The following is a 72,089-nucleotide window of genomic DNA, read 5'->3' as shown; positions in this document are numbered from 1 at the left end:
GATGTAACTAGTACACCTAGAGAAAGGTTGAAGTTATGATGTTGTAATGAAGTACAAGGATCAACTAAGCCATTAATGAAAAAGTGTATTTAATGACATACTATAAGACACAGAGAATGGGCACACTAAAACATATCAAAGATGTAAGGTTTTAGCTAAGACATTTGTAAAGCCTAATTAAAGTTCATTAGAGAGAAGAAGCTGAGCAAGCTAGTAAGTGCCGAGTAGATTCCTAGTTGAAGCCAAGTAAACTTCAAGTGCCGAGTGATATCAAGTGCCAAGCAAATACAAGTGCCAAGTGATATCAAGTGCCAAGCAAATACAAGTCCCAAGTGATATCAAGTGCTGAGAAAATACAAGTGCTGAGTGATATCAAGTGCCAAGAAAATACAAGTGCCAAGCATATATAGGTGTTGAGAAACACAGAGATGTTGAGCACCAGTAAAACCAATAGTGTCGAGTAACACAGAGATGCCGAGCACCAGTAAAAACAATAATGCTGAGTTGCTGCATTATTTTGAAAATCAAAGATTTTCCAGATCTAAGCCGATAAGGTTCTTATCTAGAAGTTTGTGAATTAAATGGAAGATAAGAATGATGAGCTAGTGGCACAGAACACCATGTAAAACATTTTTAAGGATACAACTGATGAAGTTTCTAGATGAGAACAAGATATGAGGTAGAGACATTGTATCCTACCTAATCCATTAGAAACCCTAAAATTGGAGAGGGAGAATTGAGCAGCAAAGGCAAAATTGGATTTCTATTTAAGGAGTCATAAGTTCATGAAGAAAAGAGAGAGAGAGGCGGTCAAGCATGAAAGCATAAAATGCTGAAGGAGGTGCTAAGGACGAAAGAGAGCATAGTTACTCTATTTCAATAAGAAGACCCCAGATATGGATGTATTGGCATGATGAGTAAGAAGAATCAATGAGACAAAGCTTGATAAGAAGGCAAGCAATCAAAGCTGAAGTGATTGAAGCCAAGCATAAGGATTGAATTGAAAGTGTGATCTAAAATCTGCAAAGTATGTTGTAAGTTATATCAGATCAAAAGTCCATTATCATTACTTTCTAGCAATTGTAACAGTTAGTTTAAATCCTATGGACTTAGGTTGGTTTGATAGCCATGAGATAAATCCTTTAATAGGGTGACATTCCAAGTGAATGTTCTAAAAGTCCTTTAACCAAGCCCATTCCTAATAGTTTGGTGAAATCCTCTAACAAGGTTACATTTAACACTGTGTTGTAAGCCTTTAACAAGGCAGGCTTTTAACAGGGCATCACTTTAGAAGAGTGAGAATCAAGTAGCATGTTACTGGTGGTTTTTCCCAAATTGAGTTTCCACGTAAATCATTGTGTCATGTGTTGATCTTGCATGTTGATTTACTGTAACTTGCTAATATGGTTGATTTAAGTTTTAATGGATAAAAAGTGTATGGATTCATTAAAAGTAATGAAAAAGTATTATTAGGGCATTTGGACCTTGGATAATTGACTGACACCCCCCCCCCCCTCTCAGTTATTCTAAAAGAATTCTAACAATTTTGAGGTCTAAAAGACTAAGTTTGACCCAAGTTTGACTAGATTTGACTAGAGTTGACTTTTCTAAAAATTTATCAAAGAATTGGAAGAAAATGTAATTTGAAAAGATTCCAAGATTCACAAAGTATCAAAAAATGGACTACACAAGTGTTAGATCGCATCGGTCCCAAAAATTTTAAAATGTAATTTTGAGCTATTTAAGTTTGTCAAATTTTGAATTTGATCCCAAAAATGAGTTTAGAGTAGCCAAATTAGCCAAGAGGGTGATTAATCAATCATTTCTGTAGTCATGAAGAAACATGACACTTTGAGGAAGTCGATAATTGCTCATTACAAAGGATGCAAGTAAATCAATGATTGAACCATATGCTTATGCAATGCAGCCCTACACTAGATGCAACCCTAGGTCTGGTTACCAATCTTCAAAAATTATCATCACCGAGCATATAGTGAAACCCCAGGTGTTGTACAATTACCACTAGTATTGCAATCATGGAAATATGAATAGGACATCTGTTATAGTTTTGTTTGGATTAAATGTAAGCATTCAAGGCACAAGAAGCCAGAATGACCAAAACATTTCCTTTTAATGTAGCAAGCCAACATAAGCATCAGAGCATAAATGCTAGGATAACTAGAATTTTTTTAACTTGAAAACACACCAGAGATATGAGAGATCTCTCTTATGCTAAGTAATTAGTAAGTATTATGTTTGCAATGACCCTTGTATTTTTAACCTAAGACATAAGTGTGCTAGATATAATCATAGTGACTCATATATTCACTTAGTAGGATGAGTATTAGTATGTACTGTAGCATAAAGAGAATTCACTCAAACAGGTAAGGAAGAGAACCAACCTCAATGAGGAGTCCATATAAAAGGAGTTGAGGTACACATGGCCATCCAATACAAGATAGAGGCTCTTATAGTGGACACCCCTTTTATATGGAAGCTTTAGATCATTGAAATGAAACCCACAAATAGAAAGTAAAGAAAATATCATGCCCCCAGTCCTCACTTCTCTAGTCGATAGTGACATCATTGAGTTTCTCAAAGATATATGATAAAGTAAAAGAAAAGAAAAAAAAGAAAAGCTCAGCATATCCCAAACAAATTCATCATTTTGAGTTTAGTTTTGTTTCATAGGATTGATGTGATGTGTCGATGTTCAGAACATATATGAAAGAAATCTCTTCAGTAGGGTGACAACAGTAGAAGACACAGTTAGAATTTTTTTTTACTAAAGTCAAAGAGGAATCTTTAGTAAGAAGAACCTTAGTAGGAAACTGAGCAATAGTAGATAGACACAGTTGGAACAACTGGTGACTTTCATGAAAGAGATCTTCCATAAGAGAAATCTCAAAGTGATACAAGTGATAGTAGGCAGACGTAGTTAGAACAATTGGTGACTAACATGAGAGAGATCTTCCTATGAGAGGAATCTCAATAGTGACACAAGCAATAGTAGGTAGGAACAGTTAGAACAACTAGAGACTAAAGTCAAAGAGGAATATTCAAATAAGAGGAACCTTGATAGGAACTAGGTGACAATAGGCAAACATAGTTAAGACAACTAGAGACTGATATGAGAGAGATCTTCCATGAGAGGAATCTCTAAGTGACACTAGTGACAATAGACAAACATAATTAGAATAACTAGTGACTAATGTGAGAGATGTTTCATGAGAAGAATCTCTAAAGTGACACTAGCGATAGTAGGTAGAAGTAGTTAGAACAATAGGTGACTGACGCAATAGATGTTCCATGAGAGGAATGTCAATAGTGACACACGTGATAGTAGGTAGATGCAGTTAGAACAACTAATGACTGATGTGAGATACTCCTATGACACTATAGGGGTTGTCCCCAAGTTATGACAAGATTTAATTCATGGATACATGAGAAAAATTAGCAAACAAAAGTAGGAAAACAACTGTATAATGAGCCAAAAGATGCACTGCGAGATATAACATTTGAAACAAGAGGAGTCTATTTACTAGGTTTTCACATTCTTGGCAGAAATTCTTTTTTTTTGGTTACCATGATGCCTATTTGCCAGGTTTTCATCAATGGCACTTCCTTTTTTTTTTTCAAATTTTTTTTTTTTGTGTTTTTTCTCTTTTGATTTTTTTGAATTTTTGAATTTTTTTAGTATTACCAAGGTGACTATTGCTAGGTTTTCACCAAGGTAATGATTTTTTTCAAGACATTTAAGTATGAACACAGAGCTTCTGAGATTGAATCAGTTATAGAACCACTTCTGGTGGAGAGTGTTGATGGGCTCGTTAAGCACCTCTCACTTGGTTGTAGAAAGTTGGTAAGCACTAGATCCAAACATTGTAGTGATTATGTATGGACCAAGCTAGTTGGGTTTAAACTTCCCTTTTTATACTTGTTATTAATGATTCTTAGGGTTCTCTCTCAAAATGAGATCACCCAGTTGGAAGTCACATGGCTTAACTTTCTTATTTTAGCTTCTAGACATATATTGTTGATAAGCTTGAAGATGATCACATGCCACTTGCTAACATTCATCTCATAATTCCAGCTCTTGAAGCTAAGATGTTCTATAGTCATCATCAGTAATGAGGCCCTCATGGAGATTCTCAAAGTAGGAATCTCAATCTCAATGAGAAGCACAACATCTACTCCATATACTAAAGCAAAGGGAATTGTAACTGTTGGAGTTGTGATACTTGTTCTGTAAGCCCATAAAGCTAGATTAATCTGAAGGTACTAGTCCCTTCTAGATTTGCTAACTATGTGATGCAAGATCTTAAGGATCATCTTGTTGGATGCTTCTGCTTGACTATTACCCTAGGGACTATAAATAGAAGACAAGTGTTGCATGATTTTGAACTTTTTACACAATTCCTTTATGATCCTTATTTTTAAATTGTCCTCCATTGTCAGTAATAATAGAGAAATGTACACCATACCTACATATGGTGTAATTCATGATGAAAAAAGCTACAGTTTTGCCCATTTCTGTGGAGAGAGGGACTACCTCTACCCACTTAATGAAGTAGTATGTAGTGGTAATGATAAACTTATGTCCATTTGAAGAGGGTAGGTGAATATTATGCATGAGATCAAAGGCCCATTTTTGGAATGGCCATAGTGTAACAGATGGAATTAGATCTCTAGGTAGAGTTCAAATCAAATTCCCATGGAGCTGACATTGTTTGTAGGACTTAGCATATTTTATTTCCTCTAGTTCCATATTCAGCCAATAGTAACCAACTCTAATAAGTTTACGAGCTAGTGTCAAGCCATTAGAGTGAGATCCAAAAATGCCCTCATGTACATCTATTAATGTGTGCTTGGACTCATTAGGTTATAGACACCTAAGGAGTGTTCTGTTGAGACCTCTCCTAAACAAGTCGTCAACAATAATAACATATGATGAAGCATTATAGCTAAGGTGACATTTTTCATTCCATGTTAGATTTTTTGGAATGGTTTGACCATACAAGTAAGAGTATATATGGTGGTAGTGGGATGAATCATGTCCTAAAATAGAATAAATCATCCTAGATTTAGGAGAGTTATAGGAAGGGTAGAGTAACATTTCCACCAGGAACTCCTGTCAAAAATCTTTTTCTGGCATTTGTAACAAGGAAGCAAGAGTAGCCATGACATCAACCACTTTGTTGTTTGCTTGAGGAATCTATTGAAAGGTGATGTGAGAAAAGTATTTCTTTAGGTCAACCACCATGCATTTATAAGTGATCAATTTATCATCCTTTGTCTGATATACATCATTGACCTAGTTGATTATAAGCTCTAAATCACCAAAAATGTTCAATTGTTCCACTCTCCATTCAACCACAACCTTCATGCCATTAATGAGAGCCTCATACTCTATTATATTATTTGTACAAGGAAATAGAATCTTGTATGGCTTAGGTAGTAAATATGTCTCTGCTATGATGAACACGAGTCCAACACTTGATCCCTTTTGTGTGAAGGAGCCATTAAAGAACATCACCCAAGTTTGATGTGTAATTGTTAGAATTGTTTCATTAGGAAAATCAATGTCCAGTGGAAGGAGACTTTGCACTAGTGCTTCTACTAACTAATCAAAAATTACTTCTCCTTTGATAGCCTTTCACTCAACATACTGAATGTCAAACTCACTTAGTATCATGACCCACTTAGCCAATCTTCCTATTAGAGCTACCTTGCTGAGCAAGTACTTGAGTGGATCAATTTTAGCAATCAGTCATGTAGTATGAATGAGCATGTAGTGTCTCAAATTTTGAGAATTGAAGACAACTACCAAGAAAGCTTTCTCAATGATGCTATAATTCATTTCATAAGAAATCAATCTGTGACTCAAATAGTAAACAACTCTTTCCTTGTTATCATTGTCTCCTTGTGCTAGCAAGATACCCAAACATGATTTTGTTGTTGAAATGTATAGGATAAAGGCTTCCCATGAATAGGAGGCACCAATATTGGTGGATTAGTAAGGTATTTCTTTATCTATGTTAAGCTATGCTTGTAGTCTTGAATCTAGTTTTATTTCACACCTTTATGCAGTATCTTGGTAATAGGTTGTGACTTATCTACCAATTGTGAGATGAATCTGTGAATGGATTGAAGTCTTCCTTGTAGGCCTCTCATCTAATTGATATTATGAGGTGGAGACATGTCCAGGATTTCTTGAATTTTCTCTGGATCAACCTTGATTCCTTTTGCAAACATAATGTAGCCAAGTAGTTTCCCAGATGTTACACTAAATACAATTTCTTGGGGTTAAGTCTCAGACTGAATTTCTCCATGCAATCCAAGATAAGTCCCAAATCTTGGAGGTGAGTATTTCATTTTGTGCTCTTAACCAAGGTATCACCAACATAGTCCTCCATTGTTTTATGCATCATGTCATTAAAAATTGTAGTAACTACCCTTTGATATGTAGCACTAGCATTTTTCAAGCCAAATGACATGAAATTCCAATAGAAAGTTTCCCATGTATAGGTGAAATGAAATGTCCCTTCCTATAATTTTATATGATATTTCAAGCCTCTAATCAGATCTTTAAGATCAAACAACCAATCTTTCAAAGATCCACCAATTTCTCAATAAACCCCAAATCGGGTATGCCAAAAATAGTGCCAAAAACTTCACAGCTTCACATATTATTAGTAAATCTGAAAGTGGAAATTTTTATAGAAATTTAAATAGCATAAAAGCCTAAAAAATGACATTTTCAGATCTATATAACATTTACACAACAGCTCCCAAATGGAGGATAAAAACAATGCTCATCGGGCTCCCGAAAACAACATAGAATAGCCCGAAAACACCACAAAAATAATAATAATCTATCAAAGAAGTATAATCATGACCAAATAAATATATTCTTAATATATAAAACTCTGAAATACAGCAGCAACCCAAACTGATATGAAATACTCAATCGAAAACACCAAACTCTTACAAAAAACACACCCGAAAAACCACAAATCTGCATTGTTCAGCACAAAGGCAAACTCTGCATGAGCATGCACATGGAATGGCTTCAAACTCCTATCCTTATCCTTCCTAGAAATATGCAAACTCCCATTCTTGGGTCTCCTTCTTCACAGGTTTGGCAGCCTCTGAAGAATAACAAAGAAATGAGCAAAAATCAAGTTCTGGAATTAGCCCAAAATGCCTCCAAACCCCTTAAAAGAGGGCATAACCCTAACTCACGTCCAAGAGGGGTTAATAAAACATATTTTAATAATAATTTTCATTTATTAGTCCATTAGCTTCCAAATATTATCCCCTTTTTCTGAAACTTCACCTTTTTGGGCTTGCCTGCCTTAGAAAAGTTTATTATTTTTAATTATTTGAAAAGGGGACATGACAAGTCCTCCCCTTCCAAATATTGCTTGTCCTCAAGAAATGGATGAACAATCAACCAATCAATCCACCTAGATCCCAAATGTAGTCATGAACTATACTATTGTCAATTAACATAGGCTCCTGTAATATCCTCTGCAATATAACCAAGAGGACTCCATAATCAAACTGACAATTACAGCTCAACCAAACTCCAAAATATCAACTTCCACAATCAGAAACCCATGAGACACAAACTCTTAGAACATCAAAACCCAAGTAAAGTGGACAAATCAAACTACCAACATAGTAAATACTATCAACGCATCCCACTGGCCTATATGGAATGTACAATCCAACTCTACAATAATGGTGAATGCTCTCGAATGAAACTATACCAAGTATGGAGAATCCACACACTATACAACTCTTGCAGTCAACACAAATTTGTAGATCACCGACCACTATCTCATAACCATAACTCCTATGCACCCCTGATGGTGAAAATCCATCACAAGATAAATAGCAAAAAATGGAACCCAAACCAAATTTGCCTTCCATCATCTCCTCAACACAAGGATCAAATGCTAACTGATGTACATACCCTGCAATATAATGTTGATAAAGAAAACCAACCTTAGTCAACATCTCACCATGAACAAGTGATACAACCCACTATGACTGATCACCCGCTAAGTTAGGTGATGTCATAGCCAAAGGAGTAGAATCAATAACAACTCCTACTAAAGCATCACTCCAAAACTCCTGCTCTAAGTCATGTATTATCAAGCTGTCAACTAAAAAACCTATCACCATGTTGTGCCCATCACAACTCTCATCTGGAGGTGTCAAACTATCCCATAACTGATGATAAGCACTGGGAACCAAAGTGCATCTCTGTATCATCATCTCATCAACATGGTCATCAAAGGTAAATTGATGAGCATGCCTCACAATGTAATGCCAATAGAATGTGCCAATCTCAGTCAGTGGCTCAGACTGCAATCTAGATGTAGCTAACTGCAATCGATCACTAACCAAGTTGGAATTGACTACTACCTCTGAAGACATCACCAAGGGAGTAGTATTACTAGCAGGAACTATTCCAATTGTCAGCTCACCAACATCACACATGGTCTTTGATACAACATCTCTAGTCTCTGTGCCATTAGTACTAGGGGTCACCACCATGTCAGGCATACCACAACAATCTGCTACAACACCCAACTCAACTGAACCTTACTCTAGTGGGGATGAACCTAATATGCCAATGTTAGTATCAAGGATGGATGCATCCCCATCTCCACTATCTTTGACAATCTCAACCATGGACATCCTTAGATCACTAGACACCACAACTTGTGACTGTACAGAATCTAGTAAAGACTATAGTTGCTCTAACTCTATGGTCACCTTAGCCAAATGAAATTGTGACTCCTTGAAAGCCAACTGTGTACTCTCAAGAATCTCAGAAGTCACCTCAAGCTACTGAGTAAGCTCACTCACCTCATCTTCCTTGGCTAACAATGCATCATATGCTATACTACCCCACTCCATAAGATAATCTCTATCAGCTACCAACTGCATATAATCCTATCTCAGAATCTGGATAGCCTCCCATAAAGAGTGGAACTCTATCAAGGAAAGATAACTGCCTTCCTGCTCATCACTAGTAGGAGAACCCCATCCATAAACTGCTAACAATTGACGAGCAACATCAAAATGCTGGCAAGTGATAGCAATGTCTTGCTCACTAACTCTCAATTGATTAGACACATGATGGCACTAGCTAGACTGTCTCCTACAAACCTCCTTTGATGCATTGTCTAAAAGAGTATCCTCAAATTTACTAATCTCTAGAGTATTACCATCCATATCATGTGAATCAACTCCAAAGCTCATATCAACATATGGACTATCAAAAATTGTAGCACTACTGTCCAACTCCTCTATACCAAACGAGACTCCAAAGGAAACTAAGTCTTCAAAATTGCCCACTGCATCCTCCTAGATGTCATCAATGCCAATATGATCCTGGGACTCATCTGTACACACTGCCAAATATGAAAGATCATCAACACATTCCAGAAAGTATGGTCAACTAGATATATGAACAAAGCCCAACATTAGTGTGTAAAAACTAATACCAACATCAGATAAGCTACTGGCACAAGAAAAGACAATACTGTGCAATCTACTAATCAAATCCATGATAGCACCCAAACAAACACTGCTACCAAAAAGTGTTAAAGATCTCCAATCAACTAAATCCCAAGTGCCAATATATTACTGTCATGTGAGAGTGCTCTTCTATTCCCAAGTTGATCACCTATGTTGGCTCTATCAACACGGATGATCTTTCTTGAAAATGACTAGGAAGTGCATTAATTATCTCATCTGTAGGTGCCTTAGAGAAGTTTTCACCCTTAGATATGTCTTTTATGTTTACCTTTTTAGGTTTTGACACTGCCACAATGTGGTTTTCACCATCAAACCTTTTATTTCTTTTCTTTTTGATTGTATGATTGAGATATTTGATGTTAAGTTCAGTCATGTTGACACTTTGTTTTCTATTGGAAGACATTATAGGTTTGACAATATTTAAGTAACAAGCAAGAGCATAGTCACTTTAGAATGTAGGGATTTTGCTAGATGCATTAGAATTCTAGTCTATGAGCTTAGGATAGGTAACTAAAAGAGAAGTGGTGGGTTAAATAGCATTCACAGTATAATCATCAAATTCTTGGACAAGCAATTCAAGACCTAGAGTGGCTTTGTTTGCAAGTGTGTTCGAATGCCTCTGAGTTCTACCATCATTAATCTAAGACTCGATGACACTAGTTGGATAAGACTCATCCAACCTAACCCTAGATGCTTAACCTACTTCAAGGAGATTCTCATAGACATGAACTTGATCTATGTCTTTGTCTTTAGTTTCTTCTAAGAGAGAGTCAAATTCATATTCCTGAGAGTCTATGCTACATGGTGACAGACTGTAGAATTCCCCAACAGTGATAGGAACAAACTCTCCTTCATCATCTAGATTTTTATAAAGATATTCAATGTGTAAAGCATGACTAGACTCTTCTTGTTCTTGTTGGGTATACTATGAACCAATAGTATCATCAAAAGAAACACTATCACCATCCATGGTGCTAACACATGGTACAAAATCATCATGTTCAACAAATAATTTAGGAAGATCATCAGGAATGTGATACGGATAAGGATCCTCATCGTCAACATTGTCTTTGTGGTCATTAGACTCAGCTTGTGACTCATTTTCAAATGAATTTTTAGGTTTTGGTACAAATTTGTTGACCCCTAGATGGAAGGGAATCTTCTTAAAACCCAGACCAGATGTATCTTAGCTCCTCCTAGCTATCACTTGGACAAGATCAATTAGACCATTTTTGTTGCATCCAATAGGACTAGTTCCCTTATAGCCAAAGTGTTTCATGAGTTTAAGACTTGGACCATGGGTGTGTACACCAAGTTGTGGTGCCAAAAACATGGCACCCTTTTTTTTTTCTAGTTTTCAAAAGTGTGTACATGCTATAGCATGCATGCAAGTATGTATATGCTTTTTAAAACAAAAAAATAAAATAAATAGGCTACAAACCTGCATCCCATTTCATTTTCACTTCATTTTGCAAGGATTTCCTCCTCACAGTGCATATAAAAGTTGAAGGAATTGAAGATTTTCACTACTTGCCTCCTTAAAATGTCTCCTCGTAGCTAAAGTTTGAGATCAAGATCATGCTGTATGTTTTCTACTCTTGTTTTTGCATTGTTTTGTAGGTTTTTTTTTTTTTTTTTTTTCAAGTTTTCTTTAAATTTGTTTATTTATTTAGATTGCAATTGGTTTCTTATTAGGAAATGTGAATAATGAACCAACAAATCCCCAACAAGATCAAAACCATAACCCTCCACAAGATCCAAACAAAAACCCTCCACAAGATGAGAATTAAAACTCTCCACAAAAAAAACAAGAAATTCCACAACTTGCACCAATTGTAACACCTCCTCCTAAAACACAAGACAACATAATAAATGAAAAAAGAGAGAAAAAAAGAAGAATTAGAAGAACTCATTCATAGGTTGAAAGCTTGTGGACAAACCAATCCAATGAGAGCACAATTGGCATCCTCCCTTGAGTCCATTATGACCCATGTAGCTTTTGTTATTGGTCAATTAGATATTTAACATGTTAAGAGAGATAAAAAAAAAGTTATTATGCAAACAAATTATCATATTAATATGTAGAATGAAAAAGAAATAGCAAAAGGTAGCATTTGTGCATTGTTTAGAAAGCCTAGTGAATAAAATACTGTTAGAGAGACAACTAGATGGTTCCCCATCCATTGGTACATACACGATGGTATTAGAAATAATTTTTGGGATAGATGGTGGATGGTCTTTGATGCCTCTCCCTGCAATGACCATGAGGTTTCAATGTATTTTTTAAATAAATTTTATTGTGAATTTGTCCTTAGGGAGATCCCCAATTATTTTGATATATTAGAATCTCAAGGTAGAGATGGGGGGTCATCATTTGAGAGGCCATGGGCAGGTCGTGATCCTAATGTAGTTAGGGTACCTATTTTCAAGCCACAGGGTGAGCATGTGATTATTTCTTTAGTTGTGAAGGAACATGTAGAGACCAACACTTTAGGGACTGTTAATGCTTTGAGGTAGACCCTCATTCATTGCATGAGTCCATTAGTTGAGGAGGATCCTTCTGTATGTCACAATCACATGTGCACGTCATGTGGATTCTTATGCACATTTGGTAGTCATGTTGGAGATAGTATGGATGATTGGCTAGTCACTAATTAGATCTTGAGTTAGAGATTTGACATTGACACATAGGTAAATTACAGTTATAATAAATGAATTTGATCACATTTTGTATGTATAGTGAATGACAAATTAATTAGCATGTATTGACATTGTTCAAAATTTAGGGTAAGAGTATTGGTAGCCCTAGTAGAGATCCCCCAACCCCATTTTTCATCCCATTGACGATTCTAGAGGTAGGGATGAGTCTAGAAGTATGTATCGATATAATCATTCAAATTAATACATATATTTATTAAGTAATCATATGAAGGATTGACAAAAAAAAAATTATCCATGTGCATCAGTTCTCTACAAGACCATCAACATTCCCTAAGGACTCCAAGCCTAGATGTGATACAAAATTTGTAGAGGTACATTTGTTTCATGTTAATTTAATTCATTTGATTATATTTGTTTCATGTTTCATGTTACATGTAGCTTTTAGTGTTGTATGACATGTAACTCTTGACATTTGAGATTCCTCATCTTTAGTAGTCCATCGATCGTGGAGTTGCTGCAACGATGGCTAGTTTAGAGCCATTGATTGAGGTATGAAAAGAATTTTCTTGGATTTGGTTGTTGTTTACAATAGTTAGTATCAAAATTTCTAATTTTATTTATAAGTGATTATTTCAATTAAATTGTTGTAGGGCCTTATTACACCTGATCATCCACGAGCCTTTGAGGTGGATGTACATAGTGACTATTTGATAGTAGTAAGAAAATAATTAATTTTGTGTGTTTATATATTTGATTTCAATGTATAATAATTATTTATTTATATATAATTTGTTTGTATCAGCTTGAGTTAGAGAAGAGCCTAAATAAGAAGATGAGTGAGTGTGTGATGAAGACCCCATCATCCCCATCATCTCCCTCCACATGATGATCGAAGACCTCTAGGGATTTGTTTCCTTCCCCTCATGGGAAGGAGAAGATATAGTTGATAGACACACATGTATATGCATTAGTGGACATATATGTTGGATTTTATGTCAGTGGACATATGTGATATACATTTGATGTATATATGACATTTATTATTTGATGTATGACATATATTTGATGCATGACATTATTAGACTTATGACATTATTGGTTAATATATGATATTTTTTTCATGTATGACATTATTGGTTATCATAATATATAATGTGTTTGTTAATATATGACATTATTGGTTATCATTTTATATTGTATGTTTGTTCATGTATGACATTATTGGTTATCATAATATATTATATGTTTGTTCATGTATAACATTATTGGTTATCATAACACATTATATGTTCATTCATGTATGACATTATTAGTTATCATAATATATTAGATGTCCATTCATGTATGGCATTATTGGTTATCATAATATATTATGAGGTTGCATGGGTACTTGTACCCATACCCCTAGTACTTGTACCAATGTACCCAAGTACCAAGTACTCGGTGGAGAGCATCATAGCTAAGGACCTTGATTGAGATTTTTGATTATTTTTTCAATTTTTCATTTGTGTATCAACTTCTTATTTATCAAGCTTAATTCAATACCTATTTAGTTCGAAACTTTGATAGAATATTGATTAACAATAAAATTTATCACTATTCAAGCATAAGTTTATCATTTCCATTGTGTCATCATCATATGATTTATGATATTGTTCATGTTTAAATTTTTCCTTCTCTATTATTTTTTTATCAAGCTTAATTCAATACCTAATCAGTTTGAAACTTTGATACAATATTGATGAACAATAGACTTGATTAGTGTTAAAGAAATAAATTTATCATTTGCAATATGTCATTGTCATATGATTTATGATCTTCTTGTTCATGTTTAAAGTTTTCCTTCTATGTTATGCATCTAAACATTTATCATAAATTATTGTTACAAACATATAACATTTTTGAAATTGAATACCATACATTACATTTGCATACTTTATCACTATTCTTGATTTGAAAAATCATTTTCATGACTCATAAATTCAAGTTTTCTATAAATATAAAAGTATAATTAAAAATAAAATTTAACATACCCAAGTACCCCTGTCCCCTATTATAAAAAATAGTTGTACCTATACCTGTACCCTAAGTACCCCACGTAACCCCATCCCCATGCAACCTTGTATATTATATGTTTGTTCATGTATGACATTATTGGTTATAATAATATATATCTTGTTTTTATTTTTTATGTTTTAAGTACATTTCATGTATTTCATTTTAATGTAAATTGCATCCAAAATGATGTAGAGTGCTCACACCAAAAGCTAGTGGATTTCCAACAAGAACACTTTTAAGGAAAGCTACCTTTCCTACCTTTGTGAGTGTCTTCCAAGACTCTTTCCAACTTGGTTACAATATTGAACAAACTTCTACCCAACATCACAAAACCACTTGATCACTTTCCCTATTCAAGACTTGGGAAGCAGTAAGGAACAAATGAGCAAATTTGAGAAATGGATCATTATCAACTTCTTGCTTCAAACTAACATCTTAGCCACTTCAAGGAACACCTAATAACTATCTCAAAAACTGTAGTCTATCATCTATTCCATCCTTCCAAGAGATTTTTCAACATCTTATGATTGAAAACAATCTTCTAACATCCTATGATTGTATTTTCTTTGCAACAACACGTAATTAGCTGATTTTCAAACAACTCTTCACAAAGGGAAGTGGTTATTTTTTAAACCAATGAAATGCCTATTAAGAAAACCAAGAAGATCATTAAAATATTTGACTAACTCCATTCAATGATAACATGCATCTATATAAGGTGTAATGACTCTCAAAACACTTATTGAGTCAACTTATTAACAAAAACAACAAAAAAAGGAAAATCGTTAGGACTAAGGAAATTTGGGTTTATAGGTGACCCCAAGTTCCTTGACCTTAAAAACAAGGATTACCTTATTACCATAAAAAAAAAGAGTTCAAAATGATGTGTATGATCACCCCTTTACCTTCTATCACTAGTCTCCATCATTGGATGAGATGAGATATTTAGTTGCCATAGTCAAAGATCACTGCCCTATGGCATTTAGTGACTCTTAGGGATGATTTAGTTTAGCATGCTCGTGAAAGTTCAAGTGCTCAATAGGAAAAGAAAAGATTGGGTCTAGTGTTTGCCTTGCCACCTAGAGCTAACAAAATAGATAGTTTGATCCCACAATGAAAGTTGAGAGAGCTTTGGCAATTGGCAACTTTGTAATGGCCAACACTACAATTTTTAGCATCACCCAAGATGGCATCACAAAATCAAAATGGAGTAGGATCACAAAAAAGTGAGAGAACTTATTGTAGGTCTCTACAACATGGTCCTATAGCATCTAGAATCACATTCATACCTCGCATGAGCTCTGAGATATGTCTTGTCAAAGATCACTGCCCTATGGCATCTAATGACTCTTAGGGATGATTTGGTTTGGTGTGCTCAAGAATGTTTGAGCATTCAATGGGATAAGAGGAGCTTGGGACTAGTTTTTACTTGACCACTTAGAGCTAACAAAATAGATAGTTTGATCCCACAATAAATGGTGAGAGAGATTTGGAAGTTAGTAACTTTGTACTGACCAACACTACAAGTTTCAACATCACTCGAGATGGCATTATAAAAGAAAATGGATTAAGATATCTAAAAAGAGAGAGAGGTTATTGCAGGTCTCTACAACATAGTCCTATAGCACCTAGAATGACATCCATACCTTGTACAAGCTCTGAGATATGCCCTATGAAAGATTGATGCCCTATGGCATTTAGTGACCCTTAGTGTGTTTCAATTTGACATGCTTGAGAATGTTTGAGCACTCAATAGGACTAGGGGAGCTTTGGGCTAGGGTTTACCCAGCCACCCAGAGCTAATGGAATAGATAGTTCAATCCCATGACAAACAGTGAGGGAGATTTGATAGTTGGCAACTTTGTACTAGCCTATACTATGGGTTTTAGCATCACCTGAGATGGTGTCGCAAAATCAAAATGGAGTAAGATATCCAAAAAATGAGAGAGGTTATTGTAGGTCTCTATAACATAGCACTATAGCACCTAGAATCACATCATACCTTGCACAAGCTCTAAGATATGCCCCGTCAAAGATCACTGCCCTATGGCATTTAGCAACCCTTAGGGATGTTTTAGTTTGGCATGTCTGAGAACATTTGAGCACTTAATAGGACTAAAGGAGCTTGGGGCTAGGGTTTACTTGACCACCTAGAGCTAACAAAATAAACAATTTGATCCCATGATGAATGGTGAGGGAGATTTGGCAGTTGAAAACTTTGTACCGGAAAACACTACAAGTTTTAGCATCACTCGAGATGGCATTGCAAAATCAAAATGAAGTAGGATCTCCAAAAAGTGAGAAAGTTTTTTGTAGATCTCTACAACACTGTCCTATAGGACCTAGAATTGCATCCATACCTCACATAACCTTCAAGATATGCCTCATCAAAGATAGCTACCCTATGGAATTTAGTGACCGTTAGGGACGTTTCAGTTTGGCATGCTCAAAAATGTTCAAGTGCTCAACAAGATGGGAGGAGCTTGTAGCTATGATTTACCCAGCCACTCAAAGCTAACAAAATAGATGCCATGATAAATGGTGAGGGATATTTGGTAGTTGGAAACTTTGTACTTGACAACACTATGAGGTTCAACATCACCTGAGATGGTATCACAAAATCAAAACAAAGTAAGATCTCCAAAAAGTGAGAGAGCTTATTGTAGTTCTCCACAAAATAGTCCTATAGTACCTAGAATTGCATCCATACCTCACATGAGCTCTAAGATATGCCCTGTCAAAGATCACTACCCTATGCAATTTAGTGACCCTTAGGGACATTTCGGTTCGACATGCCCAAGAATATTTGAGCACTCAACAGGATGGGACAAGCTTGGGGCTAGGGTTTACCTAGCCACCTAGAGCTAACATAATAGACAGTTCAATCCTATGATGAATGGTGAGGGAGATTTGGTAGTTGGCAACTTTGTACTAGCCAATACTATGAGTTTCAACATTACTTGATATGACATTGCAAAATCAAAATGGAGCAAGATCTAAAAAATGTGAGAGAGTTTATTGTAGCTCTCTACAACATGGCCCTATAGGACCTAGAATTGCATCCATACCTTGCACGAGCTCTGATATATGCCCCGTCAAAGATTGTTGCCTTATGGCATTTAGTGAGCCTTAGGGATGTTTTGGTTCATTGTGCCCGAGAACATTCAATGCTCAATGGGATAGGACAAGCTTGGGCCTAAGGTTTACCTAACCACCTAGAGATAACATAATAGACACTTTGATCGCACGACAAATGTTGAGGGAGATTTGGCAGTTGGCAACTTTGTACTGGCCAACACTATAAGTTTCAACATCAGCTAAGATGGTGTCACAAAATCAAAATAGAGTAAGATCTCCAAAAAGTGAGAGCGATTACTATAGGTCTCCACAACATGGTCATATAAGACCTAGAATAACATCCATACTTCACACAAGATCCAAGATATGCCCCATCAAAGATTGCTACCCTATGACATTTAGTGACCCTTAGGGATGTTTCGGTTCAGCATGCCCAAGAACTTTTGAGCACTCAATAGGGAAAGACAATCTTGGGGCTAGGCTTTATCTAGCCACCCAAAGCTAATAGAATAGACAGTTTGATCCCATGATGAATGGTGAGAGAGATAAGAGCAAGATATGTATGCCTAGGCCACTTTGTGCAAGCTATGAGCAAAAGCTGCTAATTAGGCCAAATTGAGTCTTTTTGAGTTTTTCATCAAGATAGCCCATGATTATGTATTTTTAGTTATTTTTTAATAGTTTGGAACCTTTTCCAAGTCCTAGAAATGAAATCGAGTGAACTTTGCATTAGTTGCACTTTTTCTACAAAATTGTAAAAGTTGTAAAAGTTGCTTAAAAATCCAAATCTAACTGGAAACCTTCTAACCTTCAAAAAAATGTTTTTGATGCTCATATACATGAGCATGGATAATTATAACTTCCCAAACTTCTAGTTTCAACTTTTTTGCAAAAATTGCAAAAGTTGCTCAAGCAACCTTTTGAGCAATATTGCAACTTTGCATTTACAGGACTTTGGAAGCCAGGATACTCAAGCTATGCATGATACCTAAAAGTTCTCATCAAATTATGTTAATGATCTCAACAAACAACAAAAAGATCAATGCCACCTTTAAATGGAGACTTTAGTTTAAATGGAGATTGTTAGTTCCCAAACATATCCCAGTCAAGTAGATGACTAGTTTATAAAGAAACTAGTAGAAAATGGGGTCATGAAAATGAACTCAATGCTTAGGAAGGTTTGAAAACACTAAAATAACTTATTTCAAAATTCTTAGCCCTTCACCAATTCTCAAACTCCTTCCATTCACAAATCAACACGCTGTAAGAGGACAAAACCTTCATGGTACTTGACCTAGGGCTTGATTGGAAAAATCACAAAACACATCCTCTAGTCTTTTGATGTATATGCCTACACCATCATGCTCTCCCTTTCCATGAATAGCCTCTATGAAATTCCACATATATTGAATTTTGCACAACTTGTGCATCTTGCTCAACGAATAGAACACCTATGCATTCTTGAATCAAGATGTGCAATTGTCTAACCAAATAATGTGTTGATGGTATATTATGCCCTTATTAGCCAAACCTCCATTAAATAGTTTAAAAAAATCATATACAAACTCCATAGAATGTGATTGATTATCGTTGATGTAAAAATGGTACTCCCTCAAAATCTTCCTATCATCCTCTATACTTTTAGGTGAATGCATGAATGTTATGTGAACAAATATGGAAACTTGTTGAGAAGTATAATACTTTGTTTACACCTCATTTTGTGGTTATAGTGTGTAGTTCTCTATGAAGTCTACAATCAAAACAATGGTATCTAGTGAAAATGTATCCTTGCACAAGTTGAATTGCAAATCCAACCATTGAGCTCTATGCGTATGCCTTCCATACCTGTAAATAATCTTTTCACAAACAATCTTCATGAACTCATACACGAGAATATTTAAAATGACTAAATCACATCTTTCACCCTATTTCCCATCTCTTAGAGAATATTTCACTATCTTATATTTTCTGTAATCTACTATTTCATTTCCAATTGCATGTGTACTATCCATATGTTCACAAGTTGATAAAAGATGTAAAGAACCACAAAATAAGCATGTACCATCCAAGCATAATGTCTAGTAAAATTTTTGGGCATCCCCTATTTCACATAAAATGTTGGATACAAATTCCCTTGAAAATATTGGTGGCTCATTCATGTCACAATCTTGCAAAACAAAATTAGACTGCAAAAACACACGTATATGCCTAAAAACATTAAAATAGTTAGAAAATTCAATATGTATCCTACAACAAGAAGTTGTGCATGCGTGATTTATCTTCACATATAAAGGTTTACCCATCTCAAAAAATATTTGACTTATTCCAATTTGAAGATACATACCAATAAATTTTGCAAAATATTGTGTCTAAGTTGAGTCCAAAAAATGTTTCTCATGTGGGTCAGAATTCTGGCTGCCAATCCTCCTTTTTACAACATCTCTTTGATTAGGGGAAACATGTGTGTCATTTTTCAAAAAATATTTGATCAATGATTTCAAAGGTTCACTAATTTCTTTATCCTTTCGCGGTAGTCTACTGCTAAATGTCCATAACTCATTTTTTTTGGATCTTCCAATCTCTCATGCCCCAATTTTCAAAATTTTTCTTGTCTTTCTCATGAGTCAAGCTTTTTTCATTTGGTTCCTTACTATTGTCTATGTAAGTACTCATCTTGTGATATTACTATCTTTGGTGCGTGATTTAGAACTCACTTTGTCATAAGCCCTCATGAAATTCTTTATAATGCTTTTTCATTTGACTCGTCCATCGTTCTTAGCCCAAGAATCTTCATGATAGGCATAAATTTCAAATTCTTCATCATTTCAATAAATAATTGGCATTGACCTATAATATTTAATTCTTCAAATAATAATCTCCACATACAATTAAGTGTTCTTTGACAAGTATGCTTACTAATCTTGTTAGGCATTGATTTCAAAATGTTAGTATCAATATCAATCAAATATTTTGGTCTTCTAAAATGAATTTTAGAAGGTGTTATAGTCTCTTCCATTCCCTCAACATTTTGAACATCAAAATAAGGTTGAGTGTTTTTCATATCTTGAACAAAAGATGATGTGCCTTGGCAATAAGAAGCAAAAGATGGAATATCGCCTACTTGATATGTTGATGTTGTGCTTTCAACAAGACATGATGGAGTGTCTACATCATTGAGTCTACAAATTAGCATCTCTTCAACATGAGAGGATGATATGACTTCAACATTGGAAGATGGTGTAGCTTCACAATTGAATTTTCTTCTTAAGCTTAATAGTCTCATTCGTTTTCTTTGCCTTTCCAATTCTTCCTCTTTGTTTCTTTGTATCAGTGATTCTTGTTCCTCTTTGAAAGTAAAATTCTTCATTGTTGCTTTGTAATTATCTTTGTTCACATATTAGTTTCATTTTATCTCTTTTAATTGTCAAATTTGTCTCTCTCTCTTCCTTTGTTTGAGTTTTTGGTTTCTTCTTTGGCATGATGATGATGTCTAAATGTTAAATTATTCAAACATCTAAATTACTTACAATTTGTAAATTACAAATCATTCAAATACATATAAAAATTAGAATTATTTCAATGAATACATAATATATATTAAAAAAATTTCTAAATTTCTAACCATTTTCAAATAGCAATTCATTCAAACATACAAATTTTAATGAATTCACTATATATTAAACAACATGTCAAATTATAATCAAATTTTTCTCTATATAACAACAAAAAATATTTAAAAAGGATTGCACTAACCTTTTCTATAGAAAGAATATTCAAAAAGCCTTCAAATAGCATATCCAATGATTGAAATTGGTGTTTGCTAGCTTCAAAAAGCCTTCAAATAGTGTTTTCTAACTTCCAATAGCTTGAAATCTATGTTTTCTGTTGGAACAACATAATACATAATAGACAAAAAGTAGAATATGGATAAGTAGGGACCCAAACTTTCTTTATGACCATTTTTTGGTGTTTTCATGTAGTGTGTACGCACTATAGCATGTACACACTATAAAGTGCATATGCCTTATAAAGTGCATACACACTATAGTGTGTATGCTCTATGTGAAAATAAATCTCTCCCTATCCTACCATCCTCGATCCCCTACTCTCTCACTACTCTCTCTCCTCTCCCATCCCCTACTCTCTCTCACTCTCCCTCTCCTACTTCCTCTCCAACTACCTACTCTCTCTTAATCTCTCTCTCCCATCCCCTACTCTCTCTTGCTCTCTCTCTTCTCCCATCCCCTACTCTCTCTCTCTCTCTCGCTCTCCCTCTCCCACCCCCTACTCTCTTTCTCTCCCATCCACTACTCTCTATCACCATCTCTCCTCTCCCATCCCCTACTCTCTCTCTCTCTCTCACACACACACTCCCATGCCCCCCTCTCTCCCTCTCCCACCACCTATTCTCTTTCTCCCATCCCCTACTCTCTCTCTCCACTCTCCCATCCCTTACTCTCTCTATCTCCCTACTCTCTCTCCCCTCTCCCACCCCCTACTTTCTCTCTCTCACTCTCCCTCTCCCACCACCTACTCTCTCTCTCTCTCCCATCCCCTACTCTCTCTCACCCTCTCTCCTCTCCCATCCCCTACTCTTTGTCACTCTCCCTCTCCTACTCCCTCTCCCACTACCTACTCTCTCTCACTCTCTCTCCCATCTCTTTCTCTCTCTCACTCTCTCTCCTCTCCCATCCATACTCTCTCTCCTCTCCCATCCCCTACTCTCTCTCACTCTCTCTCCTCTCCCATCCCCTACTCTCTCTCACCCTCTCTTCTCTCCCATCCCCTACCTTCCCTCTCTTATACACACTCTCATTCCCCCTATCTCTCCCTCTCCCACCACCTACTCTCTCTCCCATCCCCTACTCTCTCAAACTCTCCCCCCTCTCCCATACCCTACTCTCTCTCTCCTCTCCCATCACCTACTCTCTCTCTCTTACACACACTCCCATCTCCCCTCTCTCTCCCTCTCCTACCACCCACTCTCTCTCTCTCCCATCCCCTACTCTCTCTCTCTCATCCTCCTCTCTCTCGCCCTCCCTCTCCCACTCCCTCTCCCACCACCTACTCTCTCTCCCATCCTCTACTCTTACTTTCTCTTCAATCCCATTCTCTCTTTAGAAACCCCTACTCTCTCACATAGTCTCAAACTCTCTTCTATCTCCTCTTACTCTCTCTCCCCCCATCTCATTCTCTCTCTGCCACTCCCTACTCTCTTTCAAACTCTCACACTCTCTCCCATCCACTACTCTCTCTCTTACACACACTCTCATCCTCCCTATCTCTCCCTCTCCCATTCCCTCTGCCAACACCTACTCTCTCTCACAAACTCTCTTTCTCCAATCCACTACTCTCTCTCACCATCTCTCTCTCTTGGGATACTCTCTATATCCCCTCTCCCATCCCCTATCTCTCTCTTTGACACTCTCACACACACACACACACACACACACACTCACACACACACACACACACACACACACACTCCCATAACCCTCTCTCTCCTCTCCCATCCCCTACTCCCTAGATCTTTCACACACAATCCCATGGTCCCTCTGTCTCCCTCTTCCACTCCCTCTCCCACTGCCTACCCACTCTACTCTCTCTCCCATTTCCTACTCTCACTCTCTCTCCCATTCCTTACTCTCTCTCACACTCCCTCCCATCCCCTACTCTCACTCTCTCCCCCCCCCATTCTATACTCTCTCTTTCTCACATTCTCACACTCTCTCCAATCCCCTACTCTCTCTCTCATACACACATTCCCATCCCACTTCCTCTCCCCCTTTCCCACCACCTACTCTCTCACTCCCATCCCTTGCTCTCTCTCTTTTGAGCTACTCTCTCTCCCCTCTCCCATCCCCTACTCTGTCTCTTTCACACACACACACACACTCCTATCCCCCTCTCTCTCCTCTCCCATCTACTACTCTCTAGATCTCTCACACACACTCCCATACCCTCTCTCTCTCCCTCTCCCACTGCCTACTCTCTCTCTCTCTCTCTCTCTCTCTCTCTCTCTCTCTCTCTCTCTCTCTCCCCCTCTCTACTCTCTCTCCCATCCCCTACTCTCTCTACCACCCCTACTTTCTCTCACACTCTCACACTCTCTCCCATCCCCTACTCTCTCTTACACACACTTCCATCCCCCCCCCTCTCTCACTCTCTCACTCCCTCTCCCTCCACCTACTCTCTCTCTCATCCCCTACTCTCTCTCTTTCACACACACATACACTCCCATTCCCTCTCTCTTTCTCTCTCTCTCTCTCTCCTCTCCCATCCTCTACTCTCTCTCTCTCTCTCTCTCATTTTCTCTCCCTCTCCCACTCCCTCTCCCACCACCTACTCTCTCTCACTCTCTCTCTCTCATTTTCTCTCCCTCTCCCACTCCCTCTCCCACCACCTACTCTCTCTCACTCTCTCTCTCTCTATCTCCCTCTCTCTCTCCCCCTCTCACTCTCTCCCTCTCTACTCTCTCTACCACCCCGTACTCTCTCTTACATTCTCACACTCTCTCCCATCCCCTACACTCTCTCATCCCCTACTCTCACTCTCTCTCTCTCCCATTCCCTACTCTCTCTTACACACACTCCCATCCCCCTCTCTCTCTCCCCCTCTCCCACTCCCTCTCCCACCACCAATGCTCTCTCTCACACTCTCTCTCCCCCCTCTCCCATCCCCTACTCTCTTTCATAGACACACACACTTCCATCCTCCCTCTCTCATTCTCTCCCATCCCTTACTCTCTAGATCTATTACACGCACTCCCATCCGCCTCTCTCTCCCTCTCCCATTCCCTCTCCCACTACCCACTCTCTCTCACTCTCTCACTCTCTCACTCTCTCTCTCTCTCTCTCCATCGCTACTCTCTCTCCCATCCCCTACTCTCACTCTCTCTCCCATCCCCTAATCTCTCTCTGCCACCCCTACTCTCTCTCACACACTCTCTGTCATGCCTTACTCTCTCTCTCTTATACATACTTCCATCCCCCCCCTCTCTCTCCCCCTCTCCCACTCCCTCTCCCACCACCTCCTCTCTCTCTTGCTCTCCCTCTCCCTCCCCCCTCTTTCTCTCTCCCTCCCCCCATTCCATACTCTCAATCTCTCTATCCCATCCCATAGTCTCTCTCTACCACCCCTACCCTCTCTCTCTCTCTCTCTCTCCCCCCTCTCCCATCCCCTAATTTCTCTCTCTGCCACCCCTACTCTCTCTGTCACTCTCACACTCTCTCCCATGCTCTACTCCCTCTCACACACACACACACTCCCATCCTCCTCTCTCTCACTCTCCCTCTCCCTCTCCCTCTCCCACTACCTACTCTCTCTCCCCCATCCCCTACTCTCAATCTCTCTCTTCCATCTTGTACTCTCTCTTCCACCCCTACTCTCTCTCTCTCACTCTCTCTCCCATCCCCTACTCTCAATTTCTCACCCAACCTGTACTTTCTCTACCACCCCTAATCTCTCTCACTTCCTCTCTCTCCCATCCCCTACTATCAATCTCTCTCTCCCATCCCATACTCTCTCTCTCTCCACTCTCTCATCCCCTACTCTCTCTCTCTCACTCTACCTCTCTCCTTCCCTCTCTATGCACTATTTTGGTCTCAATAGTGCGTGTGCACTAAAGTGCACACACACTATTAAGACTCAAATTTAAAAAGTATTAAATGGTGCATGTGTGCTATAGTGAAAATGCACTATAGGGCACATGCATTATTCAAAGCTTTGCTTTCTACCAAGCCAAATGCTAGGTTTTGCCTTGGGGATCCAACCCAAAGGTTTGGAGTCTCTAAACTGGTCTGCAATGTGTTTTGCTACAAATATTGAAAAAAGTGATTGATTTTTCTTTTGTGCTCTCCTTCAAGTTTCCTCGTGGTTGAGCATTAATAAAATCAGGTTACATGACATTGTAGGTCTCTGTCTTAGCTATATAACCATATAATGTATTTTTTATTTGAACTATTTCAAGCCTTTCAACTATAATTCCTTTTGAATGTAAGTCCATTTTTTTTCAAAAACCAACATGTACTAATTGGGTTGTAGATTTTAGCTCATTCATCAAATTTTGTGACAACTTAGTTCTTTAGAAACTAGACTCCATTCTACACACTTCAAAGAAAAGAAGTTTTTATTTTAGATTAGTTTTCAATCATTTCTGGGAGGAGCACACAAATATTTCACATTTTTGGGATGTGTATAATTAAAAAATTCATAAAGAAATACACATTATAAAATTACCCAAAAATTCTAGGATAAACTACATAGTGTTAGGTAACTTTTGACTAGAGTGATTAAAGAATTTTAAAAAAATGTTAAAATTTTAGGGGGCCCATACTTTGTACTATGTTATGCTTTTTTGGAATAAATAGTACCACTTTCTATGGGCCACTTTATTGAGGACCTAAAACTAAACCATTTTGAAAAGAAAATTAGTAATTTAGAAAGTAGATTCAAAAGACTACTACTATTGTTTTTCTCATATCTTTAAATTTTGAGCGTAACTATCTTTAAATTCTTGTTGAAGTTCAGAAATTACTGATTTCAAAAAAAAAAGTGTCCAGTTATATCCCCCTTTTGGTACCACAACTTGGTGCACTTACCCCATACCTTTTATGAGTAATTTTGTGAGATTGTCTATTTTGTGAGGTCAACTAGAGTTTCCTCTTTCTAGATCCATGTAGCAATAGCTCTATTTTCACTTTCCTCCTCAAGAGGGATAGTAACTTTGACAAGTGCACTAGTATACTTGGTTTGAGGTGTCAACACGAAAGGTCTCCTTGCTTCAGATGGTCTACAAAAATGATGGGGAGATTTAGGAAGAGATGTCAATGATAGAACCAGTTCTATGTGATATTCACCCATTCTAATTTCTCTCAGCTTGAGTGATTGATCAATTTTCTTTAGCTTGTTATGATGATAGTCTATAAACTCTCTATTAGTAGGCATGAATTTTTTAGTAGATTTCAATGTGTTACAAGTATATCTATTGCTTGTAGGTATGGTGACTTTAGAACCATGAAATGGGAATTTTATGCATTGACGATAAGTGGAAGGCACAACTCACATCACATGTATCCATACTCTTCCTAGCAGAATATTGTAAGCTAAGGGAATGTCCAGGACTTGACAATTGACATCCGTTTCAATAAGACCAACCTATAGAGGTAACACAACAAGACCTAAGGATTTTCACTTGACCTCATCATATGCTTTGATAATTATCTTGAGGTGAGGATCAATAGACTCTTCAGAATAGTCCAATTGTCTAAGTAGAGTAGTGGAGACAATATTTAAACTACCTTCATTATCGATAAGCACACGTCACACATATTTATGGTGTATCATGACCTCAATGTGAAGAGGTTGATTATGCAGATGACTAAGTGAGTTTTTGTCCCCCTCAGAGTAGGACATATAGTAAGGTGAGGTTAGATGACCTACCATAGATTGGAACCTCTCAAGATAAAGAGCTTGAGGAATGTTTGCATTAGCAAGGGCTTTTTCAAGAATCTATCTATGAGCAGGAAAGATTTTGAGCAATTCAAAGATCATGATTTGAGAATTTATTTGTTGTAATTGATCAAGGATATTATAGCTAGTAGGTGCAGAAGTTGTTCCAAGTTTTGTTCCATTTCTAGATGGACCAACAAGAGGTTTGTCTTTGTGTTGTTCTAGCTCAGGAGTAGAAGGCATAGGGCCTTTGAGTACTAACTTGCTACAAGAACATGTAATAGTGTTGGCACAAGTTTGTGATGAGTCATTGTTAGATGTGTTGGAGTAGAACTTTTTAAGACAAATGGTATCTTAGTTTTAGTTTTTTCTTGTTTTCCCTTAATGGTGATAACATACAGTACTCAACACCCACTAGTTCAACCATATGGACTATCTCATCATCATCATTAGAGTACATATAGTTGACCTTGTTGTTAGGTTTCTATTTTAATTTTTCTCATTTTTTTTAGTGAGATAATAGCTCCTTGAAAGCCTTGTGATCCAAGTACTTGTTATGTCCATCCACAACAGTGTCACCATCATCAATTAGGTCTTGGATTTTGTGACACAAGTTGATACAATTGCTATTTTTGTGACCTTTGTTTTGGTGGTATTCACAAAATGAAGTTTTATTCCACCATGGTGGTCATGGTTGTGACTCATAAGGTCAATAGTTATCTAATGGAGAACTGAGTATTTTTTGTAACAAGGTCTTGTAAACCAAATCAAAAGGTTCACTAAGAGGTGTAAAATCTCATTAGAATGTAGCCCATGATGAGTTCCTAGGTTTGTTTCCAAATGTCTTATTGTTAGAAGGAGGTTTCTCAACATTCTTGGATGCTTAGAGATTATCTATAAGATTCAAAGATGCCTTGGTAGGTTTAGGAGTAATGCTTTCAACAACTCCATCATGCACAACCTCTCAGTTTTTGTTCACATATTTGGACTTGTCCTTATTAGAGGTTGACCCTTGTTTAGTGTCCTTTTGAAGGGTTAGTTCACCCATTTGACCATGAATTCCTCTATTTGGATAGGTTGTGTGACCACTTCTTCAAAGGTATGTGGAACTTGAAGTTGAACTCTATACCCAAAATTAGATAGGAGATTATCCATAAAGATGTTAAGTTTCTCCAATTCTAGGATTTTATGTGAGTATTTGGTGTAAAGTTGTCTCCATCTTTGAAGGAATGTCAGGAAAGGTTCCCAAAATTTTTGTTTAAGGTTGCACAAGTCTCAAATGTTAACAAGGTGTTGTATGTTGTGAGATTAATATTGGACAAACAAGTTAGCAATCTCATTGAATGTTTTGATACTAGTAGGCAAGTGTGAGAACCACTCCATAGCCTGACCACCTACTCTTATTGGGAATAGATGAATGGGTTATGTCTGATTATGAATAAATTCCATAGATAAGGCAAAATATTCCTACAAATGATCTTGGGTATCATTAGTTCCAAAATATTTATCATACTTAGGTAACTCAAATCCTCTTACAAAAGGAGGCATTTCTATACTCTTAACAAAAGGAAATGGACAAAGAGTGTCTAAGGAGTATGTTTTTGTAGGTGTGCCTTTGTCATGCATCATTTCGGCTAACTATTATTGTATTATTTTTAGTTTCTTTTGCAATTTGGAAGTTTCAGTTTCCTCTTCAGTTGTAATGATAGTTTCAATGTTAAAGTGATCAAGCAGCTTGGCTCCCTCTTGGGCTAGTTTGAGAAAGTATTATTGTCTTCGTTAAGCAAGATTTCCATGAATTTTTGGAAGTTTTTGTCCTTATGACATTTCTTGATATGATCAAGGAGTATTTATACCTCTTCTTCATTCTCATTAGTAAAGAAAGGTTCCTTATGTCATTCATTTCTATGTTTATCTTGGTCTCTACTATGTTCTCCATGTTTGGGGTCTTGATTAGCCATTGTAGGAATGTGACAAGTTTCAATGTGTTTTGGTTGAAATGGTTGTTTGAATAAGATTTTAGCTATATTGTTTGGAGTCATATGACCTTTGATAGTTTCAAGGTCCTCTTGATATAAGGTGTTCTTGGTTTGTTGTAAGTTTATAGAGAATTTTCTCTAAATACAAGATGATCTGACAAGTGAGGGAGATTGTGAAGATCCCTCACTAGATGAACTAGAGATAGATTGTGTATGAACTAAAAGTGATCTCTATCATTATTATGACTCTTAGCTCTACCTCATTTAGGTCTAAGAGGATAAAACATGTTTGTGCTTCTTGTTACCATAGTGATAGACAAGGACAAAGAGTGAAAGATTAGATAGGGAACACGCTAGAATGTAGTCTCAAAAAAGCAAGACAAGAGTGTTGTATACAAAGGTATGAGTCATTTAAGTAATGACTAGAATAGCCAAAGATTATGACTATCATGACATGAAGTATGACAAGCACAAAAGAACAAGGACACGATAGATAAGAAACAAGACTAGTTTGTGTGTAGGTCATAAGTCCTTAGCTAAAAAGAAGCCATTGTTTGACACTGTTTGCAGACAAAAAAGAGGTAAAATGTTGTAGATAACAGACTAGATTTAGAGTATAGATAACTTTAATAGAATAGGTTGACAACTTACAGAGAAGATTTCATGTGAGGATTCATAACGAACCATGCAAAAAGACACAACAATCCAGGTAAAGATTTAGAATAGGAAATTTTATAAAGTTTTCTCGCATGAGGACTTGAGTAGAGGCATGCGAGGATGTGCTATACTAATAAGAAGACAAGATTTTGACATAAAGAATAGAACCTACATGATCTTGTGCAAAGATTTGTATAGGACTATGCAAAGACCTAGATAGGTTTGTGCAAAGAAATTCCAACTAAAATGTTCTTAGGCAAAATTTTGCAAAACTGGGCATGAAAATAGGGACTAGACTAACAAATGAAATAGAATTTTGAAGAGCTTTTGCAAGTTTTAGACAGTTTTGGATAGGTTGTTGGTTATTTTGATAGATTTTAGATAGGTAGCAAGACTATTTTCAATTTTTGGACAACATTTTGGTTTTGAACAAGATAGTTTATTTTTAGACAAACATAGGAAGCAAGCAGTAGTCGCAAGAAATCCAATCAAGGACAAAGCAACTCAAAAGGATAGGGGAGTCTCAACCTTTAGTTTGTTTACCAAGTTTGGACAAGTTTAAATACTCAATAACAAACACACTTTATCCCTAAAACCAAAAATGGTAGAGAATAAAGAACCTTTGTCCCACAATTTATGTGCATGCACACACCTCACACAGTCCTGTGACTCTACTAGAGGGCACTTGTGTTATTGGTGTATTAAAAGGCTCAATAAGATATACACTACATGAACACCATTGTGGTAGGGGTTAAGCATGTATACCACCTTCTAGTTCCTAGGTAGATGCCTATGTTGAGTTCTACAAGAGAAATTCTTCCCCCTCCTTGCAAAAAGATTATGCCCCCTTTTGGAGGTGAATTAGGTAGCAACCAACTAAGAATTTTTTACTTGGATTCTATTCATATTAACCCCTAGTGGCTTCACAAGAAAAGTTGAGGCTAGTAAGCCACACCAGCATATGTTAGTGCACACACTTGACTAGCAAGACTAGGGCTGATGCCGACCAATGCAGTATATAGAGCCTCTTCTTGATATCCAATATCATAATGAAGAAGAAGAAATTAACATGGCTTTGGGCTATTTTTCTCAAAAAAGCTCCTTTATTATAGTGAGGTTGAATCTCTATCAAAAGGAGTGTACTAACTTGGGTGGTTCCCAGAGGTTGGATCACTCTGACAGACCCTCTAAAGGTTGACTCAAACTGGTAGTTTGGATCTAATGGTCCAAGTTTTTGATTTCTCTCTAGGGGAAAGAGAATACTTCTCTACCTTGTCACCTTGACCAAATACATAGGACAGGTTAATCACTAAGTTAGCTTAATCGATCCCATCTTGTCCTATTCCAAGACTTTGATCTGCTAAAAGGAAATCATCATCTCTTCATTAAAGGCTCTATTTGGGAGAACCACTAACTTGCTTTCCTCCCTTGGGTACTATCTTTTAGAGGATTCTAGGTTTCTAATTTACTCTTGGGCATCACTTCCAAGTAGTAAAGAGGATACTCCCTATTCCCCTATCTTGCACCCTACGAAGTTCACAAGCCCTAATTATACTATGTGTGAAAAGCAAAAAGAAGACACAATATTTTGAGTGGGTTTGAAATAAGTCTTTGACATGCCTAGCTTTGACAGGCATCTTACAATCACACAATCAGTATATGTTTGAAATGTTTAGATAAAGATGTCTTTGTCAAATGTCCTATAAACCACTGTTATGTTGTAGAAAAAATAGAATTCTAAAAGAAAATGCTTTAGAGGAAACTTTAATCAAACATCATAATAAATTGGCATCTGGAAAATTGTATTTGACATTTCTGTTGCAAAATCTCATGCGAATTCATGCCAGACCCATGTGAAGAAATGATGTGCACCACGTGAGAAACTGCATGATTATGCACCTTTTCACACAAGAAAGTGTAGTGGAAAATGTGAAAACTTCAATTCTTCACATGAAAATGAGATTTATCACACTAAAATATTGAAAAATGTATAGACGAATGTGATAGAATCATTAAAAAATGTAGAGAATAGAGAAATTGAGGCCAAAAAAATTGATTTCTCAGTGCTATGGTGGGTGCCAGAAATGTATATGTGAATTGTGGGCCTTAGATCTTCACACGCACTTCAACATGGTCATTACTTGAGATATCATTTTGGAATAAACATGAGATTATTTATTCGAGTAATCCAATAGTGCAACCTATTGCCTTCTAACTAGAAGGGTTTTGCCTTTTCTCTTAGAAGGAGAAATGGGCAACTAGACCTCTAGAATGAAGAATTTTAAGCTATGTGAAATATGTAAGATTAATCTATATGAAATGCATTTTTAAGCTAATAAATAAAAGAAACATATCATGCTAAATGGATGCATATTAAACTAATATGAATTTGATATGCAAGAATATTTAGCTAAGAATACAAGAGCAAATGAGTAGATATTCTAGCATAAGTTCGATACAACTTCAATTCCACTCCACTTTGAGGAAATGAGAGCTTCTTAAATAGAATCCAAGAAGCGATCAACATTCAAGATTAATTGGAATGGAGAATCAAAATTGAAGATAAGACTTAGTCATAATGGAAAATTTCTTATGAAAAGGGAGTTAATTGATTGCTTTTGAGTGCGAAAAGGAGTTAACTGATTTAAATTTGAGTGGGATAAGGAGTTAACTAATTTAATTCCTTTTCTTATTTTAGCTCACCCAGAGTTTCAATTTTTGAATTGAAGAGAATATTTAATTTAATAAAATAGAATATAACCTCATAAATGGATAAAATTTAATTAATTGAATAATTAAATTCAATAATTAAAAAGAGGAGATATCTTATTAAACCAAATATATTTAATTCCTTTTCACATTAGCTAAATAGGTAATTTTAATTTAATTAAAGTATGAACACTTATAACTAAATTAGATTAAATCAATACATTTATTATAGCTAATTTGAGTCGATACTTAGGAATTAAATAAATAGTGTGATTAATGCAGATTAGGGATTTTTGCATTTGACACCTAGGTCAAGTAACGATTATCAGAATTAAAATTTCTTTGTAAATAGGACTTAGGAATGATTGAATAGACTAGAATTGGTTAACATAGCAATGTGCCAATTTTGGGGTATTACAATATCTACATGGAAAAGGTTAAAATCCTTAACAAGGTTTCCCTTAGTAGAGTAAAGGTCCTAATAGATCTATTTAGGAAATTCTCATAATAATTTACACTTAGAAGTATTTGTAACCTTTAATCATGAAAGTTGCTAATAGAGCGTATCGTAAAATAGTACTATATTTGTGAGTATTATTCTCATGTCATGGTTTTCACCCTAATCAGGATTGCATGAGATAAATCTTGGTGTTATTATTGTATGGATGATTATGCTATTTATTTTGAGTTTACTATTCACAAAACTAATAACAACACTATAGGTATAGCTAGATTTTATTAATTATTTGCAAAGAGAAAATATATTGTTAATTTAGTGATTACGGATCTACCCCACCTCCCCCACTCTTAGTATCCTCTTCATCTCCACTATCTCCACCCTCTTCATCCTTGTTCATGTCCTAAATCTATGGGACACACATTGTTGAGTTAGTGAATCAAGAAAATGGATAGTCTTGTATCCATCGCTTGTACTCAGGGGCAATCCCTACATTTGCAACATGCACTAATTACTTCCAATCAACTCCCTACAACTCATGTATCTCCTACGTGCCCTACTCACAACTCAACCTATGATTCCAACCCAGACCCTCCATTGTGAGGTGCTTATGTAATCTGACATATTTGTGCTTACACCCTAGTACCTACCAAATTGTCTCCAAATTTGACTAATCACATATCTCTCAACTAACCTTGGTTATCTTCCTAGGAGAGGATTTCTACAAATATAAAGAAGTACTCATGTCTCTGACCATCATAGCATTCCCATTATAGGTATGGTCTCCATAAGATCAACATGGTATCATCCAATTGCCTCCTCAAATAAAATATCTTCCCTAAGTGGGATAATGGATGTAACCTCTCTGCCTATAAATATATAGCTTCCCTAACTATCACTAGCTCACTATTGGACTAGTTACTAGAATGTCATCTTAGCACCATATATGTACTACCAACACCCATGTAGACTATCTCTTACCTTCCTAGTAAGTTGCATCACCTAGGTCTTAGTAAAGGTCACATAGCATGTTGGATACCCATATAACATGGCATTTCTCTAATAGTATATCTATAACCAGTCTTCCCTAACTACATAAGAGACTTAGTTGCCTCTTGTCTACTCCTAGAATACACTTGATCAATGAGCATTGAATGCATGCCACTAAATAATGATACCCATAGTTAGCCATAATGTAACCCTATGTGATGTGATGGTCCAAAATGGTATCATCATAAAATATCAATCTTATAGCTGTGATATAAACTCCGTAGGTCAGATCGATGTATGTATGCAAGATTATCAAAGTCAACATTAGTATAGTGCAAATTTTTGGACATAAGGACAAGTATGAATGCAGCATTAGTATACACTCATAGGCCCCCATGCGCATGGAACTCAAAGTATCCAATACACATCCTCCAAAGTAATGATGATCTCTCTAGTCAGGAGGTGAAATGTATCATGTTCTAAATGAAATCTATCTACAAGCAATGGCAGTAGTCCATAGGTACACTCAAATATAGGGGATACCTAATATGGACTATAGTTTCAACTTCCCAAATATCGCCCTCTCCTTAACATCCAAGAAACTAGCAAATTTGAGACCCTCATGTTAAGGACACCAAATGTGTATATGTGAGAATCACTTTTGCATTGCACATGAAAAACAACATGTTGGAATTCATAAAAATACATCTAAAATGATTAAGGAAATACTAAAATAAGCTATCAATTACATCTAGTTAATAAAAAATGTAACTAAGTGACTTTGAAAATCCTATGACATTACTTATTGATCCACCTCAATCGTACAACATATCATCTTAAGGCGTGTGATACATCATAGGGTGTGATATAAGGTTGCATCTCATGTGATAATATAGAAAATGTCCATGCAATAAAAGAAGAGCACCATTTTCATTGCCTAATATTTCTTTGCGCTATGTGTGATAGAACTTTCTATCGCATGATCATTATGATGTTTTATTTGAGAATCAGGTATAAATTTAAAAAATTGGATATAGTTTGACAATATTTCCATAAAAAATATTAATTTTCAAGTTTCTATTTTTTGAAAATCAATTAGAAATTTAAGAAATGGATATAATTTGACAATATTTCCATCAAAAAATTTAATTTTCAAGTTGTTAATTTTTGTTGGTGGAAAATAATTGTTAGCTAGAAGGGGTTGACAATTTTCTGGTAAAAATATAAATTTTGGGAGAAAAGCTCCCACATATAAGCCTATCGGCTTAAATTAAATTAAGATTTTTTTTAATATTAAACAAAATCTTAGAAATCTATAAGAAATAGGTTGGATTTTAAGTGATTATTGAAAAATTTAAAAACAAAAGATAATAATTGACTTTTGCATTTGCCATTTATCAACTTAATTAAATTAGAAATCATGACTATAACTTTTTATTAATTAATATATGTTAAAAATGTTGCATTCACCTACAAAGCCATTTCCTCTCCAAAATGACACTAGTGCATTCAAGGATTACCATTACTATCATTATCATTGACCTTGCTAGATAAACCTAATTCAATTTCAATCTTCAATAAGTTTGAAGATCTAGCAATACTACCTAGGCTTTTCGTTACTTTTTTTTAAACAATATTTTTTTCCTAATCATATTATAATTTTATTGTTGCTTCTTTGAACATTAGAAATCCACCCAATCTATATATAAAAAATCATTGAAGAATTTTAAATGTACATGAAAATTTGCTAATGAGAAAGCAAAAAAGAAACAGATTCTTAGCTCGAAAAGAAAGGAATGTAAATAAACATACACTTCTGGATGCACTCTTGATGACTCTATGGAAATTCACCCTTGTAAAATTTGTCTAATTGACTAGTATAACACATCTATTGATAAGTCTCATGACAACATGTTATACCCCAGTTTAACTACACTAAGTAACAGACCACTTAAACTTTCATTGGTGAGTGCTTGAAAAAAACTTGAATGTCAAGAAAACTAATAGGAGATTTATTTTGATTTTTTTAAGTTATTAAAAATGTAAGTATCAAAGAACATAATAAAAAATAAAAATTTGAGAAATTTCTAGCATAGTCATAACTTTTTAAAAAATATTTAAATTTGGGAGCTCCCACAAATAACAAATAAATAAAACAAAATATCCTTACTACCAAATGTTGGAGTACAATCATAGCTATTCTCTTTTAAAATTTGATAGTTTACACATGCTCTACTTCTTGGTGATCACTCTTTATTTTAACCCATTTTTAGTAAATCTCTATATGAAGTTTCTAACATTGATCATTGAGCTATCCTCTACTCTTGCAACTGAAATATAATACTCATCTACAATAAACATTCTGGTCTTAGAGCTCTAAGTCCCTCTTTGATATGAGTATTATATGTTTAAAGAATAATGTAGAATTAAAACTAATATTTTGGAAGAAAATTTTTCATATTGATTTGATTTATAAATTTTTTAATTTATTATTATGCATGTTCAAGCATGTGGTAAAATCACACAAATTCAATTTATGTCTCTTGAGTTATATACTAATATGTTAACTATCATCGATAATAAAAAAGTAGGACCATTAATAATAATGTATCTCTTTTATTAATGAGGCTTATGTTCTTTTAGATTGAACAGTTGGTATCATTACATTTTAAATAATAAATGCTTTTCTTGGAAATCATTTTCATATATATTGAATAGTGTGTTATCTTCTATATCTCAACTTGTTGAATTTACCTCCCTTAACTTCATCGACCTCATGGGGCTCTCTCAAGATAATAGTTCTAGCCTTATGAGAGATAATATTACTATTATCAAAATATTCAGTTCTAGATTATTTGAAATACTAGTAATATTACATAAAATGCTACATTAAAGAAAAGCTCAATCAACAATAGGTATAATTTGGATTAGCAATTCATCTTGATCCTAATAAAAAGTCCAATAGAATCATTAGACATATATCTAGAGCACAGTTTGATTAACCATTGTTCTAGGCTATGTGTAGGATCATGGTGTGCCAAAAAGTGGCGATTTGAAAAAAATAGAGTTTGAAAATGTCTAAAAGCATTTCAAAATTTTCTTTTTTTTCACCTATCCAGGTACCAAACTTGGAAAGTAAAGCCCAACCCTTATCGAATATCTGATTTGATATCAGATAGTCGATATCCAACACTTAAAAATATATAGTATGAAATATATATAACTTAATATGAAATAATAAATTAGTTATTACATTATATAATTATAAAATAATAAATATATATTATATTATTTATGAAGATTAATATTTTTATATTTTGAAAATCATTCACAAATATTAATATGAGTATAATAAAATACTATAGTATAGTTAATTATTAATTATAGTATAATTGTACATATGTTATTATAGGAAATAATAAACAATAAATAATAACTTATAAGTAATAAATTATAAATTATAGGATGAAGACAAGTTGATAGAATAACCATGTAAGTTCAAATAAAATCTAAGTTACCCTAGAAACATAAGCTTTTAATCATGAAGTTATATCATTTTAACCCAAAAGTTATCACTAAACCTAAGCATGAATATTAATTTTCTAACTTTAAATTTTTGCAGCATGATCCTCACTTCTTAACCCTAAAAAATAGGCTAATTTATGAATTTCCTAACTAAAAACTTTTATCTAGAAATTTGTACACTAACCCTAAACATTTAATCCTAAAGATCCCTAAACATTATATATTAACTTTCTAGGTAACATTTCAATCATGATTCTAACCATATAACTATACATAACCATGTACAACTATTGTGAATGATAACATATTTACCTTTGAATCCTAGGTAATACTAAACCAAGTAACAAGCTAGTTATATTAACTTATTTAACATTTAATGTTACTAAATCAGGTATTTACTTAGAATCATAATTCTACCCATAATGCTAACATAAATCTCACACTAATATTAAACACTACTAATCTTACTATATAAGTTATGCACAATTTTGTAACACTAGTTAACACTAAGTAACTCTAACCATAATAACTTGTACTCTACATCAACATAAAACACTATTCTAAAGACACACTCCTTTAACCCTAGAAGTAAAGTAAATATTTTCCTCAAGAATGTAGAAACCCTAATCAAATTAATTTGACCTAACTAGGTAGCATTTTAACTTTAAGCGTAACCCTAAGATTAACTCTAAGTTCTTAACACTAACTAGATAGAGTTCTAAAATTTTTATAACACTAACCCTAACTCTAACATGTCATAATAGTTTACTCTTGACATAGAACAATATTTTGAACACACACTTGGACTTTAACCCTATAGCCCTAAATATTTTCCTAACCCTAACTTAATGAAAATTTACCAAGTAACCCTCAAATTAACCTTACAACCATAAATAATATAAGTTTCATAATAATGATAAAACATTAACCTCAAGAATTTCAACCCTAATCAAATTAATTTAACCTAAATAAGTAACATTGTAAACTTTAAACACATGTATTATTAAATTTATGTTCACACATTTAGTACTATATGTATATATGTTATGGTTGCTTCATGTTTACATGTATTATATATTAGTTTCTTAAATGTCATTGTACTTGATAAATTTCAAGTTTATTAAAAATATCATATTTAAATTTAAATTTTAGGTTTACACATTATATAGATGTAGACATACTACATACATTGACCTTCACATGGTAGATCAGCAACCTCATATCCCCCCCAAGTAGCAATTTCCTATCCCCCTAACAACCTCCTATCCCCCCTAAGCAGTAGCCTCCTATTGCCCCCTAAGTAGCAGAAACCTCCTATCCCCCCCAAGTAGTAACAACCTCCTATTCCCCATGAGGAATAGCCTGTCCCCCCTAGTAGTGCACTATTCTCACAAATCAATAGGTTATCCAACCCTACATGTTCTACGATTGTATTAACCAAGAGATTCATAGACTTCATGAATCGTTGACTAGTGGCACATGCTTTAGCATGTATAGTAGCCAAAGCATCTTATGGAGTCTTGCATATATTAGAGATGAGATTCATGGTGCTACTCCATATTTTGCACATACTATATAGATTGTCCTTAACAGTAAGAGATGAGAGGTCTCTTCAGGGCTCTCATTACAACAAGTACATGGCTTAGTGTCCAAAGAGACACTAAAGAGAGAAATTTTCCCTCATTATCTTCTACTAAAGCATTTGAAGGGGTATTCCCCCCTTAAGTGTACAAATCCACATATGGCTTCACTTATATACCCATGCTTCCTTGCTACTCATGGTCACTATCCAAATAATGACCAAATTCCACTCTATTTTGCATGATAGCTTTATGCTGAGGTTCACTTATGTAGCACAGTGAGCTACATTGATTTACCATCACATTTAGGACAAGGGCATGGTAGACTAGTTGATAGGTAGACAAGTCATCAATCATTGACACATAGGTTGATTGTCGAAGAAAGGCCACTTGCTATTTCCCCTCTATAAGGTCTATCAGCTAATGAGGCCATGCATAACACACAGTAGTGGGGAGTGATTTAGGGATTTGGAGACATTGCTACAACTATCAAGTCTATTTCTAGTGATGAGGTTGGCTAGTATTTGATGTCACATTGGCATTCTAGATCATCACTTGGTGCTTCATCTTCAAGAGACTTGTACAAGGAAATAGGCATCCCTTCGCTAACTAACTTAAAGGGTCTCATTCGAGTGTTGGCACAAGATACTATGAGTAGTCTTGTTAAGGATCTATTATATTCATAATATTTATATAAGAGCATCTTTGCATACCCATATTAGATGTTTGATATTGTGTCCATGGTTGTATTGGGTCATATCCTCATCCACATTCCTCTCCTCAATCAGGTAGTGCTCATGGTGATAGTACACATCATTATCCACCTATTGGCCACTCTTTTGCTAAAGAGTGACATATAAATAGTAGTATAGACCCTTTAGCTAGTACAGGGCATGGTCAAAGTTTAGATGTAGGCCTTGATGATGTTGACTTCAGCTTGTCGACCATAGGATGGATGAACTTGTTGACATGTGATGATACTACTTCTATGCCATCTGATCTAGTCAGTCCACTTGGATCATCATTATTAGGACGTGTGCCAGCCACCAATAATGCTAGCATAGATGAAATGATGGAGCTAGATGAGGCCCAACAAAATCTAGATAAATTGGTGGACATGATCAATGCTAGGTAGTCTGAGTATTATTAGATGCCAGCATCTACATAGAAAAATCTATAGTTTTTTTACATTCATGTTAAAATTTTAATTTCAAATATTTGTTCAACTAATAATTTATACATGTACATATTTTAATATGAGTTGTTGCACACATGTATGTATGTATTGTAAAGGGAAATTCTTCTTTTTACTCCATCTTTGATGTTCGATTGTGTACATCGTCAAGACTCATTTGGTGATGTCAGTAGTGGACATGTGAGTTTTAATTTTTTTAAATTAGACACATGTGAGTTTTAAATGTAATATTTAAATTTCATGCAATTCAAGTAAATTTAAAAGAGATTTAATTAAATATGAAATTATGTATATTGATTTCACTTTCTCTTTGATATATATAGGGGTCAGCACATCCTAGTGAGCACCCTGATAGTTAGTCTCTAGACTAAATTATGAGGAGATGTCATGATGATAGTCTTGCACTTGATGATCCATAATTTTCCTTATGTTATACATCATTTGATGTTAGATTTTCATCCAGAGATATTAGTTGATATAGACTTTCATCCAGATTTTACATGTTTGATGATTGACATCCATATATAGTTATATTCTTTTATGTTACATTATGTTGAATTATGTTAGACTATGTTCTTTTACATGTTAGATTATGTTGGATTATGTTAGATTAAGACTATGTTAGGGTTATGGTTAGGTAATTAACTTTACATAATTAATTGGATAGAATAACCTAATTGAACTATAATTAGTTATGAATCACAATTTAAACTAAACACAAGTTAAATGAAAGAGTAAAAGTAATATATAATTAGTTATAAGTCCTAATTTCATCCCCTTAAGACACAAGTCCTAATTTGATCCCCTTAAGACAATTGTTCGAATTTCTTCCTCTCCAGGCACATGTCCTAATTAGTTGCATACAAGTTCCTAATTGAAGTATAGTTAGTTATGAATCACAATTTAAACTAAATACAAGTTAAATGAAAGAGTAAAAGTAATATATAATTAGTTACAAGTCCTCATTTGATCACCTTAAGACAATGGTTTGAATTTTTCCCCTTAAGGCACATGTCCTAATTAGTTGCATACAAGTTTCTAATTGAACTATAATTAGTTATGAATCACAATTTAAACTAAACACAAGTTAAATGAAAGAGTAAAACTAATGTACAATTAGTTAAAAGTCCTAATTTCATCCCCTTAAGACAATTGTTTGAATTTCTTCCCCTTGAGGCACATGTCCTAATTAGTTGCATACAAGTTCCTAATTGAACTATAACTAGTTATGAGTCAAAATTTAAATTGAACACAAGTTAAATGAAAAAGAAAAAGTAATATATAATTAGTTACAAGTCCTAATTTGATCCCCTTAAGGGACTTGTTCAAATTTCATCCCGTTGAGGCACATGTCCTAATTAGCTGAACACAAGTTCCTAATTGAACAATAATTACTTATGAATCACAATTTAAACTAAACACAAATTAAATAAAAGAGTAAAAGTAATATATAATTAGTTCCAAGTCCTAATTTGATCCCCTTAAGAAAATTGTTCAAATTTCTTCCTCTCAAGGCACATGTCCTAATTAGTTCAATACAAGTTCCTAATTGAACTATAATTAGTTACAAATGACAATTTAAACTGAACACAAGTTAAATGAAAGAGTAAAAGTAATATATAATTAGTTACAAGTCCTAATTTCATCTCCTTAAGACACAAGTCCTAATTTCAACCAAATTTCAAATTGTTGAACCAAAGTTTAGATTTCAAATACTTCAACAAAATTTCAGATTTCAAATAGTTCAACTAAATTTTAGAATTCAAATAGTTCAACAAGTTGTTTTTATCTCGTATAAAGTGGGTCATCTCATTGCTGGATAACATTTAATATTTTCCTATGATCATCAATATCAATACTCCACTTACAGATTCCAAGTCCTTTGACTAGATGAAGAGTTAGACCAGTGGCAATAACATGGTTACTATACTGATATACTTCATTGTTAGGTTGATAATCATTTTGTGAGTGGAAGTAGTGGTTTGTCCATTCTAATAGTCTTACTGAATTACACCATCCTAGAATGGCTTGATTTGGGCTCTACTTACCTTAGTGGCATCATCACCACTTCTTTTAGTTGCTTTTCAAATTCTCTCTCGTATTTAGGATTATCTAAAAATGAAATTGGGGGAAACATACCAGATGAGATTGGTAACCTAACAAACTTGATAGAATTAGACCTAAGAGAAAATAGATTGAATGGCACCATTCCATCTACGCTTAGTAAAATTCCAAATCTAGAAAGATTATATTTGGATAGAAACAATTTATAGGGAAGAATTCCAAAAAACTTTGGCCAGTCAAAAAGACTTGGACTATTGTCAATCAGTGAGAACATGCTTTCAGGGAGAATACTAGATAGTCTTAGTGAGCTTCCACAATTAAGAGAACTTTATCTTCATCTAATCAATTATTGAGAGAAATACCCGCTAGTTTAGGGAGATGCAAGACTCTAGAATTAGTGGACCTAGCATACAATGAACTAATAAGAAATCTACTAGCTAAAGTTGCAAGACTTGAGAATCTCCAGTTCTATTTCAACATTTCTAGAAATTTAATGCAAGGTTCTATTTTGGGAATGAGCCAAATGGTTATGGTTTTCTCTAGAGATGTTTCTTATTAAAATTATTCTAGAGGCATTCCTAGTGCATTGGTAATCTGCAAGGGTTTGGATTATCTAAATCTTTTTGGGAATGGATTTGAAGGACCAATCCCACCATTGCTACCAGATCTACAAAACTTACAATAGATGGATCTTTCTAGCAACAATTTATCAAGTACAATTCTAGTAACTTTCAAAAATATGAAAATTTTGAAGCATCTCAATTTCTCTTCAAATAAGTTAACTAGAGAGGTGCCAAAAGGAGGAGCTTTAGCAATACTTGATGCCTCAGAAGTTATGGGAAATCTTGGCCTCTGTGGGGGATGGTTGAGCTTGCCACAATGCTCTCAATCCAATCACAAACACCCATTAGTCTCCAAAAAGGTAATAATTCCTCTTACAATTGGGACTACAATTTTGATAATGTCTCTTCTTTTGGTAGCATTGTCCTATAGATCATACCAACATTCCAATGGTCTTAGTCTCAAAGTATGGCCTCCAAAAATTACATATAAAGAGCTTGTAGATGCAACAAGTATGTTCAGTGATGAAAATCTGTTAGGAATTGGTAGCTTTGGGTTAGTTTATATAGGTACTCCAAAGAATGGTACAAATATTGCTTTTAAAATTCTCAAGCTACAAGATGAACATGCTCACCAAAGTTTTAGGAAAGAATGCAATGCTTTAAAGAGAGTTTGACATCAAAATGTAATTAAAATAATTTCAGTATGTTCCAACCTTGAATTGAAAGCATTAATTATTCCATTCATGTTAAATGGAAGTTTACAAAAATTCATATACCCTCTCAAAGGGGGTAAATGTACATTATATTTGAGTGATTGAATAAGGATAGCAATGGAGATAGCACAAGGAGTGGCATACCTTCACCATCATTTCTTTTTTCAAGTGATTCATTGTGACCTCAAGCCTAGTAATGTTCTATTAGGAGGTGACATGACCTCATACATAGTAGATTTTGGCATTTACAATATTATTTTTGGAAATTTGATAGAAGATTTGACTTCTACTAGAGCACTTAAATGATCTATTGGCTACATTGCAACAAGTACGTCACTCTCTCTATCTCTCTCTAATATTTTATTTTCTTCATTTACCATATAAACCATTGTATGGTTTAACTAACCTAGGAATAATTTATGCTTCTTTGATTTTCATTATAGAGTTTAGAATAGGTGGAAACCTTTCTACACAAAGAGATGTATATAGTTATGGAATTGCTGACAAGAAGGAAACCAACAGATGAGATGTTTATTTAAGGAATCAATCTACAAAAATGGATAGAAATGGATTTTCCAAATAGAATCTTGAATGTGGTGGATAATTTCTTGCTTAGAGAAGCTCAAGATTCAAGGATACCAATGGTAATGGAATTCCTTACTCAATTCATACATATTGGGTTGTTCTATGCAACAGAGTCACCTATAGAGTGGCCAAATATGACTGATATAGTTGATAGACTAAATACAATCAGACTTTCATTTTTTGGTATTGATAAACCTCCTCAATTGCCAATAGATATCACACCTTTTATTAATAATGAAAGACATACTAGCAAGTTAGGAAACGAGGGAAGTTCATCTACGTCTACATCCTAGGGCCAAAAAAATGTTATTTCTCCATTTCATGTCAAATCCAATATACATGATGTCCTCATGTATTATTTTAGATAGTATAATCTATTGTGAGCAAATAAAATAATGTTACAATATTTCTTCCTTGTGCTACTTCTATGGCATCAACTAAAATTGTGAGTGGAAAGAAGATGTGGGTGTGATGTACTTTAAACATATCAATAATGTATGTGATGTATTTTAAACATGTCAATCATCTAGATATGGTTGAATATATAACTTAAGGGATAGGAAAATGTCATAAAAGAGAGATAGATAAATTTTTATTTAATAAGAATTATTTTATTTTTTTGCTTTTATGTCTTTGAAGTGATGAATACCATTTGAAATATAATTTATTTTAGTGTGAATTTTGTCCTTGTGCTGATATTTCCTTCATGGGGCATTACATTTCATATGAAAGCCTAGGCTACAATACTAAGATCACTAGTTAATCTTGTTCCCATATTGTTGTTCTCAATTATGAATTATTTGGTATTTGCTAAATGAACTCCGTATATTTTGTTCTTTTTTGTTATATAAAATTCTTAATGTGATATAATATGAAAAACATATATGATTGTCTATATTTAAGAGTTTCTAGTGCATGTGTTATATGAAAGAAATAAGTGAAGTTTTGTTTGATAAGGATCATTAATGAAATTAATTTTCTCTTCTCTCTTTACTCTTTATTTGAAGTGTTCTATATAAAAATATGTTGGTGAAGGAGGTATGATGAAGGATGCTCCCCTTAATACAAACATACACAATAGAAATAGAGAAACAAAACAAATTAAGAGAGTCAAATATGAGCTTCTTATTATTGCTGCAAATGCAAAATTATAGAGTTAAAATATGTCAACCCACATGGGCACCTTCCCTACAATAGTTTGCAAGAAAAATCTACAACTATCACCTAGAACAACCCTAGATAACCTACAAGCCTTCCTTATATAGACACTTTTAGCCTCCCAAGAAGGTTGAAGACAATAAACCCTAACTCTTGAGCCCGACCAACCTTATCTTACATTATTCTATTATAATTTATTACAAAGGATCAACTCAAGACAATTTACAATTCTATTTTGGAATGGTTCGCTTTTGAGGACCATAACTAGCCAACTTTTAACCCAATGGGCTATTATAACTCTATTCTAGAATCCTTTGCTAGTGATCTGCAACAATTATTTGTGCAAGCATTTATCTTTCAAGCTTTCACTTCATTTTAGGGACACAAAGGCCTTCATCATTAGACCTAAATTTTGGATAGCCAAAATTCACACCAAAAAATTGCAATGATTGCACTAATACATATGAGATGAAAATAAAACTCAACTGGCATGTTGATACATCTAAGATGAAATTCCACACATGAGATTAGAACAATCTAAGCACATAATACCAACTTACTAAAATTAGCAAGCTTCCTCAAATAGAAACTTTGCCAAGGAATAGCTCTTATTGGAAACACAAAAAATAAAAATTGGAAATAGAAATATTTGGGGGTGATGTAAGATTTCCCTTACACCCAGGATGCTCTTGCATTAGACACCCAGGGTAATTTGAGAAGTAACCTTGTCATGTCTTAGGTATTCTAAGGAAAACCAAGATGATTAACCTTGTCTTGTGCTATCCATAATGAATCCTCCACTAGCCTCCTTTCCATTTATGATGATGTGTAGTAGCTTCAGTTGGATAAACCTATATAATTATCTATGAGACATAGTTATGTGTGTGATTGTTTAATATATGAGATAAATTAACATAGTAATAATGATATATATAACTATGGTTATATTTATTATAATATTTATGAACAAATAGACATGTCCCTTTAAGGGACATGTCTATTCATGGCTTATACTTATTAATATGAGGAGAGCTTCCTTTGTAACACACATACCAAATATCATGGAAGTGCTAAGTACATTTGCAATGATCCTCATAAAAAAAAATGTTATCAGAGTAATTCCTAGAAATTAAGATGTTGGGGATTATATCATAGCAAAGAAAGTTGGGATAACATGTAGTAGAGCTATATGGGATATCTACAAGCCAAATGGTTGCAAGACAAAAGTAGAAATTGAGAGTCTGGAAAAACAAATGGATAACTATGATCCAAACATCTACTTGTATTGGATTTTAAATGAGATTGAATCTATAATTAATTGAAAGCCCAAAACAATAACCAAGGATTAGTTAGTAGGCTAGTAAATAATGTTTGGTAATAGTGGTCTGGTTATTTAATGCATCACAATTATAAATGATGAATACCGAATAGTAAACTATGTTATCAATTTTATTAAATAGACTTGTAGTTTCTTTGTTACATTCTACAAATGTATGTTCAACAAGAAAAGATCTTGGTTAGACCAATCATGTAGAAACCCAATGGATGATGATGTTATTAAAATTAGATGTGACTTTTACCTCAATCAACTTTAATTTTTAATGTTAATGTTTTTTGTACTGTTCAAAGAATGTTTTTTATTGATGGTATAGAGATAGATGATTGTGTATATATCAACTTCTCCTAACATAGTCTCCATAACATACAAATAAAAGAGTAAAATTAATAAATACAACAAGAGGTCATGTGAAAAGATAACAGTGAGTGTGGTTACAATCCCACATGACTAATCAAGATAGACTAATGTGGATATGGTTTAGTATTTATCATACCAAGACTTTAATGTCTTAGCATGAGTCATTGATAAATTTTTGAGTAATATTGCCAAAAAGTACCTAAAAAAAGGTAATATTTCATTTTGATAGAGGAATCAACTCCCTATACACTGCTACTAGTAATTACTAATTGGAAGAAAGAATTTGGTCCATCAAACCCAACCCAACTAGTTTCCTTGTAAATGTGGACACAACTACATGCTATGTGAATGTTTAAAGTGATGCACATCACCCTAGATGAAAAAGATGATTGACCAAAAATAAAGAATGGTAAGTTTATATAGTCATACACCAATCCCTTGTGGAGTAAGAGGTTACACACATGAATGGTGGGTGATGATTAAAGGAATTCCATGTAAGAAATATTGATGGGCCCATAATTAAGAAATTTAATCAAAACTAAGAGAACCATTAGAGACTCAAATTCAGAGAGGGTGCATTTGATTCTTGAGATAATGTCATACGAGTCCCTTACCTTTATTATGCAATAACAATTAGAATATGTTATCATATATCAATGAGTTATGTTATATATATATATATATATATATATATATATATAGAGAGAGAGAGAGAGAGAGAGAGAGAGAGAGAGAGAGAGAGAGAGAGAGAGAGAGAGCTTTATGAATTATTATTTTATAGATGTGAGTTCTTTTCTCACAATTGTAGACTATTTAATTTATAAATCTATATAGAGTATATATATAAATTTATACAATTCATAATTATAATGTGAATCATGATAATAATGAGAAAATTTTTGTTGTTAGTAACAGACATGAGTTAAACTACCAATATTCTTATTTACAGTATAAGAGTTATATATGTCTTGGTCTTTTCCTTCGAGAATGTTATTGTAAGAAGAAGAAGATTGAGATTTAGAGGGAGGCTGACATTTTAGGAAACCTTGAAAGAGAGGAGAAGATAGAGGATATGATTTAGTCAACCTTTGGTGATCTTGATTATATTGATTCAGAGGGAGTAAACCATGATAAGATGGATTCTCTAGTGATCAATAAATTATCTCAGTCAAGAGGACCATGATTCATACATATTGACCATGTGATTTTAATGGGTATAACCCCTGTGTACATCATGAGGAAGTGACGACTTCCAAATGATTATCACTTGTATTTAAAGAGTTTATTATAAGGTGACAATCTTACAATAACTTTTATAATGAGATCAAATAAATTGAGCAAATGGTGAAGTCTTGCATCTCCATTCTGGTAGAATTAGTCAAAGTATTTGGTGAATATCATTGATATTCTAGGAGGCCAATACTCTTGATAGTCAATGTGATATCAAACCTTTTTTTGAGTATTTGGTGAATATCATATGATATTCTGGGAGACTAATACTCTTGATATCAGATGTGATATCAAAACCCTATTTGAGTAATAGGTGAAAATCATATGTTGATATTTGGAAGACTAATACTCATGATATCAAATGTGATATCAAAATGACAAATATCTTTTGATCAAAGATATTCTTATACTGGGGAAATATATGGTCATGCATTTATCCTCCCTTGTTAAGAGGGAATGTTGATGTGTGGTAGCTTCAGTTGGATAAACCTATATATAATTATCTACGAGATATAGTAATATATATGTGTGAATGTGTGTGTGTGTTTAATATATGAGATAAATTAATGTAATAATATATATAACTATGGTTATCTTTTTTATAATATTTATTAACAAATAGATATGCCCCTAAAAGGGGCATGTCTATTCATGGCTTATGGCTTATGCTTATTAATATGAGGAGAGTTGCTTATGCTTATTAAAGGTACTTACATCTTTTGTCTTGAAGGCTTTGCACTAACTAAAGAATGAATTGATGAATAATTTGAAAATAGCCCTTTTGGGCCCCTTATATAGATTTTGAAATAAAAAAAAATTGTCTCAAATTTTCATAAAAATTGTACCTTTACCTATTTTGACATCTTGGATCCATTTTTGGGCTTAAAATCAAAATCAAAATTTGTATTCATCTTGTTTGTCAAATTTATAATTTAAATTTCTTCTCATGAAGGAAAACTGACTTCTTTTATGAGGCTTACCATTTTAGGAAAGATTAATAATGTTTCTTATAATCACTTAATTTGGCCAAATTCTAATGCTATATCTCCTTGGTTAATCCTTGGTCAAACTTGATCAAACTAGGGAAAATTATTTCCATTACATGGTCAACCTTGGTATAAATACTAAGGATGTATGGTAACCCTAGCACCATTCTAAAAGAAATTGGGATTATAAAAAATCAAATGCAGATGCTTGGTAGGGATATGGAAGCTTTAAGGAAGGAAGTTAGACATGCCTGTAAGATTTCCCATGGAGAACACACTCTTGGGCCATATATTGATAGATTAATGGAGGTGGTTGGGAGTGCTGAGGATGTCAAAACTTAATGCAGAAGATTCCACAGTTGGAGGCTAAGAATAGGGAAATGGACAAAGATTTTATTGCCAACCAGGGAAAGATCACAAAAAGGGAATACAAGATGAGCAACCTTGAAAATCTGATTAAACAAATGGCTAAAAATGTCACTACTCTGCTAAAGAAATTGGAAATAGAGAAAGGTCAAGATTCTCCTTAGGTTGTGGATAGTCAAAGTCTTACAAAGCATACTGGGGCTCACTCCAAGAAGACTAAAGGCATGGTAAAAAAGGATGAGGTGAAGGTAGTGGATGAAAACATGTAGATTCTAGTGAAATAGGCATTGGACCTGATCAAGGCTACTTAGCTAGTTCTTTGCTATCTTGTTTGCTATCTATTTGCTAGCTTTTTGTTGTCCTTTTGCTATCTTTTTCAAAAAATCTCTTTATGACCTCTCTTTTGTTCTCCTTGGAGGTCTATTTCGTGTTTGCTCTTAACTACTATCTTAGTTTATAGCTAGACTTTTTGTATTTTGTAAATAGGTTTTGTGTCCTTTAAAACCTACTTTTACTTAATCAAAACCTTGGTATAAATGCTTATCAAATGTCTCTAAATCAATTGTTAATCATCTTGGACCCTATATTATCTTGATTTGATAAAAAATATCTCATTTATGCACTTCCTCTATATCATTTTGATTTTGATTCCAAGGGGGTAGGAATAATCTATCATAAATCTTTTGAATCGACAAATTGGATATAATCACTAGGGCATCCTAGCTTCATTGATTCAAATCAAGTTGAGGTTATTTGATCTTTTGGATGAGTGATTTTATCACTTTACATTAAATTTCTCAAGGAAGGTTCTTAATTTGATTAGGGGCATATTAGTTCTCACTACATCACATCAATTTTAATATCATCTTATCAAACTAAATCTTCACATCAAACTATGTATTCAAGCATCTTTCTAATTTATGTTCAATTAGGTTTATATCTTCTTATCCATCAACTATTCTTGATAATCTTTGTTTGGTTAAGTTCAAAATGAATATCTCTTAGAACAACTCATTTCTTCATATCAATAGTTTGGTATCATAGTAATTCTTTGACTCAATATGTTGCTCACACACTGATTTAATGAGGGGCAAGTGTAATTACCCATTTTTGGTTGAGAAAAATTTAAGCTCCCTTTCTTAATATTTAAATCACATACTAGACCATTATTATGCATTAAATCAGTTTTTCATAAATTAGTAATCATTAGTCCTTGATCAAATCATTACATAATCACTTATTCCATTATATCCTAAAGTTTGACTAGTTTATCCTAAGTTTATTTGATTAAAAGAACACATCCCAATTTTTTTTCCATTTGGTGAAACATTATATTAATCACTTATTCCATTATATCCTAAAGTTTGACTGCTTTATCCTAAGTGTATTTGATTAAAAGAACATGCCCCAATTTTTTTTCATTCGGCGAAACATTATATTTATATTAATAATAATTGGCTCAAAAATAGCTCTTAGAGAAAAGAACTAGAAAAGGAAAAGTTGTCATTGCCTGATACAAAAGGGATGTAGAAGAAGAAAGACTGCATCAAGAGAGAGTATCTAACAATACTAATGAATCTTGTGCTTGTGATTCCCAAATTGAGAATATTGTGATTACAAAGAGGCCAAAACTCTAATGAATACAATTCATTGTCTAGTGTCAGTGACAAAACCAAGAGCCAAGCCAAAAACTGTCATAAAAGTTTTGATCATTGATCTACATCTAAAACTCTAATTGAGACCATGATATTAGAAAGCCATCTAATGCAAGTGCAATCCAAGACCCTGAACTACATACTATATCTCAAAAGAACAAGTGAGATCCATTAAAGTAAAAAAATGTGAAATCATAGAGAAGCAATGATTTACTATAGAAAATATATTAAACTTAATCTAAACTTATTTTGTCTTCATAATATTAACCACTCATTATATTGCCTCTTAATCTTAGCCACTTCTTTTGCCTCTTGAAACATGAGATCATACATCAACAATGACTTAGTCTCTACCATTGCTCATCCTTTTTCCTCTTAATATTTACATTCCACTCATTTTTAAAATCTTTAAAATGAGGCTCTATCCTCACTCTTTATATCATCTAACTTGTGCTAGTGTTATTTTGTTGCATTGCCATTTGCATTTTTAAGATCTTGCATTCACATTCCAACCTAGTTGTTGTTTCCTTTCTTACATTTAGCATACACAATCTAGCTTAATTAGAATGGAATAGTAATCTTTCATACATGCTAGTTTAGATTTTACTTACTCTCTTGCATATCATTTAGCTTACTTTTCTTTTTCATGCATGCATTCATGGAGCTCTCTTGATGCTTGCAAACTCATTTTGCAAAATCTCATTGAATCTTCTATTTCATAATGCACCTTGCATGGGTCTTGCTTGCTCCATTTTAGAGTCATTTTAACTTATCTAGTAGATTCTTATATGGTATGAATAGGAAGCTATAAGCTGCCATTTGGGGATTCAAATCCATTGGATATCTCAAATATAATGGTTTATAAAAGTGACCACACTTTTTGGTACACAATAAGCCCCCATTAAATTTAATACATGATACTATAGTGGTAAAAAAAGAATTTTTATCTCCCTCTTTTTATTAAATGATTCTTGACTAATTTCTCTAAAGGTCTGTAATTTAAAGAGAAATAATTAGCTTGAACTATGGGTTAATATTATTTCTACTTAGACTTTGATATTCCAACTTAAAGGGAACATGTTAAGAAATGTCTTTAAAAAATAATTTACATATAAAGATCCAAGGGTCCTATGTGTATTATACTATAAAGATATTTATCAATTATAATGTGTATATAACCTTACAATAATATATTAGATAAAACATATCCTCATATCAAATGGTATTATAGGAGTTTTGCATTACTGTATAAACTTTTAATAAGGCTTTTTGTTGCTCTTGGTGCATGGATGGTTTCATAAGATAGGTAGAACCATGTTAATCAAGTTATGTATAGATATATGTGTAATCATCCTATTGGAATTTGTATTAAGATGGATGGCTAATTCAAATTATACCCAAGAAACTTGTTGATTGAGCTTTTCTTTCATGTAGCATTTTGTGCAATATTATTAGTATTTTAAATAATTTGAAAATGAATATTTTGATAATAGTAATATTATCTATCATAAGAGTAGAACTATTATCTCGATAGAACTCTAAAGTTAAGGGAGGTTAATTCAACAAGTTGAGATATAGATGATGAGGGACTATTCAATGTTTTTGAAAATGCTTTCTAAGATATATATTCATTACTAATAATGTGATGACACCAATATTTTAGTTTAAAAGAATGTAAGTTCAATTAATAAAAGATATATCATTGTTATTTATGATCCTAATTTTTTTTTATATATGATACTTATCATAGGGTAAGTGCACCAAGTTGTGGTGCCAAAAAGGTGACACAAATTTTTTTTTTTTCAATTTTCAATAGCGCATACACAATATAGTGCACATGCATTACCTATAGCATGTGCATACTTTTAAATAAGAAAAAATATTATAAATGGGCTGCATACCCATAGCCCATTCATTTTCACTTGTTTTTTCTACTTCTCCTCACAACAATGCGTACATAGATTGCAACAAACAAAGATTTTCACCACCTATCTTGCAAATATGCCTCCTCACCATTGAAGTTCAAGTTCACGAGTAGGCCATATGTTATCTAAATTCCTTTTTGCATTGTTTGATACATTTTTTATATTTCTTTGTAGGTTTTTTACAAAGTTTCTTTAGATTTGTTTATTTATTTAGATTTTAATTGATTTCTTATCAAGAAATGTCAATAATGAAAAGACAAATCCCCAAGAAGCTCAAAACTCTCAAGAAAATCAAAACCAAAACCCTCCACAAGAAGAACAAAAAATTTTGCAGCCTAAACTAATTGCAAAACCTCCTCCTAGCACATAAGAAAATATAATAAATGAAATAGAAAGAGGTAAAACTAAATTAGAAGAATGCATTGGTTGGTTGAAACAATATAGATAAACCAGCCCAATTAGAGCTCAATTGGCATCATCCCTCGAATCCATTAAGACCTAAATAGCTTCTGTTAGTGGTTAGTTAGATGTTTGGCGGGTTAAGAGGGATGAACAAGAAATATATTATGAAAATAAATTTTCATATCAAAATGTTAAAAATAAAGAAACACCAAAAGGTGCAATATGTGCATTATCTAGAAAACTTAGTGAACAAAATACTATTAGAGAGGGTAGTAAATAGTTCCCCATCCATTGGTGCATACACGATGCTATTAGAAATATTTTTTGGGATAGATGGTGGATGATTTTTGACGCCCCTCCTTGCAATAATCATGAGGTCCCCATGTATTTTTTAAAGAAATTGTATTGTGAGTTTGTTCTTGGGTAGATCCCTAATTATTTTGATATATTAGACTCTCAGGGTAGATGTGGGGGGTCATCATTTGAGAGGCTGGGAGCATGTCATGACCCTAATTTAGTTAGGGCACCTATGGTCAAGCCACAGGGTGAGAAATTGACTATTCCTTTAGTTATCAAGGAACATGTAGAGGCCAGTACTCTAGGGACTATTAGAGCTTTGACATAAACCCTCATTCATTACATTATTCCATTAGTTGAGGAGGAGCCTCCTACACATTGTAGTCACATGTGCACATCATGCATATCCTTATGCACTTTTGGCAGTCATGCTGAAGATGGTGTGGATGATGGGCTAGTGACTAATAAGTTCCTAAATGAGACATTTGGCATTAACATATAGGTAAATTACAATTATAATAAACTAATTTGATCACATTTCATTTGTATAGTGAATGACTAATTAATTAGCATGTATTGACATTGTTCAAAATTTAGGGTCAGAGTGTTGGCATGCCTAGTAGCTATCCCCTGACCCCATTTTTCATCCCCTCGATGAGTGCATAGGTAGGTATCAATTTAATCACTTAAATGAATAAATATTTTTATTAAGTAATCATATGAAGGATTGACAAAAAAATTTATGCATGTGCATCAGTTCTCTACAGGACCATTGACATTTGCTACAGACTTCAAGCCTAGATGCAACACGAGCTTCATAGAGGTACATTTGTTTCATGTTAATTTATTTCATTTGATTATATTTATTTCATGTTTCATGTTACATTTAATGTGTATTGTATGACATGCAGCTCTTGACATCAGAGACGACTCCTCATCTCTGACAATCCATTGATCATGAAGTGGCTACAGCTATCGCTAGTTCACAGCCATTGATGAAGGTATGAAAAAAAATTCTTGGTTTTAGTTGTTGTTTATAGTAGTTAGTATTGAAATTTATAATGTTAATTATAAGTTATTATATTTATTCAATTGTTGTAGGGTCTTGTCACACTTGATCATCCACGAGCGTTCGAGGTGGACTTGCAAAGTGACTATATGATGGTGGTAAGAAAATAATTAATTTTGTGTGTAGATATATTTTATTTCAATTTATAATAATTATTCATTCATTTCTACTTTTTTTTTATTAGCTCAAGTTAGAGAAGAGCCTCAAGAAGAGGACAAGCGAGTGTGTGAGGAGGACCCCATAATCGCCACTATCTCCCTCCACATGATGACTGAAGGCCTCTAGAGATTTGTTTCCTTCCCCTCATGGGAAGGAGAAGATATAATTGATAGACATGTAAATGTATATGCATCAACGAACATATATGTTGGATTTTATGTCATTGGACATATTCGATATACATTTGATGTATATATGACATTTTATATTTGAGGTATGACATTTATTTAATGCATGAAATTATTAGACTTATGACATTATTGGTTAATATATGATATATTTGTTCATGTATGACATTATTGGTTATCATAATATATTATGTGTTTTTTAATGTACATGACATTATTGGTTATCATTTTATATTATATGTTTGTTCACGTATGACATTAAATTAGATATGTTCATGTATGACATTAGATTAGATATGTTCATGTATGATATTAAATTAGATATGTTCATGTATGGTATTAAATTTAATACCTAATCAATTCGAAACTTTGATAGAATATTGATTAACAATAAACTTTATCACTATTTAAGCATAAGTTTATCATTTCCAATATGTCATCGTCATATGATTTATGATCTTGTTCATGTTTAAATTTTTCCTTCTCTATCATTTATTTATCAAGTTTAATTCAACACCTAGTCAATTTGAATTTTTGATACAATATTAATCAGCAATAAATTTTATCAGTGTCAAAATAGCTATTTTATCCCCTTGCTTATGTTTGAACTTGGTGTGGGGCCTTGTGTTATCTCCTAGCTTAGGGGAGTGGGGCAGTAAGGTTCCATGTTTGGGTGGAAACTCTTTTATCCATTGAGTATTTTTCTAGAGTTTTTCAAGAGCCTTGAATGATCTTTCTTCACAAATTCCAATTTTGCATCTTTTTTTGTGTGTGACTAGATGTTGCAACATCATATTTTTGTATTATGACTATGATATAATACTTAAGTATCCATTTTGTATAGAGATCATGTTGGAGGAGAAAAATGTTAGAAGTATATGAAAACATGACATATAATGATTACTTTCTCCTTGTAATATGTATATGTGCACATGCTTAGTTGCAATAAAGAAGAATGAGTATATCAAGATGATTGTCCTTGGTATGCTTATGTGATTTTTACACTATCTAATTGTAATAATGGATTCAATTATTTATAATGAAATCTTGTTCATAAATTTATGATGGTTTTTACTTATGGGAACTTATGTATGTGTTTCTAGTAGTGATGTTTGGGAACCTATAAGAACTTGGTTATTGAGTTAATATAGAGTATTCATATATTTAATCAATGAGATATATCAAAATATTTAATGTTAGAAGAATTGAAAATGAAATGTATGTGCTTCAATTTTGTGTTAAAAATAGAATAAAATTTATTCCACTTTTACCCTTATTAGTTATGTGATCTCTTAGGTTCCCTGCCAGGGGGATACAAGGAAGAATTACTCTCTAGATTGCTTAGATTATTGAATGGATTTCTTGTAATATTGCAGTTATTGAAATTGAGACTTGTGATGCCTTTGATTCTTTAGGTTTAGATAGGCCACAAAACTTACAAGCAAGTTAAATTTTCTACTAGTCTATTTTACTTTTTAAATAACCTATATATATATTAGAAATAATCATACTTCAAGAGTCAAAAAAAAAATTCAATTCAAAACATAAATTATTACATATAGCCAAAAATTTATCATTTGCAATTTATGTCATTGTCATATTGATTTATGATCTTCTTGTTCATGTTTAAAGCCTACCTTCTATGTTATGCATCTAAAAATTTATCATAAATTATTATTACAAACATATAACAAATTTGAAACTGAAAACAATACCATATGTTTCATTAATTCCATATGTTAGATCTGCCATCATAGAACATCAATTGTAATGGGCACTCACATGTATTCCAATGCATATATTTCCTTATATGCACAATTGGTCAATCTTGTACCTTATAGAAGATAGAATTTTATAGGTAGAATGATGCAAAGGTTAGGGTACAATAAGATTCTCAAGGTTTCATTAATTCCATATGTTAGATCTGCCATCATAGAATACCAATTGTAATGGGCACTCACATGTATTCCAATGCATATATTTTCTTATATGCACAATTGGTCAATGTTGTACCTTATAGAAGATATAATTTTATAGATAGAATGATGCAGAGGTTAGGATATAATTAGCACAATGCTTATGTCAATCCAACAAGATAGATTATACACCCAAACTTCTACACCTTGACACAATAATAATACTAAGGGATCATCATTAATCCATACAACTTTACACTAGAAAACTTGACTTCACGCCCATGAATGGTGGATTCTCACAAATAAGGTTGATCAGCATGTTAAGGGATTCATCCCAATATTAAAACCAAGGAAACATGGCCAAACAACAACCCAAACATGAATTTGATAACTCTGTCCTCATAATGTGGCATTTAGGCTACTAGCCCTTCTAAAGACAAATTAGGCAACAAGTACCATATCTTCCAAAAGACCTCTAGAAATAATTAGTATTTCAAGTATCCTTTATTGAGTTTGTTATATGCCTAGAAGGGCAAGTGCTGAAGCCATTTACAAGCCTTCCAAAATTGGACTGTTATATAGGCCTAATTGCCCCAATTAGGTCACCTTAACAAAGGAAGTACCAAAAATATAGTGAGAAAGACCAAACCAATGCATCCAATGATTAGGTTATGACAAGGAAAGGTAGATTCAAAAGTTTCACTTACTAGTTCAAACCCCGAGGCATGCAAATTAGCAAATTTCATAATGTAGCAGAGTTGTCACATGGCAATGCTAACTCATTTGTGTGAATTCCATAAAGTAGATCAAATGCATAAGATAATCTTTTCAAAACTTAAGAGAGAAGGAAACAATCAAACCCCCTATAGACTCAAGTCCTTAACAATCCAAAATCATGACAAGAGGAACATCATTAACAAAACAAAAAACAAAAAGGGGTATGATTTCCTTAGTAATATTTGTGTGTTTAAATATGAACTAGACAAAGGATATAATTGAATGGTTTGGGAGGTTTGTCTGGCATGCTAGTCAATCTTATTTAAAAATACTTTTCTTCTTCCCATAGATTTTCCTAGTTCTGTATGTGTGCATCTCATAAATCAATCTATCTATCACCATGGAGACTGAATATCTATGTATATGCCAGGACAGGTCAAATGGTCTAACAAATTGTGTTATTGATAAGTAAAATTAGATCTTTTTTCACAAGTCAAATTGTGATAGTACTAATTGAATTCAAGTGTGCAAGTTTTTAGTCAATCTCATTATCCCATGTTTCATGAGTAATGGGACACAAGAACCCATCTCTCATGAGAGTAAATAGAACACTTGGAACTCATTGGATCTAGGTGATTCTCATAGATTTGAGGTACATGGACTTCCTAAGATGTCATCCACCCCAGTACTACTCTCACTTGAGCACACTTAACTATAAAGTTTCATCTGTGGTTAAACCCACTCTTCCTACAACACAATTTACAAAACCTTCACCAAGTGTTGTACCTTATGAAGCATTCATTAGAATTCCCCTTAAGCTCATAGATTGATAACTAGGAGACATTTCTACAAGAAGTCAAGTTGTGATATTGCTATCAAAATTCAACTGTGTAGTATTTGACAAATTCATTGACCCATGTTTCATGAGTAGTGGTTTACATGAACTAATTGAATCTAATTGATGCTTAGAGAGGTGAAGTATGCATACTTCTTGGGAGGTCACCCATCCTAGTAATACTCAAACTCAAGTGCACTTAACTAGAAATTTTCCCCCATGGTTAAAACCACTCTTCTTGCAACTCCATTTGTAAAAGCTTCATCAAGTGTTGTGCCTTATGAACCATTCATTATTAATCCCCTTAAGCTTGTTAATTGATAAGTAACATATATATTCCATGTGTCAAATTGTGATATTTCTATCAAGATTCAACTATGTTGTTTCTGAGTCAAATTCATTGACCCATGTTGCATGAGTAGCAGTTTGCATGAACCCATCTCTCATGAGAATGAATAGAACACTCATGACTCATTGGATTCCTACTTATCAGTTAACACTCTCCAATCCAAACAATACACTACACCATCCACTTAGCTCTTAGAAGTAGTAATCTATACACCACATGCTAGCGATTGTCACAACACAAAACAAATGAATTGAAAATCCCAAATCATGCACTATTCCAAGTCTTCTACCATGCTTTATGCTCCCAAACATTAATTCTAGGTCACCAACAAGTTATAACCAAAATATAGTAACAATACCTGACATATTTCTCTATCACTAGCCTGCAACTAGTCTTTACTAAAACATTTATAACTTACTCAAATCATTACATAAAGTATTACAATTGTAGACATAAGATCTATAATCATATAGAAACACATATCCAAGCTCACATATCCATGAATGTTGTACACTATTTTGTATTGTTCTAATCATTGACCTTAAAAATATTCATTTTGATAGGTTTTACCCAGCCACCCAGAGGTAATAGAGTAGACAGTTCGATCCCATGATGAAAGGTGAGAGAGATTTGGCAGTTGGCAACTTTGTACTAGCCAATACTACAAGTCCCCAAGGCTTGTACGGAATTAGGTAATTATGTAATAGGTGGAAACACCTTAGATGAGGTTAATAAGGGTAAAACATTGTTGTTGGAAATTTTGATCCAAGAATCATGGTAAAGCATCTATTATTTTCTCTTAACATTGAAATTTCATATAATATGGAAATAGTTCAGCCCTTTTAGAGCCTAATGCAGATGACATGTAGTAATTTACTACAGCAATATTAAGAAGCTTAATCTAATTGTTGAATGTATTTTTCATAAATTACTATAGCAAGTAAAGACACCAAATGCTAAAAAAATAAAAGATATAGTAAAGTATGAATGAGAATAACAATTCATGATAAAAATCAATTAACTCAGAATGGATAGAAACACAAGCTCAAAAAAAAAAGATTCTAAGAGGAAAAGTTCATCATATTTATCCATACTTATTTTCTTCTATCAAAGGAAACACTAAGCATGCATAATGTCTTGATCCTTGTTACATCTATTTTTTAAAATTTGGTTAGATGTCTTTCATAAATATTGTGCATGAATTGAATTCAAATATTGAAAATACAAGCATCATCAGATTGATGATTCAAATTGATTTCATTTGAAATAAAAAATGCAAAATAAGAATGCTAAGTTATTAATTCTAAAATGGAAGAATATCTATTGCCTTGTGCCCCCAAGTAGACTAGGATTTCTTTTTAGCTTTCTCACATTCCCATCCATTTCTCTGCTTATAAAATGTTAGATTTATATAATACAAGGTTAATCATTGCCATTTCATGGTCTTAGGGCCCTTGATCCCATGAAATGGATCCTCTACATTAAAGAGATTAGTATAATTGTGAGGTAAAATTTTTGAAAACTGTGACTATTATATGGATGTGCAAAATAGTGACTTTGATTAAGTTTTAAAATATTCAAAAGGAATTGGAAATTGCTGCTAGGTTTAAAGTTAACAAATGCTCTATTTAAAATAGGAAGAAATCACAGGCAATTAAAAACAAAATTAAGCACATAATAATAATAATAATGAATTATTTAATTAATGCAAGGGTGTTAAAAGAGCACATGTTTGGAGTGTGACAGAAGTTAAGGAACAGATCGTGGTCACATGGAAGGTGAAGAGGCACTTAAAAGAGGGTACTCACGAGGTAGAAATATATATATTTATAAGGTTGTGGCAAAGTATATAAAGGTCCCATGCAACTAACTTCCCTTGATTGTTTCAACTATTTTTATTTTACTTCTTGTTGACTCCTTTTATTTTTCCATCTCCTTCTTAGAAATAATAATAATAGTTGGCATGAGTAGATTTGTACTGTGCATTATCTTTAGTGCTAAGATTTAGATTTTTGTTAGAGGAATGGTGATAACTTAGAGAAGAAGAGGCATCATTTCTAGGTTCTTTTACTTGTTCTATAATATACTAACTATATTTTATATTGAAAAACTCTAGAAAGAAACTGATTTGAAAAGAATTGTTTTTTGTGACACTAGATCAATAATTTAAGAAAGGACACATGAGAGTGTCTTGTTTTCAAATTTTAACGCAAAACACATAAGGCAATAAAAATTGTAAGAAGGAACATAACCAAATAAATGTAACATCCGCGTTTGTTCTTTTTAGGGCATCTAAAGGACTAATGTCCTACTTTGTTACAAGTAAAACACTTACCAATGAAAACACTAGGCCCTCTTCCACTAGACCTTCCTCTACCATTGGATTTTCTACCCCTAAATGTCCCTCTATTAGCAGACTCACTTTCAACATTTGAACCACTAGATTCCTCCTGATTTTTATTAAAAGATAAAAGCATGTTAGTCATAATATCATTATTGGTAACAATGTTTCAAATGAAAAGAATTATTTGTTTGATCTTCTAGTAATGATCAAGTGGCTCATTGAACATGGCTTGATGAGTCTTGGAAACTTCTCCCATTGTATCCTTGCTTTTGCCAGTTTGAAGTTTCTAGTTACATGCACACAATCATTACTTTACATCACAAATCATTCATATTCTAACAATTTTCATGTTCTTTCATTACATTTTGATCTAAACAACAAATTCTAAACTTTCACTTATTCAAATGACTAATTTGAAAATGGGTCCTATTAAAGAATCTAATATAAATTCAAATAATGTATCTAGATTCTAAACAAATCATAACATAAAATCTATGATTTTAACTTATCTCATCACTTACACATCATAACAATATGGTCCACCTTGTCATGTGGATAGTCTTGTGGGAGAGGTTGCAACATTTTATTTGGATCCAATTGATTACTCTTTCTCTCTCTCCCTCTCTCCCTATTCAATCTAATGAGCCAACTGGATTTTCTCTACATTTTAATGTCTCAAGTATTGCCTCGTAGTCTGACTCACAAACTTTCCAAAGAATTTTATTATGTGGTTTTCCACCATATTTTATCAAGTGGACATTTTATATGACAACAAGGTTTGAATAATAAAAAATATTTCTCTCTGTTTGCCAATCCTCAAACAACCATAAGTTAGGTTTCTTCATAGAATATCATCTAAGCCATGTGCCAATTACAACCATTACACCAACATGGTACTCTAAACCTTTACCATCTATAACTGAGTGATCTAATTTTTTTTTATCTTGGACACAATGACACAAATAATAATCCATCATTTCTTCATTATCTTCAGGTGCAATAACAACAAAAATATGGCCTACAGTGACAAATGTACAAAATGTGGTCATTACTTCAGAAAATACTTAGGTAAAAGTTATAAAGTTACATATTAAAATTACAAAGATATTTAAATACATATATATTACTAGGTTTCAATAGATTAGACAAGTGGTCAAAGTCAATAGAAGAATCCATTTGTACCATTTTCAGTGCTTGTGGGGGGTGATAGGTGTCAATTGGGTCCAAAACCCATATATCCCATTTGTCCACCCATTCAGTTTACTCACAGTCATCCCAATTTTTTTCTGCACATGATGGACAATAGCATGACATTTTTCATGTGTGGATACTCCATGAACCTGCATTAGAACTTCTAAAAGAATGCAATTCACTGGATCTTGTTAGTGTGCAACAATCTTAATATGGTGCAAGATTAGTATTATCTATCAACCAAAAAAATCTATGAACCATAGACTCACCTTCCTTACCTAGACTCATTGTAGTGTTACACCATTTGGTGATGGATTTTGCATCTATCAATATTGCTCCATCTTTGTACTTTAGTTCTTCATGAGCTAAGGCTCTTTTGATGCATGCACCTACACCATTGTGCTCTCCTTTTCCATGACCATCCTCTGTAAAATTCCACATATATTAAATTCTACACAACCTATACATCCTGCTTAACCAATAGAACATCCATGCATTTTTGAATTGAGATGGACAATTATCTAATCAAATAATGTGCTAACAATATGTGATGAGATTTTTAACAAAATCTCCATAAAATAGTTAAAAACAACCTTGTACAAAATCCAGAGTCACTGATGTAAAAATGGTACTCCCTCAAAATCTTCCTATTATCCTTTGTACTTGTAGGTGAATGCATGAATGTTATGTGAACAAATATGGAAACCTGTGGAGAAGTATAATACTTTGCTTGCACCTCATTTTGTGGTTATATTGTGTAGTTCTCTGTGAAGTCCACAATAGAAACAATGGTATCCAATGAAAATGTATCCTTGCACAACTTGAATTGCAAATCCAGCCATCGAGCTCTCTGTGTATGCCTTACATACTCATAAATAATTTCTTCACAAAAAATCTAAATGAACTCATACATTGGAATCTTTTCAATGACTAAATCACAACTTTTGCCCTGTTTCCCGTCTTTTAAAGCATATGTCACTATCTTAAATTTTTTGTAATCTACTATTTCATTTCCAATTGCATGTGTACTATCCATATGTTGACAAATTGATAAAAGTTGCAAAGAACCACAAAATAAGCATGTACCATCCAAGCATGATATCTTGTAAAATTGTTGATCGTCCCCTATTTCACATAAAATATTGGATCTAAATTTCTTTGAAGATCTTGGTCGCTCATTCATGTCACAATCCTATAGAACAAACTTAGAATGTAAAAACACATATATATTCCTACAAACATCAAAATATTAGGAAATTCAATATGTATCCTACAACAAGAAGTTGTACATATGTGATTTATCTTGACATAAAAAAATTTACCCATCTCAAAAAATCTTTGACTTATTCAAATTTGAGGATACATACTAATAAATTTTGCAAACAATTGTGTCTGAGTTGAGTCCAAAAAATGTTTCACATGTGTGTCACAATTTTGGCTACCAATCCTCCTTCTAAAAATATCTCTTTGATTAGGGGAAATACATCTGTTATTTTTCAAAAAATCTTCAATCAATGATTTCAAAGCTTCACTAATTTCTTTATCTATTTTGTGGTAGTCTAGCGCTAAATGTCCATAACTCATTTTTTGTTGGATCTTCCAATCTCTCACACCTTAGCATGGCTCTCCTTAGAGTACCTCTACCAATTTTAAATATTTTTCTTGTCTTTCTCATGAGTTGAGCTTTCTTCATTTGGCTACTTACTATTCTCAATGTAAGTACTCGTCCTGTGATATTACTATCTTTGGTATGTGATTTAGAACCCACTTTATCATAAGCACTCTTTAGATTCTTCAAAAAAAAATTCATTTGAATTGTCCATCATTCTTAGCCCAAGAATCTTTATGATAGGCCTAAATTTCAAATTTCTTATCATTTCAATGAATAATTGGCATTGACCTATACTATTTAATTCTTCAAAAAATAATCTCCACATATGATTAACTTTTTTTTGACAAGTATGCTTGCTAATCTTGTCAAGCATTGATTTCAAAATGTTAATATCAATATCAATCAAACATTTTGGTCTTCTAAAATGAATTTTAGAAGGTGTTATAATCTCTTCCATTATCTCAACATTTTGAACATCAACATAAGGTTCAGTGTATTGCATACTTTGAACTGAAGATGATGTGCCTTGGCAATAAGATGCAAAAGATGAAATATCACCTACTTGATGTATTGATGTTATGCCTTCATTGTCAGATCTACAAATTAGTGTCACTTCAACATGAGAGGATGATGTGACTCCAACATTCAAAGATGGTGTAGCTTCATAGTTCAATTGTCTTCTTGAGTGTAATAGTTTCATTCATTCTCTTTGTCTTTCCAATTCTTCCTCTTTGTTTCTTTGTATCAGTTGTTCTTGATTCTCTTTGAAAGTCAATTCTTCATTCTTGATTCGTAATTTTCTTTGTTCACATAGTAGTTTCATTTTTATCTCTTTTAATTGTCGAATCTCTCTCCCTATCTTCATTTGTTTGAGTTTTTGGTTTCTTCCTTGGCATGATGATTTCTACATGTCAAATTATTCAAACATCTGAATTATTTACAATGTGTAAATTACAAATGATTCAAATACATATAAAAATTACAATTATTTGAATGAATAAACAATATATATCAAACAACTTGTCAAATTTCTATCTATTTCAAAATAACATTTCATTCAAACATTAAAATTTCAAAGAATTTACTATATATTGAATATGTCAAATTATAATCAAATATGTATCTATATATCAACAAACAATATTTAAAAAGGATTGCACTAACCTTTTCTATACAAAGAATATTCAAAAAGTCTTCAAATCATGTATATAATGATTGAATTTGGTGTTTGCTAGCTTTAAAAAGTCTTCAAATAGTGTTTGATATGTTGAAACCTGTGTTTTATATTAGAACAAGAAAATGCACAATAGACCAAAAGTAGAGAATGAATGAAATGGGACCCAAACTTTCTTTTTTACCATTTTTGGGTGATTTGACATAGTGTGCATGCACTATAGTGCATACACACTATGTAAAAACACATCTCTCCTTATCCCACCATCCCCCATCCCCTACTCTCTCTCTCATGTCCCATCCCCTACTCTCTCTTAGTCTCTCTCTCCTCTCCCATCCCCTACTCTCTCTCTCTCTCTCTATCCTCTCCCATCCCCTACTCTCTCTCTCCTCTCCCATCCCCTACTCTCTATCTCACACACTCCCATCCCCCTCTCTCAAGCTACTTTCTCTCCCATACCCTACTCTCTCTCTCTCCCCTCTCCCATCCCCTACTCTCTCTCTCTCTCACTCTCCCTCTCCCACCACCTATTCTCTCTCACCCTCTCTCCTCTCCCATCCCCTACTCTAAGGATCTCTCACACACACTCCCATCTCCCCTCTCTCTCTCTCTCTCTCCCCCTCTCCCACTTCCTCTCCCACTACCTACTATCTCTCTCTCACACTCTCTCTCCCTCTCTACTCTCTCTCTCCCATCCCCTACTCTTGCTCTCTTTCCCATCCCCCTATTCTCTCTCACACTCTCTCCCATCCCCTTCTCTCACTCTCTCTCACATTCTCTCTCCCATCCCCTACTCTCTCTCTTACACACGATCCTATCCTCCCTCTCTCTCCCTCTCCCACTCCCTCTCCCACCACCTAGTCTATCTCTCTCTACTATCTTTCTCCACTCTCCCATTGTCTACTCTCTCTCTCTCTCTCCCTCTCACTCTCCTTCTCTCCATCTCTACTCTCTATCTACCACCCCCTACTCTCTCTCTCTCTCTTACCTGCATTTACACCCCCCTCTCTCTCTCCCTCTCCCACTCCCTCTCCCATTGCCTACTCTCTCTCTCTCCCATCCCCTACTCTCACTCTAGCTACTCTCTCTCTTCCCCCTCTCCCATTCCCTACTCTCTCTCTTTCATACACATGCACTGCCATCCTCCTCTCTCTTGGTCTCCCTCTCCCACTCTGTCTCCCACTACCTACTCTCTCTCTCCCCCATCCCCTACTCTAAATCTCTCTCCCATCCTATACTCTCTCTCTCCCACCATCCCCTACTCTCAATCTCTCTCTCCTACCCTGTACTCTCTCTGCCACCTTTACTTTCTCTTACACTTCCTCTCTCTCTCATCCCCTACTCTCTCTCTCTCTCTCCCACTCTCCCTCTCCCACTGCCTACTCTCTCTCCCTCTCCCACTACCTACTCTCTCATTCTCTTTCCCCTCCTATCCCCTACTCTGTAGATCTCTCACACACACTGCCATCCCACCCTCTCTCTCTCTCCCTCTCCCACTCCTTCTCCCACTACCTACTATCTCTCTCTTTCACTCTCTCTCTCTACCTCTCTACTCTCTCTCCCATCCCCTACTCTCACTCTCTCTCTCCCATCCCCCTACTCTCTTACACACTCTCTCCCATCACCTAATCTAACTCTCTCTCCCATTCTATTCTCTCTCTACCACCTCCTACTCTCTCTCACACTCTTCCATCCCCTACTCTCTCTCTTACACAAACTCTCACCACTCCTCTCTCTCCCTCTCCCTCTCCCTCTCCCACTCCCTCTCCCACCACCTAGTCTCTCTCTCTCCCATTTGCTTCTCTATCTATCTCTCTCCACAATCTCTTTCCCCTCTCCCATCACCTACTCTCTCTCTCTCTCACTCTCACTCTCAGTCTCACACACACTCTCTCTCTCTCTCTCTCACTTTCACTCTCTCCCTCTCTACTCTCTCTCTGCCACCCCCTATAGTCTCTCACATTTTCACACTCTCTCCCATCTCCTACTCTCTCTCTTTAACAGACACACACACATTTCCATCCCCCCTCTCTCCCTCTCCCACTGCCTCTCCCATCGCCTACTCTCTCTCTCTCTCTCTCCCCCATCCCATACTCTCTCTCTCCCCCCTCTCTCATTTCCTTTTCTCTCTCTTTCACACCCGTGCTTTCCCATCCTCTTCTCTCTCACTCTCTCTCTCCCACTCTATCTCCCACTGCCTACTCTCTCTCTCTCTCCCCCATTCCCTACTCTCAATCTCTCTCTCCCACCTTTTACTCTCTTTGTGATCCCTACTCTCTCTCTCTCTCACACTTACTCTTTCTCCCATCCCCTACTCTCTCTCTTCTCTCTCTCTCTCTCTCTCTCTCTCTCTCTCTCTCTCTCTCTCTCTCTCTCTCTCTCTCTCTCTTACACACATTCCCATTCCCCCCTCTCTCTCCCTCTCCCACTCACTCTCCCACTACCCACTCTCTCTCCCCTCCATCCCCTACTCTCAATCTCTCTCTCCCATCCTATACTCTCTCTCTCTCTCCCCATTCCCTAGTCTCAATCTCTCTCTCCCATCCTATACTGTCTCTGCCAACCCTACTCTCTCTCACACTTCCTCTCTCTCCCATCCCATTCTCTCTTACACACATTCCCATACCCCTATCTCTCTCCCTCTTCCACTCCCTCTCCCATTACCTACTCCCTCTCCCATCCCCTAATCTCTCCTCTCCCATCTCCTACTATCTCTCTCTCTTTCACACATGCCACACACTCCCGTCCCCCTCTTCTCTCTCCTCTCTCATCCTCTACTCTCTAAATCTCTTAGACACACACTGCCATCCCCCCTCTCTTTCCCTCTCTCACTGCCTGCTATCTCTCTCTCACTCTCTCCCTCTCTACTCTCTCTCCCTTATCCCCTGCTCTCTCTCTCTCTCTGTCTCTCTGTCTCTGTCTCTGTCTCTCTCTCTCTCTCTATCTATCTATCTCTCTCTCTCCCATCCCCTACTTTCTCTCTGCCACCCCTACTCTCTCTCACACTCTCACACTCTCTCCCATGCCCTACTCTCTCTCTCTCTCTCTCACACACACACTCCCCTCCTCCTCTCTCTCTCCCTCTCTCCCTCTCTCACTCCCTCTCCCAGTACCTAATCTCTCTCTACCATCCCATACTCTCTTTGCCACCCCTACTCACTCTCTCACACTTCCTCTCTCTCCCATGCCCTACTCTCAATATCTCTCCCCCATCTCGTACTCTCTCTTTTCCACCCTTACTCTCTCTCACACTTCCTCTCTCTACCATGCTATACTCTCTTTGCCACCTCTACTCTCTCTCACTTCCTCTCTCTCCCATCCCCTACTCTCTCTCTCTCTCTCTCTCTCTCACACACACACACACACACACACACACACACACGCACACACACACACAGCCATCCCCCACTTTTATCTTTCTCTTTCTTTGCATCTCTTCTTCCTTCTTTATGCACTAATTAGGTCTCAATAGTGCTATAGTTCACAAGTGCTATAGGGCATATTTACTATTCAAAGCTTTGTATTAACACCAAGCCTAAGGCTTGGTTTTGCCTTGGAGATCCAACCTAGAGGTTTGGAGTTTATAAATAGATCTGAGATGTGTTTTGGTGCAAGCATACAAAAAATGATTTAGTTTTCTTATGTTCTCTCCTTTAGGATTCCTTGTGGTTGGGCATTGATAAGAATAGCTAACATGACATTGTAGGTCTCTATGTTAGCTATATAGCCATATAATTTATTTTAATTTGAACTATTTTAAGCCTTTCAACTATAATTTTTTTTGCATGTATGTCCATTTTTTTTTAAAAAACCACCATGTACTAATTGGGCTATAGATTTTAGCTTGTTCATCAAATTTTGTAACAACTTAGTTTTTTAGAAACTAGACTCCATTCTACACACTTTGAAAAAAATAAATTTGATTTTAGATTAGTTTTCAATTATTTTTAGGGGAGCACATAGATATTTCACATTTTTGGGATGTGTCTAGTTAAAAAATTCATTAAAAAGAAATACACATTATAAAATTACTCGAAACATTTGGGATGAACTACATAGTGTTAAGTAACCTTTGACCAGAGTGATTAAAGAATTTTTTTTAAAAAGTTAAAATTTTAGGGGGGGTACACTTTGTACTATGTTATGTTTTTTTGGAATAAACAACACAACTTTTTGTGGACCCCTTTTTTGAGGACCTAAAACTAAACCATTTTGAAAAAAGATTAGTAGTTTAGAAACTAGATTCAAAGGACTGTGACTTATGTTTTTGTCATATCTTAAAATTTTAAGTGTAACTATCTTCAAATTCTTGTTGAAGTTCAAAAATTTATGATTTCAGGGAAAAGGTGTCCACTTATACCCCACTTTTGGCACCACAACTTGGTGCACTTGCCCCATACTAGTATATAACTCAAGAGGTATATATTGAATTTTTGTGATTTTAATACATGTTTGAACATGCATAATCATAAATTTAAGTTTTTATTAATCAAACTAATACAAGAAATACTCTTCCATAATATTAATTTTAACTTTGCATTATCCTATAAACATATAATACTTATGTCAGAGAGGGACTTAGAGCACTAAGACTAATATGCTCATTGAGTAGATGAGCATTATATTTCAATTGCAATCTTGAGTAGATGATAGTTCAATGATTGAAGTTGGAAAATTCATCTATACATTTAACAAAGAATGGTTAAAAATAAAGATTGAACATCAAGAAGAAGAGCACATGTAAACACATGTGAAATGCCAATTTTCAAAAGAGAATAGTTATGATTTTACCCCACCATTAGGTAGTAAGGATATTTTATTTAATATTTCAAATGTAATAGTTTCATGATTTGCAATGGATATGATTTGTTTTGATTTATATCTTAATTAGAATTGCACTCTTTTTTCCCTTAAAATTGTTTGATAGATAGATCATTTTTTAGAAAGTATTAAAATATTGTAAGAATTAAATAGCCCTGTTTAAAGAGATATGAAATTGCATCATTTATAATAACATTTCTTATAGTTTTCTATTAACAACTAATGTTTTAAAATATCTGAATATAATCTTTATCAATATAAAATAACAAAATAAAATAAAATTGTATTTTAGAAAGAAAAGATAAACTGATATGCAAATTAGACTCAATGAATGGTTTGCTCACAAGATTATTAGAATCAAGTAAGTAATTAGTTGTTGAGGTTGGGATTTAGAATTCATCTAAATTTGATTGGCTAGTAAAATTTGGCTGAACAAAATTCCAATTCTTTACTCAATGGATTTGGAAACTTGATGGAATTTTCTAAGAAATTAACTAGCTAATTTTGCATAAAGAAATTTATACTAAGAAAATTATATTAGCATGACTTGACTTGAGATAAGGTCCACCCAATTAGAATTAGCCTACACTAGAAAAGGTTGAATACCTTTTGACTGAGAATCAATTGAGTGGCATGATGCCCCCACTAAGCAGAAACAATGCTTTTTCTATTATATCAGCTTGGAAATTCTTGATTTGGTCCAAATAATCATCCCAAAATTCCCCACTTCTATCAGCTACTTTTCAAATTCTCTCTGTCTTAGCATTGGACTCAAATGAAATTGAGGGGAACATACTAGATGAGATTGGTGACCTAACAAACTTGACAACATTAGATCTAAGTAGTCAGTAAAATTCTAAATCTAGGAAGGTTACTTATGTACATGAACAATTTATAGCAAAGAATTCCATAAAATTTTGGGCACTAAAATATTATTTCTTTGTTTTATTTCAAATCCAATACACATGATGTCCTAATGTACTATTTTATTTGGTATAGTTTAGTGTGAGAAAATTAAATAATGTTACAATATTTTTTTCTTATGCTATTTGTATGTTATAATATTGTGACATGATTTAGTTCTTTATAACTAAAATTGTGAGTGGAAAGGAGATGTGGGCATGATGTATTGTAGACAAGTCAATAATATAGATACATGGTTTTTAATTTAATATTATATCTTTGAAGTAATGAATTCCATTTGAAATATTTTTTTATTTTAGTGTGAATTTTTTCCTTGTGTTAAAAGTTCTTCACTAGGGCATTGCATTTCATATGAGAGCCTAGGATACAACATTGAGATCACTTGTTAATCTTGTTTCCATATTGTTGTTGCAAATTATGAATTATTTAGTGTTTGCTAAATTAAATCCATGTGTCTTCTTATTTGTTATTTAATAGAGTTCTTAATGTGATATCATATGCAAAAGATATATGATTGACTATGTTCAAAAGTTTATATTCAAGTGTTATCCAAAAAAATTAAATGTAAGTTTGTTTGATAAGGATCATCATAAATTAGAATATAATTCTCCTCTCTTTACTCTTTATTTGAAGTGTGACTGTCAGAATATGTTGGTTAAGGAGGTACAAGTGTATGATTTATAATTTGGAGGCATAACTAAAGGTGATAAAGGGGAAATTCCACTTAGGAGAGATTTCATAAATGATTAAATGAATATATTTCATGTGCTCCAACTACTACTGATGCATTGTGTACAATCCCTTCATTTTCTTGTTTTTGTGAGAAATTGTTTCCCCTTAACTTGGTAAGATTTAAAATATGTATTTTTAAAAAATGTGAATGTTATGATAAATGTATCTAGTTGATTTATTATACTTGAAAAGGATGATACTTTATATATTTTGCACATCCTTTATTGTGTAAACAAATTGGACCCCCTTAAAGTGATTATATTTGAATATCTTGTGTGACTAACGAATATGTGAAATGAAACTTGATCATTTTTCCTTAATTAGAACATGTATGTTGATTTAATGATGAAAGAGTTGGCATAGTGTATCATTTGTATAATTTTGTACAAATTTAAGTCACGGTAGATTTTATTATCTCATGAGAAAATATTATGTTGTAATGTGTATTTTACATGTTTACATATGTTAATGGGAATATCTAATTAGATATATGAATGTCAATGGTATTTTGTGCAATACAA

Source organism: Cupressus sempervirens, chromosome 4, assembly GCF_028749045.1.
Source record: "Cupressus sempervirens isolate cs-2001-9-10 chromosome 4, ASM2874904v1, whole genome shotgun sequence".
NCBI classification, from domain to species: Eukaryota; Viridiplantae; Streptophyta; class Pinopsida; order Cupressales; family Cupressaceae; genus Cupressus; species Cupressus sempervirens.
Note: the sequence above shows the minus strand (reverse complement) of the source record.